This window comes from Coptis chinensis, chromosome 1 (assembly GCF_015680905.1).
Source record: "Coptis chinensis isolate HL-2020 chromosome 1, ASM1568090v1, whole genome shotgun sequence".
NCBI classification, from domain to species: domain Eukaryota; kingdom Viridiplantae; phylum Streptophyta; class Magnoliopsida; order Ranunculales; family Ranunculaceae; genus Coptis; species Coptis chinensis.
This window is the reverse complement of record NC_141456.1, coordinates 54,690,302-54,762,390: the sequence shown is the minus strand read 5'-3', so window position 1 is coordinate 54,762,390 and position 72,089 is coordinate 54,690,302. Positions and strand designations below refer to the sequence as shown.

The window sequence follows — 72,089 nt, the reverse complement described above, 5'->3', positions numbered from 1 at the left end:
TTTTTATATGGCCCCTCATTTTAGAAGTTATTTCGAGTTAAAGGGTGACAATATTGCCGATTTGGGCATATCTATGAATAAATATTGGTTAGGATGAAATCTCGATAAGTTATGTAGTTTTATCCTAAATTCAACCTAAAAAGATACTAGGGTTGTTTTAGAATCAAGAATATGAGTTGTTTCGTTTCCGAGTTTGAAAATTTTAGTATTTTCGGAAATTGCCGTAAGCTTTGGCAACTTTCCAATTCGCTTTAACAACTTAAAACCTATAAAAACTTCATTCATTCTACACCCACAACCCACACTACACCTAACTTCTATCTCTAACCTTTCACTCCCACGTTTCCGTTGTTCTTCACCATTTTCACAAATCCAAGACTCGGGCGTGCATGCACGCCTCCGATTGGAACGACTTCTAAGCCATTGTCAGAAATTTTACACTGGCACCTCGCTAAAGGGGCCGCGACTGCGTACCAAAACACCGTAAAATCCAAAACACCCGAGCGCTCCTTCCTCAAGTAGACCATAAATTTCCAGTTTTCTGCGGGTTGTTCCGGGATCGATTCGCGTTTGTTCGGAGGGTCGTTTTGAGATGACATCTCCTCTGAATAATACCTAACAGTCTTTGAAGATTTGTTCCAAAGCACTAATTATGGTGCTTGGTTTCATGAGGTGATCACATCGTGGGTCGGAACCACTTATAGTAAGGCACGATGAACTTTATTCTCCAAAGACTTTGCATCTTATTTTTATGATAATTGCATTTTCTTTGGGAGATCGAATGGAGAACAATGATGAACCAATGGAAATTACCGTGTTCTTGCTAGCATTTATTCTTGGACTTGCTATGCCCGGCTTGAAATACAAGACCCATGGTGTTATTGGGTAGATAATATGCATGTCTACACTTATGAGTTTTTGCATGAGTCATATGGGGTAGGCATTTTCCATATCGAGGACCAAAGGGAATATAAGTTAAGCCTTTGGTAGCGTCCATGAACATAAATTTGTTATGTTTTGGATCATGCTAAACATTTTTAAGGAATGGCGTTTTTCTTACGTGAATGATGACTTGCGGTTATCTTCCTTGCTTTAATAACCGGCGTATGTGCCATGACCTTCCTTAACCTTGATGTCTACAGTTTAGCTCGAGCCCATAGCATGAGGCATAAGTACCTTCTTATGCCTGTTCTAATTTTCCGTATTATCTTTATGTTTCTTTCCTATTTTTGTACCGCGTTTCATGATTGGATTCTGATGACCTTTGTACGACCACCAAATAGTATTATTCGATCTTTTTAGATGCAATGACTTGGCGAGGTGGAGGATACAACCTCATCGGGTTGCACCCACACCCGTCGGACCAATGGTGGCTTAATAGGTTAGAAATAATAGATGATAAATGGCGGAAGCCTCGGCAAATTATCATGGCATGGCAGGGCGTGAAGGAACCTCACTTTTATAGAAGAGGATGAGAGGATGAAGAATAAAAGCGGGAGATAAGGTCGGTTTTTTAATTCCGGTTAGTTCCTGCCTTATGTCCCCAAGCAATTTTATTACGTTAACCCCATAATGGGTGAAACTCTTATAGAGTTCGCGTCGCTTTTTATTTCTATATTAGTATGTTCTAACCTTGTTTTCTTTGTTTCGAGAATTTCCGCGTTTCCATGGTATTTTTCCTATCCTATTTATTTAAATGCTTTTGAGGACAAAGCATATTTGCTTATTTGGGGGTGGACATAGAAACCGTGTAATTAAAGAATACGTTAGGATATAGATATGTATAATATGCGCATTTTTTCTAGTAAAATTTCAAAAAAAACTCTAACTACTATTTCACACACCGCTTTGATATAATGGGGGAAAGAAAGAGACTCCTCTCTCGGACTTCTAAAACCTTGGCGATAGCCCCAAATCATCGTCGTTCTAGCGGACCGAGTTTGAATCCCTCAAATATTTTTAATTTGTTACCCGTTTTTCATGGTTTGGAAGGACCATGAAAAACGCTATCGGCTTATGTGTAGGATTGAACAAGTCCTAACAACATTCCACCATCTACGGTTGATACGGAACAAAATTAAATTAAGGGTATTCCTTTCACCTTAGCCCAGATAAAGCGGCGTCTGGATTAAGCGCTTGGCCTTTGAATGCGATGGAATTTCGTGGGCTAAACTTGTTCGATTTGTTTATGGAACATTTTTACCCACCTAAAAGACGGATGAGATGCTTTCCAAAGATTCATTTCTTTTCGACAAAATCCTCATGAATCATTTTCGGAGGCTTGGAATCGTTTCACCGATCTGGCTTATAGAGTAATACACCATAACCTGGCGAAAGAACGCGTTAGTTAGGTGCCTTTCAAAAGGACTTCAACATCCGCGTAAAAAGTCCTTGACATAATGAATGGGGGGGTAGTTTCTTAAGCAAAGAAGCCTCGAGGCTTATAAATTTTAGAGGACCAAAAGCTCGGCGAAATAATAATTGGGGGTAGTGGCGATTACTCCGACTCGGTGGTTCTTCTTGGGTTAAGGCGCCCGGTATGTTTGAAATTAAAACGATTCGGGCTTAAAACTGTCGAATCAAAACTAAAAGGTAGAGGCCATTTTACGTACAACAAAGCCTATCCGTCATGAATGTAAATTCAAACCCATGTAGTTTAAATTTGGAGTCCACGAGCATCCGGCTCATTTGTCTATAACCTATGAGCGGGCTTGTTCATTAATAGTGAACTGCGCCCGCGGAGACAAAATCGACTCGGTTGGAGAAATAACCAACAAGTCACACCTGAGAAGTCTGATAATCAATATGTTAGAATGACGAGCGGCTTTAACCAAGCTCATGACGGCGAGGGGCGGTCGGGGTAATTTTAATAATTATAACAACCAAATTACGCAAACCTCGACAAGGTCAAGCACAAGGTCAAAGGTAATTTATAATAATTATAATGCTAATAGAGGTATCGTTCGGTCAATAATAATTATCAAAATTCACCCATAAATAATTCCGTGAAATAATAGTTCGGTCCGCGGTAGTGACTACTTACGCCTGACGGACCGCCTTGACACCTTCATACAAGTGGGCAAAACTTTTCAAACCATGGCTCGATCAACCAGCCGGCTTACAATGGGTTAATAATTTAACCCAACGGTTGGCTCAAGATAAAGCCCAAACCAAAGTGTGTTGCCCAGATCCGTCATGCAATACCTAATCCTAAAACAACAAACACGCTTTGAGGTAACCGATAATACTAGTAATGAATATGAAAATGTGGGTGAGATAAATGCCATCACCACTCTCCGCGAAAGTGGTTGATAACAAGGTAACTATGCCTATAGTTACTCCCATTAACCCTACACCTACTATTTTACTAGATACCGCGATAGAAACTGAAGAGCCTGCGGTAGAGAGGTACCGGTTACAACACAACCTAAGAAACGCAATGCCACGGTTAAACATCGGGTGATACCATTGCTAAATATGAAGACAAAATCACCGTTTCCACAAAAATTAGCCATGTTAACTAGGGATACAAATTACGCAGGAGATTGGGACGTTTTCCAAGAATCTAACTATAAACCTTCCCTTCCTCAAGCTATTAAAAAGCTACCACATCATGCTAAGTTTCTTAAGGGGTGTACTACTAGGCGTAGAAGACAAATATACCAAAAGATGCTTTTTAGCAGAACAATTCCCAACCTTATCCGAAAAATAATGGAATTGTTAAGTACAAGGACCACGGGTCGCCCTATTCTTTGTCTAATGCACCTTAGAGATTCTATACGACGACAGCGTTATTAGACACGGGGCTAGTGTTAACTTACTCCCATTTTATTTGTATAGACAAATAGGTCTAGACAAGATGCAACCCACTAAAATGGCGTTTGCAATTAGCGATCGGTCTATTAAGTATCCTAAGGGTGTAGTCGAAAAAATGTCTTGCCGTAAAAGTTAAAGATTTCTACTATCCGGTTGATTTTGTAGTCCTCGATACGATAAGTCGCTAACGACTTGGGTCCCGATCATTTTGTATTAGCGCCCTTTCCGGCAACCGCCAATGCGCCATTAATTGCCGTGATGGTTCAATGTCCATCTTTTTGGCCATCTTGTTGTTGAAGTCAATGTTTTAAAACAAGGACACAGATTACCGATTCGCCTATGGATGGAGAGGTTAGCATGATCAAAAGCGTTGTTCGAGATTATTTCAACAACACGTTCCTCGATAGTCATATGCCCAAAATTCTTTCCTTTGGAAAGTCCGGACTCCAACATTTTCATTCCTACACTAGTCGATACACATATTATTGATGAGGAAGGGATAGATGATTTTCTCAAAGATGTGAGGACTACCATAGTAATGTGGATATGACCAATCTAGATGAGGAATTGATGAGTTTTTTCGGTAGGTGACAATTCAACATCATCAAGAACTAACTTGCAGACAACATCCACCTCGATTCCCCTCCTTCCACCCTTTCAAAGGAATCGAGGTTTTGCATTCGATCCTTTTGTTTCTCAATGCTTCATAATTTTTTAAATCCTCCTAGCAAACAGAATCTTGAAGGACAAACTATTTGACACCTTCATTTTCAGAATCGAGACGGACCCTACACACATAATGAATGAGTTTGGTGCTAAAACCACATCCTCATCAGGTATTATGTCGCCTTTCTACAACTTATCCATATCCACCATATTCTCCACAACCATTCACTTTTCTACACTTATTTACTAGAACACCCATTTCATTCAAAAATTAAAAAGAAGGTGCATGATAGGTTACACAATGGGGTAATCCGATTTCGTTTTCATTCCACTAGGTCTGCGTCGAGAAAATCTTGGTGCTTGATTGTGTTTGGATATGTTTTCGTGATATTTATTTATGGAATGATCCACAACTATTTTAGGTTGTTGATATATGATCAGCTGCATGTTCATACATATATTTTAGATAAAGTCTCGAAAGTATCGACTATAAGCGACTCAATTTCTGTGTTTGGTGCACTTCCTTTCACTTTAATATATTGGTGAGTGCACCATTAAGGTAACCGGGCCCTCCCTATGGAGTGTGTGGTCGTAAAATGGGATCCTAAGTCCACGAGTTCACATAGTTCACGTTTTCCACTCTTGCATGTTTTTCTCGGATTTTTGAGTCATGTTTCTCTATGGTGTGAATTATGTCTTTATTGCTTATTGTTTTTCCTTCTAAAAAAAATAAATAAATAATAAATAATAAATAATAAATAATAAATAAAAAATAAAAAATAATAAAAATAAAATAAAATAAAATAATAAATAAATAAATAAATAAATAAAATAAAATAAAATAAAATAAATAAATAAATAAAAAATAAAAATAAACATAGTAATCTAGGAAGTCTAGGAATCGACTTTAAAGACCCATCGCTAAAACAAATTTTCTAAGCTTCGTTGTAAAAATTTGTTTGGGGAATGGGTGTTCGTTTCCATACTAAAATGTTTTATGTCCCATTAGAGTTGCTTTAGCCGTTTTAATTGTATTACGATTCGGATTGACATAATCTATTAATTTAGAGTTCATTCGTCAAGATAACTTTACGCCATGCACGACTTCGAGGCGTTTTCCACTATCTCATTATGTCATCGAAGTCGGAATAGAGTGCTTTATGGATCATTGGATAGGAAATTCTCTCTTGATCATTTCCATATCTCATTCGCAAAAATCGGACCCCGTAGCGGCGGCAATTTTGAATTGAAATTAGAAAATCGAAAAATCAAAAATTTCGATTTTGGGCTTGGAACTGACCAGCGCTTACGACCGGTGCTTCGCATACCTTACCTTCTCACCATCAGTTCATCGTTTTCATCTTCCACCGCCATTAAAAAGCTCCAAAACCCTAACAAAAATAAAAATTAAAAAAAACCACAATAACTCACGCCAACCATCAAAGATCCAATTCAAATCTCCTATAAAACTAAAACCACACCACCTCCACCAATTTAACCCAACAAAACCACCGAAAAAAATCAAAAAAAATGCTGCCACGCCACCACATCACCACCACCATCATTTTTTATCAGTAAGGTCTTTCCTCATTACTCCTACACCTTCTACAAACCCCAAACCGTATTCAAACTTCAAATGGCTCAACAACGCCGAATTATACCGGAGCAAGTTTTCACTGCCGACCACTTCGCCATTTTACGGTGTGAAATGGCTAGTAGAGACTGGGGGTAGTTTGTGGTACTTCTCGACAAGCCTTCTACCATGAAAACTTGGTCCGGACGGTTCTACAACATCGAGGGGAGTTGGAGGGGAGTAGGATTTTTGTGATGGTAAGGAAGAAGAGGAGGAGTTGACCATCGGATCGTTGGCTGAGATTCTAGGCATTCCGCCTAGAATCCATCGGGTTGCCACTCTACAGAGCCGGTTTTGACGGGTAGAGCCTCGATGGGCGTGATTTGTCATCAATGGGAGCTACAATACAAACTCCCATTGTGTTCGCCAGCATCCCTTTCGGGACCAACCACCGGCTACATTTCGATGGATCGGGTCCGAATGTCCTAGGGAAGGACAAGGTCGGTGACATCGATCGACCTGCCTCCCGTCTTATGGGTACTCCGAGCGAAAGTACGATTTCTGTATCTTGGAGTTTTTGCTGAGCATGATTAGGGGGGTCGGAAAGTCTTTGGCACCTCTTCCTGTGTTAATCACCAAGATCATGTCGAAGATAAAAGCGCTCCTCCGTCGATGGGATTTTACATTACCCTGCACCGTAACATGCGTATCTATAGGGAGTGTGTCCAACAAGTTTGGAGGAGGGCTGAGGATAGAGAAGAAGAAGAAGAGGATGGTGGAGCTGAGAATGAAGAGGAGGCTGGGGGACATCAGGATGCCTCCGAGGATGAGGAAGACTTCACCGCTTTGATCACGCAGATGCCTTCGAAGGTGTTGGTCGGATGCAGAACGCATGGCTGTGCTTCATAGGGGCATCGTTCACTAAACACTATCTGTCTGAGACCTCCGGACTCGACGCCACTATTCATCACAACTTCGGAGATCCGCACCCAGAGAGAGGATGAGAGACGGGACAGCGCTAGGGGCTGAGATGGAAGCCCGCCTTGATTTAGAGTGGATATGCTTGCACGCTTCCCACCTCATCTGGACCAGCTCGAGGACACATTTCACGAGGCATGGCGTCGTCGGCGAAGCGACGACTGCTTTGGACCTTCGGGAGAGCCAGGGAGCCACCACTAGAGAGTGTGCCCCTCGCTGCCGCGATGGCGAGGTGTTTAGAGAGTCCGAGGTTGGATAGTGGTTGTTGTTTTATTTATTTTGTTGTTTTATTGTAATGTAACTTTTATTTTCGTATTTTGAATTTTGTAGTGAAAGGTACTCGAATGAAATTTTAATATAAGGGGGTTATTTTCGGTATGTGTGGTTGTTTCATATTGATCCCACCTTCCCAACTTGTTTGGGGGTGGTTTTATCAATTCAAGCTTTATTTTTATATAACCCTAGTGTTAGAATTTATTGCGGAGTAAGGTGAAAATATGGCGTTTAGGCATATCTATGAGTGAGAATCATTGTAGGATGAAATCTAGATTAAATAGGTACATTCAATCATATAATCAACCTAAAAGATCTTCGGGTTTGAATTAGAATCAAGAAAATGAGTTGTTTCCGTTTTGGTTTGGAAATTTTAGGATTTCGAAACTGCCGTAATTAGTTTTGGCAACTTTCCGACCCATTTTAGCAACTTTAAAACCTATATAAACTTGATACAATCTATCCTCACAACTCACACTACACCTAAACTCCATCACGACCTTTCACACAGCGATTCCACGTTTCGTCTCCATTTTGCAAATCACCTTTCGAGCTTCGGCGCCAGCGGGAGGGGGCCTCTACACTTCGACAGAAAAATTTTACTCGATGGCGCCAGCGCCAAGGTAAAGCGACTTCGCTAAAACACTGGAATTCAAAATACAAAAGCATTTCGCGCCCTAGTTTGGCCAGCGCCCCGACTTCCGTGGACCAGAAATTTTCCATTTTTCGCCAGTAGTACCGGTTGTTTTGCAGCTGTTCAGGGCGTAGTTTTGAGATGACATCTCCTACAATAATACCGAACGATCTTTCGAAGATTTGTTCCAAAGCACTACTTACGGTGCTTGGTTTTGAGGTGATCACATACGTTGGCTGGGAACCTCTTATGGGTAAGACCGGCTGAACTTTATTCTCCAAAGACTTGCATCTTATTTTATAATAACTGCATTTTCTTTGAGAGACCGGATGGAGAACAAGTATTCTCCATCAACATTGACGATAAACCAATGGAAATTACCGGTTCTTGCTAGCATTTGTTCTTGGACTTGCTATGCCATTTGAGATACAAGACCCATGGTGCTATTGGGTCGATAATATGCATGTCTACACTTATGAGTCTTTTTGCATGAGGCTTATGGGGCGGGCATTTTCCAGATTGAGGACCAAGGGGACTATAGCGTTGCCCTTGGTAGCCCTGTCCATGAACATAGGAACTGTTATGTTTTGGATTATGCTAAACATTTTAGGGAATGGCGTTTTTCTTACGTGAATGGCGCCACTTGCGCGGCGTTTTCCTTGCTTTAGCCCGCGGGGCGCCGGGTTCTATGACCTTCCGAGAACTTTGATGTCTAGTTTAGCACGAGCCAATACCATGAGGCATAAGTACATTCTTATGCCTGTTCTAATTTCGCGTATTATGCTATGTTTCTTTCCTATTTTTGTACACGTTTCACGGATTGGATTAGGGTAGACACGGTCGCGACCACCAATAGTATTATTCGATCTTTCCGCAATGACTTGGCAAAGGGTGGCGGATACAACCTCACCCGGGTTGCACCCTACACCCCATCAGACCAAGTGGCACTTAATAGGTTAGCAACCATAGATGATAAATGGCGTGAAGCCCGGCAAATTATCATAGCATGGCAGGGCCGAAGGAGCCCCTTCTTTATAGAAGTAGAGGATGGCGAATATGACGAATAACGCCGGAGTGGAGGTAAGTTTTAGTTTACATTAGTGTGCGCTTATGTCCCAAGCAATTTCATTCTTTTAACCCCATAATGGGTAGAACTTCGTATAGAGTTGAGTCGGTTTTATTTCCTATATTAGTACGTTCTAACTTTGTTTTGCAGATGTTCCTGAATTTCACGCGTTTCAATGGTATTTTTACTACCCTCTTTATTTAGAGCATTTGCAATGCAGGTGATAGAGAGGGGGTAGTGAAAACTATCACCTACTTGGGTCCAAAACTGTTTGCGGCAATGCGAGGGTGATAATGAAGGTGATAATTTTCCCCGGTTCAAAACGAGGTGAAACCTTCCACCGAAGTTTTTCATCGACTTGTTAACCGGACGGGATGTTGGATTCGCCTCGCGGATTAAAAAATCACCCAGGGCCGGAATCCAACATCCCGTCCGGAGTCCTAACGCTAGTTTACCAACGGTCAAAAAGTCGAAAAGGTCAAAAACGGTCAAAAATAAAAACTTTGGTATATATACAACATTTGTTTCATTTCAACTCACACTTCCAACAATCATAACTTCATATTTCTTTTTCTTTAAAATCAGTTCTTAAAAAACCAAATATCAAATGGCATCAACTCAAGCATCTCAAGCAAGTGGTAGCACTCAAGCAAAAGCGAGAGCTCACTTTAGCATGTCCGATGATCAAGCTCTATGTCTTGCTTGGATAAAAATTAGTGAAGACTCTATTGTTGGTGCTTTCCAAAATGCAAAAGGATTTTGGAATCGTGTAACAAACGAAGTTCAATCAAGCAACGGGTCGAATAGGTCTCCCCGATTCAATTAGCGGAAGGTGGAAATATATTTCAAAAATGATGAACAAATTTGTTGCAATTGTGAATGCGATTGGAGGCTCGACATGCAAGTGGTACAACAATACAAAGCGGGTAATTACAACGTTGTCAATTTGGAATTTATTAATTATCTTAGTCTTAGTCTAATTATTTCGCCTTCGCCTAATTATCTTAGTGTATTTATTATTTCCATTTTAGTCTTAGTCTAATTATTATCTTAGTCTAATTATTATTGCAGTTTAATTATCTTAGTCCTAGTGATTATTTTAGTCTAATTACCACCATTTTTTTTAGTTGCCCGAGGCAAGGATGACGTACCAACTACAAGAAAAATCGGCTTTTTCACTTGATCATTGTTACGTTATACTCAAGGATAATCCAAAGTGGAGTAACGTTTTTGAGGCAAGGTCAAGCCGCCCCACAAAGGGAAAAGGTCGCAAAAAATGATGGTGAAGATTCAACTTCTAATTCACCAAGTATTGGTGGAGTTGAATTGAGGGTTCTCAAGAAATAGAGCGTCCAAAAGAAATGGAGCGCCCTCTTGGATCGAAGAAAGCCAAGTCCAAAAGGAACCAAGAAAAATCAATTGGTATGTTGGAGGGTTACTTTACACGTTTAGAGGATACATTTTCACAGGATGCAAATGAAACACAAAAATGCTTAGAACTTAGGGAAAGGGAACTTGCATATGGTCAAAGAACTGCGGATGGCAAGAGAAGAAGAAAAAATCGGATTCAAGCAGAAAAAATCAGGTTCAATTGAAAAAAATCGGCTTCAAAAGATGCAATATGAAGCTAAGATTTTAGCGACCGATACAAGTGTCCTCCATCCCGATACCGCTTTTTATAATCGAGCAACAACAAGCTGAAATACGTCTTTGAATGGGGAAGGGCTAGAGGTGGTTCTAGCTCTAACTAAGCTTATGTATTTTAATTATCTAGTATTTTATTTTAATTAAAGCACTATGTATTTTAATTAATGCACTATGTATTTTAATTTCAATCGCTGTTTTTAATTAATGCACTATGTATTTTAATTTCATTGTATTTTTAATTAATGAACTATGTATTTTTATCTAACTGTTTTTTTAATTAATGCACTATGTATGTTCTCATTCAATATAATTATTTTCATAGAAATACAATTACCAATAAAATTAAAATACATTGTAATATAGTTCATTAAAATACAACTCGATTAAATACGTTGGAACTACATAGGAAATACATTAGGAAATACACACGTTGGAACTACATAGGAAATACATTAGGAAAACATTAGGAACTACATAAATCATTAGGAACTACATAGGAAATACATAGGAAATACATAGGAAAACATTAGGAAATACATAGGAAATTTTGGAACTTAATAGTTCCATTAGGAAATACATAGGAAATACATTTTCATTTCCATTTTAAATTTAAGCCTCCTTCTCCCTCATCCGATCCGACCAATTTGGATCATAAATTGGTACCGGATCTGCTGTTTTCTTCAATGCCAGTCCAATTAAAAACATGTTCAACTAAGTCCTTTTGAAGATTAGTATGTGTAACTTCATTTTCGATCTTATTTCTTGCTTCAATCATCCGATAGACAAAATGAAAACCATCATCTTCCGAAAAAGAGCGGTATTATTTCTTTCCTCCTCGACCTTTCCAATTCCAAACTCCACTTTCACGCTCATTCTCAACAATCATATTATGCATTATAATGCATGCCTTCATTATATCTCCAAGAACAACAACACTATGACAACGCCGCAGAAGCCTTAACAATATGCCATCGCGGCTCGCAAAACTCCAAACGCCCTTTCAACATCCTTTTCTTGCAGCCTTCTTGACGTTGAGTAAAGATCTTTTCATGCTTATTTCTTGGATAACTAATGGCTTGAACAAATGTGCCCCATTTTGGGTAAATACCATCGCTAGCAAGATAATATCCCATATCATAGTCATTACCATTCACATTAAATGCAACAAATAGAGCCTCACCTTGCTCTAATGATTCAAAAACATGAGAACGATGAAAGACGTTAACGTCATTATCGCTTAACCTGGTAGGCCGAAGAAGCAATGCCGATCCAACAATGTTTGTCTGCAGAACGGCTTCAAGTATCAAAGTTGGTTCCTTCTTGTACCCTACATGTGTTCCGCCCATCCACTTGGGCAATTCTTCCACACCCGGTGCATACAAATCGATTGATCCAAGCATTCCCTCGAAAACCCTTTGCCGCATTTTCAGCTAATATCCTAGCAAGTTAATCGCCTTCACTTGGTCGATCTCAAGTACTCTTCCTCAAACGCCCGTGATAATTGCCTTGCACCAACGCTTCATAGATACATTTGCTGTGGAATCTCCAATTTGTAAATACTCATCCGTTGAATCGAAGAACAACTACGGTTAATTGTAATTGTAGTCCCTTTGTGAACCTAAATCCCTTTTGTAACCCAATCCATCCACTTTGTCTTTAAAGTCCGAATGATGCAACAAGATGCAACATATACATAAAAAGCTCTCTTGTCATCCCGTACCTTCGCCTAAACTTATGAGGAGGCCACCTACAAGGTGTTGTGAAGTAATCCCTCATTATCTTTTGTTTATGAAATCACCACCATCTCTAAACGTGTACTCTCGCGCCTTCACAGATCCACCGCGCTTGTCTCAGATCCACATCTTCAATTTCAATGGCTGCTTGAGTCATTAATGCCCCAAAGAGATGGATAATAACTGCAACCTCCTCCTCCTCCTTCGCCTCATCATATCATTATGCTCATCTCTTACTTTTTCCATGTAGTCATCTTCAGCAGAAGTACCATAAGACGACCCGGTGAAACCAGAAGACGAACTATTACTACTAGATCCTCCCCATAACCTTTGGTTATATGCAATTCTTTCTTCTCTAGACATTTTTCCTATTTTTAGCTTGGTTGTGGGGAAGAAGATGGCTGTGTTGTTTGTTTGATCTAAAAGAAAGAAGAGTAAAACGAAATATGAAAGGTAAGGTCACATATGATAAGGTCACATGTGATACTTCGATTTTGGTCCACTTACCAATTGACAACACATTTTATTAGATTTTTGTTCACTCTCCAAGTGACAACACATTGTATCTAAATGTCTATCCAAATGTACCCTCAATAATTCCGATTTTGGTCCACTTACCAATTGACAACACATTTTATTAGATTTTTGTTCACTCTCCAAGTGACAACACATTGTATCCAAATGTCTATCCAAATGTACCCTCAATAATTCCTCCATAAAATTGCATTATTTGGAATAGTAAAATGTGCAGGGAGGAGGGCTTAAAAACCAGACGGGATGTTACATTCCGTCTCGGTCAAAACCCGTGACGGGATGTTACATTCGCCCGGCATCCCCATACACTATTCTGCCGAGGAACCCGAGGAACTTCACCTTGTGCAAAAATGAGTGATATTCCAAACTAAAAATTTTCTGTTTCAACAAAAACAGGAAATGAGTGAAACAAATATGAAACGAGTGAAACGAATGTGAAACGAGCGAAACGAATGTTCCATTTTTGGAAACATACGAACTTATAAATTTTAATTTTTTTTGCCATAACCTCATTTGTTTTATTGACATATTCATATCAAAAACCTGCTAATATACTTTGAAAATAATAAATAAGACAAACAACAATCATGAACAACACCCAAGTCTAACACAGAAACTCGGTAAAAAAACTAACTTATAATTTCTAAAAAAAATTGGACATAACCTCCTTTGTTTAATGACATATTCATATCCAAAATCATCAAAGAAAAACCTCGCTAATCAAAAAATTCATTACAAACAACAATCCCAAACGCCATAAGACAAGTAATGGGCTTACGGTTATTACAAACTACAAAAAAATCTCATCGAGACCTCCTCCCCTACAAGAGAAGTTCTTCGATCGAAGAGCTCTCCCCCCTACGCCGTTGTGCAGCTCTACGGTTGAGCTTGAGCTTGAGGTACTCCACTTCCAAAGATTCTCCAACTCTTGCACACGCGTCTCAAGCCGCAAAGTTCGACACGTTCTTCTTGTAAGCACTCAAAACTACGACGAGAGGACTCCATGAAGGACTCACACGATGGCATAACCGAGAGTCAGAGTTAAGGAGCTCGACCTTACTTCATCCTGTTTAACAAAACAAATGCAAGTTAGGGGTTATAGTGAATACTAATAATAACAAATCATAAATAAATTCAAATCATACTAACCTCGCTAATCGCTTTCGAATCAGATCTGACAAATCTGCTACCATCGCCAAGCATCTATTGGTAGAATAGGTATTCTCATATCTTGCCCCGAGAAGTAATCATGTCCAATGCCAAAGGTCATCATCATCAAATATCTGTGGAGATCTTTCGGCATCCGAATATCATGAAACACCTCGGCCGCGGATCGTGGGCAACTCCACTCCTCCGGGAAATGAATGTCGGGCCTCAATGCTCCGAAGTAACCCTTCAAAATTGGTGCCCCCCGTATAACGCACCTAGCAAGAGACCTCGACCAACCCTCTTCCAATATAAGTCATAATTCGCCCGTAAAACTGAAAGCTGATCGCGTCCGCCACTCATTTGGGTTTGCTCTATAGTGTGAAAGAACAAAAGGGGAAGAATATCGAGAGGTCGTCATATCCATAGGTGGTGGGTAAGGTATAACAATCTCTCCGGATACTTGCCGCCAACATCGCCCCCAAGGTACCATGCGTTGATCGACCCTATAAGTATCATTCGGCCGAGAGAAAGAAACCTTGCTCTATGACACATATATGATAGTCTCACGGTACTCATCGTTCTCTCGGAACATCGGAATATCCGCGATAAGTGGGTCTCGAAGATGAAGGACTCGCCCGGGGTTGCCACTCAATTCGACTAGCTCCTAAAAGCTCAATCTGGCGACGAAAGTGTTATGAATATTATGTGATAGGTCCCCATACCCCCTCTCGCCTACGATGAAGCCCCCATGCTTGAATACGTGGAATCAGGTCATGAGTCTCATCCTCTTCCAACCTCTTCAACACAGGATGCATCACACCGAAAATGCTCGTATTCACCAATACCGTCATCAATAGATAAAATACAATATCAATATATATATAAACATGTCAACATTAATAATTAGATAAATAAATGAAATGAAACAATAACTTAATAAATAAGACTTACCGGTATAATCCAAACAAAGCCGCACAAATTGCCTTTAGCGGCTTTCGCCTCAATCGCGAGGTCTAGCCCGGTAAAGGTATGCCATGGATGGATTGACCCAGTACCATAATCCCACATCCTCTCTACGCCCGAGACAGCCGCCATCCACCCGATACGTAAATAACTATCAAGATATCCAAATAATACCGCACCAACAAAGTAGAAGAGGAAGGCACGCATGACATACTCGTGGATCGACTCCTCACCAATATGATAGTCTTTTCGGCTTCTCCTTGAGTCTATTCAAATATCTCAAGTAAACCAACTCATATTTATAGCTCCTCCCTTTAAACCGCTTCACCGATAATCTCAAAAACTTCGCCTTGCTCATCATCTTCAACCAAATCAAAACCTTCAAAGAAACTCATCGCCCGTAGTAAAACCTCTAAAGTTTCATCAAAAGGAACGGCATCTCCATAACCAATTGGGATACCCGTGGAGCATTGTGAAATCAAGAGGGGTAATCCCAAGCTCACCCCATGGGAAATGAAATGTGTGGGTAGTTGGCCACCACCGCCAACTATCCCAAACAACAACGCCTCGATCATTTTGTCCCAAATTAGAATTCAAAAACTCCCAAATGGTGTGGCGGATATAATATCGGTAATCCGTGACAAAATTAGGATCCGTTTTTGATTTCATACAACGCCACCACGACATTAACATTTGAAAGTGCACAACGACTTTCCATAAGTGTACTTCCTACATTCAACAAACACGCAATAACGATATAATTACAAACTTTTTTTAAAAAAATAATACGACAAATTCAAACTAAAATAAACTAATATAAACTAATACAAATTCAAACTAAAAAATAATACGACAAATTCAAACTAAAATAAACTAATATAAACTAATACAAATTCAAACTAAAATAATAAACAAATTCAAACAACAACAAACTTGATATAAACTAACATAAATAATAATAATTAACATAAAAAAAAAAAATCAAAACTTATTTTGAGATTCCGCCACTCGATTTGCTACGGTCGGACCGATGTTGACGCTTAATGGTGGGTGGTCCTCGATTTCATTAACGCTGTGGAAAATTAAACCCAAGTTCATTTTCGTCCTCCCGCCCACATTACGCCGTTCTCGACGACGATCCTTTTGCCCCTTTTTTTTGGAAATTTTAACATTTCCAAACCATCGGGAATGCTCTACATGTGGTGAGGTTGGTGGGGATGGGTTGGGGGTGGAGAAGTCATTATGAATGGAAATTTGTGTTCAAAGGTTGTTAATGGAGGCTACAAAATCGAATTTTGGCTGGAAATGAAGTGAAAATGGAGCCTGCTTTCGCACCTGTTGATATTGAGCTATCGAGGCGGGATGTTACATCCCGCCTCGTTATAAAATATCGACGGGATGTTACATTCCGCCTCAGATTAAAACCTCCGCACGAATCCAACATCCCGTCCGAATATTTTTTTATCACCTCTGATTGCACAACTTCACTTTGTTTTTCACCGGTTGGTGAAAAGAGGGGTGAAAAGTGATGAGGTGGCGGTGATAGAGGGGAAAACTATGACTTGCATTGCAAATGCTCTTAAATGCTTTGAGGACAAAGCATGCTTCTTTGTTTGGGGGCATAGAAACACGGTAATTAAGACATCCGCTAGGATATAAATATATATAATATGCATTTGTTTTCTAGTTAAAATTTCAAAAATTCAAAAATATAAATAAATAAGTTATGCTATACACTTAGGAATATTGGTATTGTTTCTTTCTCCATGCTCTTAACAATCTAGAAGTCTCCGTGAGGCTGTTCAAGCGTTAGAATAATTGTTAGAAACTTAGGTTAATATATAGGTAATAATCTTTACATCTATCTATAAATATATTACATGAGTATCTATGATTGTTAGCAGTAAGTTTCTGAAATCTAGGCTAGAGTACTTATTCTACAAATCCTGTGAGAATATAGCCTAAAGCCTTATATGAGTGAAACATTTGAGAAATGACACAAGGGAGAAGTAAAATCCGGATAGAGAAATCACACGTCCACTTGCTTGATCACTAAACCATATCCTAAGCGAGAATTTAGGCCCTCTTTGGATCGATATAGCCAGAAATTCAAACCTATGAATTATTTTTCGCTAGTCGCCCCACTGAGCCTTTCATTAGCCCTTCCATAAACCATAATTCCTTTACCCTGTTACAAAAACAAAACAAAATAAAAAATAAATAAATCAACCTACCCAATTTAGAATAAGTCTGAGAATAGAATGATGAAGAAAGAAGAAGAGAAAAACCTGTGTAAACAAAAATTAGTTGTTGCTTCATAAAATAAAGAAAGAAGTTTCCATCCAGAGAAAAGAAAAATAAAAATAGAAATAAAATAAAAACTCCAAAAATAGAATAAAAGGGAGTCAAAAGCCAAAGAAAAGAAAAAGAAAAATATGGCTAAGGATGGAAATAAAGTGTAGAAGCAAAAGTAAATAACAAGGTTTTCTCTAGTTACATAATATGAAGACTCTATTATCTCAGACTTGTCCTTTTGTATATCCATTTCCTTCCTTCTTAAACCATCTCCTAATCCCCGTAACACCTAATAAAGACCTCTAGCTCAATTAGGAATAGGTTAGTGTGATAGTAAGTGGCAGTTGTGTTTGATCGACTCCGGCTTCCTTGTGTGTCATTGAGATTGTAAGGTAAAGTGTGCCCACCTGCATTAATTTGGAGTAGCTTAAACTTGAGAAAAAAAATCGAGTGTTGTTTCTTGACTATTATTGTGAGAACCTACTTAAGGACGCTTATTCCGAAGTTCTTTAAACAAACCCGCTAAACATTTTATAGTACTACTCATTGTGTATATGTTTATTGTAGATGATAGATTATTATGCATATATTAACTTAGGTTTTGACTTGGTTATTCTTATTCAATTGCTAGAGAGATGTATAGATAGTTGAGCATGAATAAGGAAATAATAGTTTTATTTTCTTAGTCGTTGTAGTATAGATGAAGTTTGTGAGTACCTTCATGGAAAACTCTCACGAGGCTATAACTCGTCCACTAGGGAATTCCTAGTGGTTTAAGGCCTTGTTGCATATGGTCAATGCAATCGCGACTCAGTAAACGAGAGTAGTTAGAACTCCATTTTTGGTCACTTATTCTAATTTCTCATCTTTGCTTGAGGACAAGCAAAAATGTTTTTGGGGGTGGTTTGATAAGAGCCCAAAAACTGTAGTTTTAACCCCTTAATAATCATCTTGTTAGACCAATTATGTGAATAATAAGTAAGAGTTAATACTGATTACGTGTTTTATGCATTTCAGGCTTCAAAGTCCATTATGTGCGAAATGTGCCACTTTAGCGAGATAAAGGAGCAAAAGTCGTGAGAACTTCGAATGCCATATCTTTGGACTCGGACCTCGGATTGAGGCCTACCTTATGTCAAAACGACCGGCTCGGAAAGAGCTTTGCAATGGTCCAAGCCTTGACCCAATCAGAGGAGCAGAAGTGGACGAAAAGTCTGTGGAAGCCAACTGTAGCTGAAGAGGCCTTTTTGGACTGAAAGAATTGGGTTTTGGGCCTGATTCTCTGGCCCAAAATATGGCTCCAAGCCCATGCACGATTTTTGGATCTGGATGTATAAAAACCAAAGCTTGCCTCATTGTTAATGGCAGTCAGGGGGCAGTTAGGTTAGGTAGATAGTTAGACCTAGATTAGTTAGCCTCCATTAATTAGTTTTAGAACTTAGTTTAATTAGTTTCAATTCATTGTAGTAGATTAAACCCTTGAATCTTGTTCTTCAATTTGATTAGATAAATAAAGTAGTATTCTTTATCAATTTCGATTTTGTCATTTCCAATTCTAGATCTAATTTCAATTCCTGTCTTTATTTCATTTTAGTCATTAAATTAGATTTCATTATTGTTTAAATTAAGTAAATTTCAATGCTTTATATTATGTTTAGATTTAATTTAAATGGAAATGATTAGGAATGATTCAAGGCTAAACCTCCATTAGAGGGGGTTGAGAAACCTTGATGAAAGCTTGATTCCAATTATCGGAGATTGTCGTAATTTCCTTTCCACTCTAGAAACGTTTAGTTCACCATGAGAATGGGTTTAATCGTTCACATGCTAATTATTAATTGGTAGAAATGCCATGTGTAATTAGGGATTAGGAAGAACCGATTGTTCTGCGTAGCAGTTCAATTCGGATTACGACGACTCGTCGCTAGTGGATTAAGTTGAGTTAAGGTGGAATCAATCCCCCTCTAACTCCTTAACATCGAATCAACGTAGCATTCCCTTAGTTGTCTGATAGTCGACTAGTTGCATTTCGTGGGTATTGCATCGTAGTATAATTCCCTTCGTAAAGCTCTCATTGACTTACGACTGATTTCTTAGACTTAGAAAACAATCCATGCTAGGGAACTAGGAGTGGAACGAACTTCCTACTCCACTTAGTGCAATTCGCATCGAGAGTAGAAGCTTTGATAATAGAGTGTAAAAGATTAGTTGTTAGTTTACTTACGTTGTGAATTCATCGTTCATTTCGTAGGTAGACTATTCATTTCACAGTTATCAATTATTTAGACTAGATCAGCCAATTAGGATTCCTCACTTGATGAATTAGGGTCTCCCCCCTAAATACACACACACACAAAAAGTCAAAGTGGGTTGACCAAAAAAAATTTGTGTGTATTTAGGGGGGAGACCCTAATTTCCCATCTAGTGGGGGGGAAATCCTAATTGGCTCATCTAGTAGGGGGGTAACACTAGTTCACCTAAAATATAAATAACTTAAACAGTCAAAAATCCCAATGTACATAAACAGTGTAAATAACTTAAACATCAAAACTCTGACAGAGTTCACCCAACTCTGATAGAATTCAAAACTCTGATAGAGTTCACCGGACTCTGACAGAGTTCACCAAATATGCTACTTCACCGAACTCTAGACAGAATTTAAAACTCTGACAGAGTTCACCGAATATGCTACTTCACCGAACTCTGACAGAATTTAAAACTCTGACAGAGTTCACCGAATATGCTACTTCACCGAACTCTAATGAATTTAAAACTCTGACAGAGTTCACCGAATATGCTACTTCACCGAACTCTGACAGAGTTCACCGAATATGCTACTTCACCGAACTCTGACAGAATTTAAAACTCTGACAGAGTTCACCGACTATGCTACTTCACCGAACTTCCCACTGCCCATCATGGTCTTAAACTCGTCAAAATTAACACACCCATCCCCATCTCTATCAACATTCTTAATCATCTTCTAACAATCACTAACACTACAATTTTGTCCCAAACTCTTATACACCATATGTAACTCATTAACAGAAATCAAGCCATTCTTATCTTTATCATACATATCAAGGTAAATCAAAACTATCAAGATATATCACTTCAAAATAGCACACAGGAATTATGTAAAGAACGAGCACCTCACAAATAGCACGCCATTACAAAAACAGAACCAAGCTAATTAAACAACAAATCCAAGAGAAGTTACAATATAAACAACGTATTCTAAGTTTATTTCAAACGAATCCAAGCTAAATAAACAACAAATCAAACGAATTAAAAGTGGAAAAATACCTTAATCCATAAGCCAAATACGGTTTGGAGAAGAAGAAGCCGAGAGAGAGAGACGGTTCTCCAATTTCGCGATGATTAAAAATTTCGTGTTTTTTGAATTTTTCAATAACACGAAATGTTGAAATATCTGAAATTTTGGGTGAATTAGATCATCAGATCTTGAGGCGAGATCAGACGGCTGAGAAGAAGAGTGAGATAAGAGTGGCAGATTTAGAGTGGCACTCTAGACAAACTGTATATATATATATATCAACCCGGCTCCTAAAAGGACCTTAAATAAATACCAAATCTAAAACACCCACAATTTTACCTACAAAACGAGTTGAATTTTTATAGAGATGTTCTTTATAGTTAGTAGATCATATGCACAAAAGATTAGGGTTTAAATCATTTTGTAGGTGAAGTTTTTGATATTTTAGATTTGGTACTTATTTAAGGTCCTTTTAGGAGCCGGACTATATATATGACATACGGAATTGACATGTACAATTCTATCTACCTATGCGATGAAATAAGACTTGATTTTCTGGAGATGTGATCTCCACAATATGGAGATTATCTCTGAAAAAAATCAACTCTTTTGAACATGTATAATTTTACTAAAAATTGAGTTCAAATTTGAAATTTATATGACGGTTTATAATTTTAACACTCTTTTGACAAGACTAGACACATCTGATTGAGCTGATTTTTTGTGAATATATTATCTATGGTAGGGAGATAATATCTATAAAAAATCAGCCCTTAGAGCAATGTGCAAGCCCACTTTTGAATTGCATATGTTAATTCCGTATGTCATTGTTGTATATATATATATATATACGGGCTGGCTACGTCGACATACAGAATTGACATACGGAATTGACATACGCAATCCTATCTACTAAAAAATCAACTCTTTTGAACATGTCTAACCCTACCAAAAATTGAGTTCAAATTAGAAATTTATCTGACGGTCCAGAATTTTAACACTTTTTTGACAAGACTAGACACATCCGATTGAACTGATTTTTTGTGGAGATATTATCCATGGTAGGGAGATAATATCTACAAAAAATCAGCCCTTAGAACAATGTGCAAGTCCGCTTTTAAATTGTATATGTCAATTCCGTATGTTATTTCTATATGTCGACGTAACCGGCCCGATATATATATCGTAAGTTATCAACTTGCAGCGAGCACCAACCCACACTCGTTTGTGTGACCAAGAGAGCGTTTGGAGTACTCGTTCTTTAGTTATTCTGGTGAAACTTTGTGGTATTCACATTGGTAGAAAATCCGCCAATGTAAATGTGACATTGACGTTTGTCTCCATCCATTCATGCATATCTCTTCAAAGTCCAAACTATATTAGCAGATTAATTTTCAGATAGGGTTTGTACCCTACCCAAAAACCATGCGTTGATGACTGATGATACAAACCTTATTAGCACGTGCCTACGAACCCGGTTTTGCTGTCCCAAAAGATTGGCTGTCCAACTGTCCAACCAAGCCCATGGCCCAGGCAAGGATTTTTGGACTGAAACATAAATTTTATGTCTTTGGTTGATACAAAAAAGTCGGCTTAACAACATTTACAACTATATAATGTGCTTGTCACAGTCACACAAACTTCATCGGAATCACCATAATTTAATTAGTCAATTCAGTGTCAGATCTTCGGCACATAATATACACTAGGATCTGCGGAAAGTTTAAGATCGAAAATATAAATTGAAACAAACTTCGAGTATTTTGTCTGCCTTTCTAAATTTACTGAGTATTATGCACGTGCAGACGCACGTGTGTGATATGGAGCTCACAATTTTTTTTTGCAATAAACATGTTGCAGCCAACTGTTTTTTTTCGATTTCTCTTTATAACTTGCAACACAACACTTCGGACAAAACAACTATTGAAATTTAATAATTTAAAGAGAAATAAAACCGTCCAAAAAATATGGACCAAGAGTTACATATAAAATATTATAAACTAGTGTTGCGGGAGTGTAGGTCAGACCGTCAGAGTCATGATTTTTAAAATAGCAAAAGATGAATGATGGAGCAAGAGGTTTATAACTTGGCAAAGAAGATTAGGATTTTTTTCGTACTTGAGATGTTAGTACTTTAGATTTTATATATATATATATATACGGTTAGGCTAGGATGACATATTTAGGGTGACATACATAGAGTGACATACCATTGTTCATGTCCTAAAAGCCCAGCCCACGAACTAACAAAACACAAAACAGATTTTGTGTTTACAAACCTTCGTCAAAAACACAGTTCAAACTTAGAACGCATAATTCAAACCAAACTCCACAATCTAAACTCCAAATTGATCACCCCACTCTGGCATCCCACTCCGACATCTCCCGTCATCGCAAGCTTGCTTTTTTCAGGTTAGTTACTTCCCTAGTTTTGGTATTTTTCGAGTTTTGTTATAGTAATGGTATCAATATTTTGGTATCAATGTTCACGACATTTGGAGTTTAGAGTGTGGACTGTAGTTGAACAATACCGTCTTTAAAACTAGTCTACAAACCAAACGATTCATGGAACCCATTCAGTCTTGTTGTCAAAACTGGTATGCGTCCTTTTGGTTCACCTATTTATGGTTCACGACATTTGGAGTACCAAAAATTGAAATGAGAAGGTTAGTAGCCATTAGAGATAACTTTCAGTTGATATATATTGCATGAAAGGTTGATATATAAACCATTATATCAAAACTCCGGATACTATATCAAAAAAAGTTTCATGAACAAATCTTGTAAGCGAAAATGAGAAGGCTATTGTATCACCTTTCCCTTGTTTTGGTAGTTTTCAGTTTCAGTTTTGATATACTGGTATTGTATCAATCTTCAAGCTTGCCAACTAACATGATATAAGGGATATATGGTTAGGCTAGTACTATATCAAAAAATGTGTCAGTAATACTAAAAAAAACCTTTTGATGAATATCAGTTTTTGGTCCATGATTGAAATGGATATAAGGTTTATTTGAAATGGATATAAGGTTTATTTGAAGGTCCATGATTGAAAGGGATATCCATTTCAAACTAACCTGATATAAGGGATATACGAAGGTTTATCAATTTGGATATCAGTTTAGGCTAGAATATCAGTTTATCAATTTACCTCTCAAAAAATGTGTCATACTTAGCGTGTCATACTTAGCGTGACATACTAAACCAATGACATACTTAGCAGACGAATGACAAGGTAAAGAAGCATGAATCAAGCATGAGCTCTCAAAACTCAATAAACTGATATTCTTCCTTTCTTTCATTCGTCTGTTTCATTGGTTTATATATTGTTTTAGTCTCCCTTGTCATGCTAGTCTGATGTTGAATTTACCATGCAGGTATTATATAGTCTTGATATAATGGCTGGTGTTCATTGCGACACCGATATGAATCTAATAGAAATCGAAGAAGATATAGTTGGTTCTTCGTCTACTAAATCTCCTGTTCAAAGCACGCCGATATTAGTTGCTCCGTATGTAGGTATGGCTTTTAGAAGTATTGACGAGGCAAAGACTTACTACAGAGAGTATGGTCAACAAGAGGGATTTGAGACTCGTGTTCGGACGACGGAGAAGAAGGGAACTGATGTGAATGTGGTTACTAATTGTTTATTTGTTTGCGCACGTGAAGGTGCCCCTAACAAGAGAGATTCAGTGAGATTAAGAAATACATCGACTATCCGGTGCGGTTGCGAAGCTAAAATGCGTGTTAAGAAAAGACTACATGAAGAGATATACGATGTCAGCATTGCTCATAATGAACATAGCCATAGTTGCGTGACTCCAGCGAAGAGAATTTGTATGAAAATTAACAAAACTATGCCTGAAGCAGCAAAGAGCTTGACTGAGATTTTCAGTGATAACAATTTACCTGTTGGGAAAGTGGCATCTGTTTTTCATGGGGAGGAAGTTGGGTTTACAAAGAAGGATTGTTGGAACCATCATTATGGTTTGTCGAGAAAGATGCCTAAAGAAGGTGATGTAACAGCCGTGCTAAACTATTTTATGCAGAGGAGTGCGGAGGATCCCCAATTCTACTACGCCATTGATCTAGATCAAAATGGGACTGCACTAAACTTTTTCTGGGTTGATGGGAGGTCTCGAGTCCAGTATGAATACTTTGGGGATGTTGTCTCTTTTGATACCACATATCGTACGAATGCATACTCTATGCCTTTTGCCCCTTTTACTGGAGTCAACCATCATTTGCAGTCGATTCAGTTTGGTTGCGCGTTGTTGCTTGATGAGACAGAACATACATTCATATGGCTGTTTAAGGCTTGGCTTGCAGCCATGGGTGGTCGTGCGCCAACTGCAATTATCATCGACGGGGGATAGAGCGATGACTGCAGCCATTGCTAAAGTGTTTCCTGATACTCGTCATCGTTACTGTCTTTGGCATGTTATGCAGAAATTCCAAGATAAGCTGTCCTTTACTAAAATTGAGACATTGGTAACTGACCTGAAGAATACTATTTCTTTCTCGTATATGATTGCTGATTTTGAAAGAAGATGGTGTACAATCATAGAGAAGAACGAGTTGTCCGAAAATCGTTGGTTTGAGAAATATATAATATTCGGGAGAAATGGGTTCCTTGTTATCTCAGTGACACCTTTTTTGCTGGTATGCATACGACTGGGAGAAGTGAATCGATGAACTCTCATTATGACCAATTTGTCAATTCGAGAACTACACTGATGGAGTTTGTACATGGTAATGAGAAGTCTCTGGCTTCGATTGCTAGGAATGAAAGAGATTCGATTACGCACCGAGCATAGTTCACTTAATTGTGGCTGAAGATGCTTTCCTCCTTATGCATGCTGCGAAGGTCTATACGATTAGAGTATTCAATAAATTTAAGGAGCAATACCAGAAGGCAAAGATGGAGTACAAAATTGATGGGGAACAGATTGACAGGTATGGAACTGGAAGCTACATGGTGAAATGGAGAGACCCGCTGAAGAAGTCTGTTTGGAGAGTGAGTTTCGATAGAGGAACTTTAGAGGGAGACTGCGAATGCAAGTACTTTCAGTTTATGGGGTTGCTTTGTGGTCATATGTTAAAGGTTTTTATGCGTTATGAGATTGAAGAGATTCCAAGGCATTTTCTTTTGAAGCGGTGGATGCAAAAGGCAAACACGTATAGAGCGGAGTTTGATACTGGATTAGTGGCCGGCCATGAAAACCATGAACCTTTGAGAGTGGCTCATTGTATCAAGGTTGCTTCTCAATTGGCTTACATTGCATCGCATACTGTTGAGGGTTATTCATATTTTATAGAAAAGATTGGAGAAATGGCTATTGGAGTTTCAAAGTTTAATGAAACTTCTTGCGAAGGAGATGCATATAATGAAGAGCCTCCAGTTGCAGAGCCTTCAATTCCTCGATTCGCGAGCCTTCAATTCCTTGATTCGCAGAGCCTTCAATTCCTTCGGTTAATACCTCACGGGTTATTTGATTTTAATGTTTAATGTTATTTGATTTTAATGTTTAATTTGATATAAATATTTTTTTATTTTGATTTTCAAATCTTTATTTCAGATATTGATTTTGAATCCCAACATTTCTCAAACAAAAGGGAGGGGAAGAAGAGCGAGGAGAGATTTCAATCTCCGGGGAGATAGCCCTAAACAATCCGGGGAAGAATGTGTAAATCTCTGTAGAAAGATTGCTAAGCATGACTCGAGAAATTGTCGAGAGAAAAATAACAAGTAATCTGTGAAATGTAAGTATTTTTTGTGTTGTCAATACTTTCCACTATTGTATGACTTTCTTGATGTATTCTTAGAAGTATGGAAGTATTAGAGGCATGTTTTTTTCATTTTGTTGTATAAATATCCATAACGGGATGGCCTTCGGACATATGAGATCCCCGAGGCTTATGCATTTTATATTTTCCTTGATGCATTTTATATTTTCCTTGGACGTGGTTCTTAGAACAAATAGAAATAAGCGTGAACTATGATGTTTTTAATATGCAATTTTGAATTTTGATACTTATTTGTATTGATTTGTCTTTAATCAGCGATCCGACAAAGGTTATGTACTTGCGATTGTAAGATCTATGGTGGCTTTAAATCTTCATAACTATGGAAGTTGAAGCCAGAGTATCTGGAAAAGGTACGTTCTTGGCTAGCAGGAGATCTAACTAGACATAATGATATTTAGACTATGCGGTTTCAAATCTATGTTTGAAGCTAAGTAGATTTAGTCGATCCTAGTGGAGTCTTTCTACTTACTAGTATAAGTTGTATTGTTAGTTGATATATACTCTCACATATGGAGGAGCATTTCTGTGTTCTAAACAAATAGATATATTAGATACTTGTTGTTGTAAATCTTGAATGTGGGAGGTTTTTGTACTTCAATTATATGTTAGGATTCATGTGTACCTAAAAGTTTGAAGTCTAATGGTTAGATATTAATCCGACATATAAAGACCCACTGAGAGTGGATCCGAGTATTAGGGGCAATAAAGTGTGTCTTAGCGTAAGTAACAAACAGAGGATGTTCTTTCACATTAAGTACAGGGTGGCGGTTTGTTTAGTGCTTGACATGGTTGGCACTCCATGAAGTGATCATAGTTTGCCTTCATGAGTTCTTTTCTGAAGAAGTAATATAAAGAGCATAGTGTTCTAAAGTGCAGCTAAGACTAACCTAACCGCAGAGTAGCTAGGTTGGTTTTGAATATAGGCTGGTTTAAGTCTCTGAAGGGGTAAGCTAGATTGAATGACTTGGTATGACTTCCAAGTCATTGAGTACAAGCGAGTGAGTAGAGAGGATTTGCGTCGAGTTAGTTTTGGTAGTGTTGGCCGAAGAGGACATTGCAATTGGAAGCTATAGTGGCATTTGGCCTTTTATATGTCGGTGTTTTACTGTGAACATATATATATATGCTTATGTTGATTGGCCTTTTATGTTATGTGAAGTATCATCGACAAATTAGAAATGGAGAATTCTATCATTGTATATGCTTCAAAGTATTAAGTAAAAGAAAATTTTCCTTCTGTTGATATTATGGATTTTTTTTTTGCTTTACTAAGATGATTCTTCTGACAGATCAATGGAAAAAACAAGCTCAGTGGTGGCCAACCCCCTGAGGTCTTTGTAAGAGCTTTTCAGGCAGCTGCCTAAATCAATGTAACTAGGGTGCATTTGTTGGTGATTTGTACCTTACCTTTGTTCAGCTTTGAAAAATAAATTGGTTTGGATTCGAGGACGTAGTTGTTTATGTACTCTATTGAAGCATTCTGTCTCCGGGCATATTATGTATTCTATTGAAGCATTCTGTCTCCGGGCATATTGAAACGGATTGCGCATTTTGGGATGTAATGGTGATTTTAACATGACATTTGTCTATTGTGATATAGTAGCTAACCATAATTCTTAACTGAAATTTAGTCAACTTAAAGCTCTTCGGTTTGCATTAAGCCAAGCAAATACAAATTGAACTGCACTGCCGACGAGCTGATATAATGTCATTGATGGCCACTTACATTCCTGAGAGGATTGTGATTCCAGTGTACGCTTTGCAACTACCAAATAGTGCGTGTAATAAAAATTTGAAGGATGTACATGAATGCTCATTGAGCGCCAAGTCCAGAATTGAATAATCTTAGAATGTGTTTGATTTGTAGGAATATAGTTTGGTATGTATATTTTGTATTGTCAGAATACAATTCTTCTGCATTGTCAGAAGTTTGGTATGTATATTTTGTAAGGACTCCAACATCTGATTCTGTAGCACCTTCTGTTCATCATGCCGAAATAATGGTGTAAGCGATGAATTAGTGATGATAATTCATAATGACTCATTAGTGATATATTCTCTAATTCTCCATTTGTATATACCTGGCCACCTATGTAAGAAAAGAGGATGATCATGCAAGGCATACAACAACACATACACGGCAAAGCAACAAGGTAAAAGATGGCATGCATTGCAAGAAATACTACAACCAACTTGCACAAATTTACTTAAACTATTAGAGAGTGATCAAACAAATGGCAATGAATTAGCTAGTGGTTCAAAGATAAATAAACAAAATGGATGTGTGCAATAAATTAATAGGCATAATAAGCAGTTGACTTAAATTATTGCATACCAATAGAGACGGGGAGCATAGTACTGCGGGAGGTAACCACCAGATACTATCCAGTAAATTCCAATAATCCACCACGCAAATAAGTTAAACAGCCATCTAAGCTAGAAGCAACAGAAACCATGTTTCCGACATCAAAGGTTTACTAAAAAGAGACAAATTTAAGGAATAATGCACTATATATATAGCAGCAAGCCTGCAAAGAGTACTCTCTCCAACTACTACAACAACAACAATACTAAATACTAACAACAGAGGTACATAGACGTCAGTGAAGAATTTTTTGTCAGACATTCATACTGTTTCATTCGGTTGTTGAAGATCACATCGACAGCAAATTGATTCGTTGCATACCATCCAGTATTTGAGAATACCCCTTCAACATTCTCAAGTACACATATTGGTCCAAAGACTAATACTCTTACATTCCTTGAGCATATCCTCATTGAATTTGGGAGGAAGGTCATGTACATAAATATACCTTCCTCCACACAAAACTCTTATTCTCTATCGCTTTCAACGCTTTCATAAACTGAAAACTCTCCTTCACTCGATCTTTCTTATTCAACTCTTTACCAACCCTAACTTCCGGAACTCCATCTACCCGACTCTTGGAAACTAGACCTTTCATAGTAGTTTTAGTATCAGCCCGAACCTCAGAAACACGAAACTTATCAATGAACTCATTATTTACCGGATTAGTAGAAGACGGAAGCTTAACCCCGGAATCATCAACGGAACCATTACCAAGTACAACAAAATGGAAATAAAACAACAAGAACCAAAACATGACAATCACCTGGCTCCTTTTGATGATAATTCCAGCTTCAGTGATTGTACTACTCTCTTCAGCAACAAGATCAACAACACTTTTCAAGCCAACCTCGGATGAAAACGTTGACGACGACGATGCGAGATTCTCGAGCCTACTAGAAACTTTCTCTCTAAGACACTTCAAATCCACGTCGAGTTTCATAACAGATAACCGAAAAAATTCAACAGATAACAGATTCAACAGATTCATAACATATTCTTAACAGATAACCGAAAAAATTCAACAGATAACAGATTCATAACATATTCTTAACAGATAACCGAAAAAATTCAACAGATAACAGATAACCGAAAAAAATTCAACAGGTAACAGATTCAACAGATTCATAACATATTCTTAACAGATAACCGAGCAGTTATACCATCCTCTTCAAAACCATCAAAAGCACCATATCACCTTAATTAGGTATTTGATAATACAGATAACCACTAAAAGCATACACACCAACAACAACCTCAAAATGAGCATGCCGATCCAGTGAATAAATGAATCAGTCTTTATCTTCCTTGCGCAAATGGAAACTTCACTTTCAGTTCGAGCTGCCGCAAAAGAATTTGTGGATGGAGTTAGAGCTGGGGCAGACGAACAGCTTCCATAATTTATCTCATCCTCCCATATAAAATATCTACATCTATGTTCTACCGGTAAATGATATGTATTTCTTGCGCAAATGAAGAAACGCCGTTTAGGATTCAACTCGGTTCTTGAAGTTCTATGAAATACGGTGCTTCTACAGAATGGACACTTGCTCTTATTCATGGATGTAGAAATACTACAGAAAGTAATAAAATTATTTCGATAAATTTGCCAATACAAATTTGCTTCTAGAATCAATATGCCTTAAAATTTCAAAAATATATAGCATTTGGAGTTAAATAATTTGAAACCAATTTACTGGCATCAACAATAGATTCCGTTTTGATATTAACACCCTTATCCGACTTCCCAATTTTCGTATTATTAATGAATACAGATTGAGACCCAGACGATTTTTTAACTGAAAAGTCACCAAATTGAGGATTGCACTTTAGAAAGAAACTAGGGTTACCACGAGAAATAAGATTAAATTCAGCACTCATAGATAAAGGGGCTGAAATAGGTGAACCAAAAGGACGCATACCAGTTTTGACAACAAGACTGAATGGGTTCCATGAATCGTTAGGTTTGTAGACTAGTTTTAAAGACGGTATTGTTCAACTACAGTCCACACTCTAAACTCCAAATGCCGTGAACATTGATACCATTACTATAACAAAACTCAAAAAATACCAAAACTAGGGAAGTAACTAACCTGAAAAAAGCAAGCTTGCGATGACGGGAGATGTCGGAGTGGGATGCCGGAGTGGGGTGATCAATTTGGAGTTTAGATTGTGGAGTTTGGTTTGAATTATGCGTTCTAAGTTTGAACTGTGTTTTTGACGAAGGTTTGTAAACACAAAATCTGTTTTGTGTTTTGTTGGTTCGTGAAATTTTGGGCTTTTAGGACATGAAGCAATTGGTATGTCACTCTATGTATGTCACCCTAAATATGTCATCCTAGCCTAACCGATATATATATATATATATATATATATTAGCAGTTGTAGAGTACACCCTCGATATGGTGCGCTGTTATTTCATCCCTTGATTATAGACTTTGTCATGCAATACACTCTCACTTTTTGCTTATTAGAGAGCCCAGATGTAATAGCGCAGGTACAGCCTACAGCCTGCATACTCTAGATTTTTATATATATATATCAAAAAATAAGCTAAAAAGTCCAATTTCCAATTTTAATCATAGTCTATGACAATTGGGTTTTGTAACCATTAATAAAGATATTTTTTGACTTATAACTAATAGAAAAACATATTTTATGTTTTAATTATTAATAAAGACATACTTAACTTTTTTTATTTTTTACTCTTTCCAATTTTACCTTTCTATGTTTGGTATGCAGAGACGTCGCACATCGCATACCAAATGGTAGTATGCACTGACATTTGTGCATACCATTTTCTTTGTGATGCTTGATCGATATACACAGAGGTCGGTGCATACTTCGCATACCAAGCGGTAGTAAGTACTGACACTAGTACATACCATTTTCTTTGTGATAATTGATATGCACATATGTCGGTGCATACTTTGCATACCAAAATGTGGTATGTATTGACACTTGTGCACACTATTTTCTTTATGATGTTTAGGTATGCACCGACGTCTGTACATACCAGGATACTATTGTCTTTTTCGGACAAAAATCAAGTATTGCTCTTGAGAGTGCTTTTGAAATTAGTGTGAGTTTTTTGGTTAGGAATTGTCATTTTCAATTTTGTCCCTTATACATAAATACTTTTTTCTATGATCTTTTCTAATTGAAAATTAATGCACAGCCAATTAAAACTATCTCGTTTGTCACATATTAATACAGTCGCATAGTACAAAATATCATGATACAAGGATATATCCACTTCTGAACTCACGATACATATCGTGAATGTATCCATTAGTGTGGATATTTGACATCTATTATAATAAAACACAATGGCAGGACAAAGAGTGGTCGGGATCGTCTGGGGATCTGAGTTAGATTGGAGCAGATGTACGATCTAGATCATTTTGAAACTCCTTTTCAATGCCATTTAAAAGTATTACTTGATGAACTAAATGTTTTGTAATACAAATTCAATGCATGCATTGATATGTAATCAATATTTCAATTAATAATAATTTAATGAGCTAAACCTAAGCATTGGAACCACATAATTTGTGTTCAATTCATACACTGGTTACACATCGGATGCCTACTTTAATTTAATTTAATTTTTAATTAATAAAAATTTAATGGGCTAACTTTAAGTTTGTTCCTTTTATAACAATTAACAAAATTTATAATGGCTTCTCTTCCCAATCAGTTGTGGGATTTTGGATTGGGCTTTGTTTATATTAGACTAAACAAAACGTAAAGGAAGAAACCAAAACGTCAACTTCTGAACTTCCAATAGACCCCGAATTAACTCCACCATCAAGTACCGCTTTAAAACAAAAGTCGGCTGCTCAACAACTAAACTCAACATCTCGACTCCAATCGTCTCTCATCCTCTCCCAACAATTTATGATCCTTGAGATGGATTGCGACTGCCATGATGCACCACTCCTATTTTTTCAGGTAGGTTCTCTTTCGATTGTTCGATTTTTTTTTTCCCCACAAACTTCTCCTTTCATTCATTTTTTTTTTTTTTTTTTTTTTAAACTTTGAACAAATTCAAATATGGACATTTTCATTGCCCTTGGATTGTCAGTTTCAAGCATAAGATGACATTATGTGGAATCCAAAAAGTTCTTTCTACATGGTTTAAATAATAAATACTAAAACACACAAACTGAATGATTGAATGCTTTTCTCATTTATTGAATTGAATACAGACTCTTCTTTTCAATACACAGTGAAATAACAACCATTTGTCTCCACGACTCCATTTTCTTCATTTTTAAGGTTAGGTTGTTAGCAATCTTTTTTTTTTCTCCCCCTTTTTTCTTTTGCAAAATGAATTCTATTGCTAATTTTATTGATTTACATTTTTTTGTTACTCAATTTTGAACTAATAGTGCCACTTGACTGTTCCACACAAGCTTAAATGTTGTTGATTGAATGGTTGGTTTGCGCACACAGAAACAAACGAGAAAAAAAGTGATGGGCTTCGGACGTTAATGGTTCATGGTTAAATGGATTCACAAGGTAAATCCCCTAATTAATTCTCGATGAATGTTAACAATTGTAATCAGAAAGGTACATTATGAGAGTCGTCATCTTCTAAACCTTCTATCTCCCTCATTCAAAAAGTGAAACAATTTCGCTTCAAGTTTATTCCTGTCCTAGGCGTTCACATTGTATGGAATGGTGTTGTTATCTCACTCTTCTTCAAAACCATCTCATTTGGTTTGCTAGATAATAAATGAAGGCATGGGCAAGACTCTGTGAAGCATGCCTTTTGTGCAACATTGAAGGTACACAAACATTTTCGAACTTCTCCTTTTCTGTGATAATGGTTCATGGCTCCATTGAATTAGGTGCATCCATTTGTATAATTCTATGTATAACTGTTCTTCTCTTATTTATTTTTAGCATCATCAATATTACAGTTCCAAATAAAAAATTCAACAAACATTTAAGAACACTTCTGCGTAATTTTTACTTTCTAACAGTAATCTTTAATTTTTTTTTGTATCATATTCTTGGCTAATCTCTCAGAATGATGATTGATTTGAGTCGAGATAATCATGATAAGAGAAAGTGAGATAAACGATGTAGCTTGAAATGCAGTCTTTCCCAAGGTATGACACATTAGAATCTTATTTAATGAATCTAGGAAGTTTAAAACTAGCATTTCCCAGCTAAAACGACATTAAAGGATTCTTTTTGAGTAACGTCAGAATCCAGCAAAAAAAAATCAGAAACCATTCCAAAAACCCCCGGAATACCGACTATTCTATCCCCGAAAATAAATTACTCTATTTTAGAACGATGATCACTCATATTCCTTCTTCTCTCAGTGGCTTCCTCCTCTTCATTTGTACCTGATATGATTATGTTTTATCAGCTAGGTTCTTTGTTTGCATTGTGCAGGAACACTTATCACATGAAGATGGCCTTTCAGGTACAATTGTTTCGTGCATGTCTAAGTACGCCCTGGCCGGTTTAACTCTCGACTTCACTAAATGTTCCTTCTGAGTGTTGATTATTCACTAGCTTGAATCACATATGTTACAATTTGTAAATTTTCTATGTTCTTGGCTAAGCAATTTTTTTTTATATATATTTTGGTTTAGTTTTTCTTTTCTAATTTGTTGTTTTGTTGACTGAATATGGAATTTGAATTATACTTCCCGAAGTGTTTGTTATATTCTAATCAGTAATACAGAAAGAACTATTGTTTGTTAGAGTGCCTCAACGAAGTAACTTTTTTTTTCTTAACTCAGGTCCAATGACGAACTTGCAGCCGATCAAAACTCGACTTGACCATAATTGGAAAAGGGTATAAACTCTAATCAAGAAGCACAACTCTAATCCTGTTATCTGTTTTCCTAGAGCTTTGACAGGTTAGATTCATTATTTTATTTATAATTCTTCCTTTCTTTTATTTTTTCAAGAAAAGCTCTTCATAGTAACCATACACCTAAGTTGTCATTTCACCCAAACTAGATAATTACTTAAGCTCTCTTCATATTCATCCAATGTGAATTACCTCTGCCATGAATGTGTGGTTACAAATAATCCATACAATGTATATTTTGCTTTACATAAATTTGGAAAACATTGACGTTACTAATTTTGAGTTTTTTTAGACAACTTAGTAGGTGTATTGATTCAAAGGTCCATTCTCGCCATGAATGTCTGGTTACAAATAAATCATTTTAGGCTAATAGTTTGGTTTTGGTTTTGGCAAGAGTTTGTTATTGGTTACGATCCTATTAATATTGAGAACCATATTACCAACACTTTGCATTGTTACCTTTCAGATTGAAGGTGTGATCCAACATCTAGGAATGGAAAATCCAGCTCTGCTGTGAGCCTTTTCAAGAAGAACTACATTACAAATGGAAGGGTTAAAATAGAAAATTTGAAAGAAATAGGAAGAGACGGGTCTTACAGGGTAAAACTTTATTTGGACATTTTAAATAATTTATCAATTGGTTGACTTTACTATCATAAAACAAGGGAAAATGTAAGAGGAAAGTTGTTTTTAAAAAATGTGTCCCGACTGCAGAGTTGAAGTGAAAGACGACAATAAGTGAACTTCGAAGGCACATGGGGGTGTTGGTTGAAATGTAGAAACCAAATAGTGATTGAAACAGAGGTGAAGAGACATTGGATTTCGTGTGTTTATAGTATGTTTTTTCTTTCAAGAGATTTGCATGGTAGTAATAGTGTTAGTAGTTATCTTCACTTATGTGATTTTACTAAGCAAAGCAACTGCATTATTGCTCTTATGGTGATTTCCATGGAATTGCTCTTATGGTGATTTCCATGGAAATGGCATGCTTCCCTATTTTCTTTTTCATTTTCAAAATTATGTTTTTGTAAACTGTGTTTGAGATTCAAAACTTGATTATATATGAACTTTTGAGTTGACTAGGGACAACAAAAGGAACCGAATATTGGAAAGAGAGTATTGCAGGAATAGGTGTTTCCATGCCTTGCTGAGATAAACAAGGCATGTTTACTTTTTCATGGGGTTTTGTCTTTGTAGACTGTGAGTGTTTTTTTTTTTTAAAAAAAAGAAAAAGAAAAAAATGATTATTTGGGGTTTTGTATGTGTGTTATGTAGGGTGGTAGGGTAGTATTCATTAAAAGGAGGTATTGTTAGCTAAATACCGAGGAGTACTTGGTTTTAGAAAGCCGATAGGCATATGCTTAGTGCAATCAAGGTCCCTGTATTCATTTCCCAAGAATTTAGAAATCAATTGAAGTGGAAATAATGGTATATACATGTCCACTAAGGATGTCATTGTTAAAAAAAAAGTTAGGGAAAAAAACCAATGTAAACTTCATATACATTTCCTATGCTAGCTTTCAAATGATATTGGGTTGTAAATTGGAATTTGTTGAGAATTTGGACTGATAAAGAAAACCCGGATTAGGTTGAGATTTTATTAGAGAGGAGACAAGTGTTTAGTGAGTATGAAACACCTTTAATTGACGAGTCGAGCGTATTAAAACCACAATAATGGTGGTGTTCCATTTTTGACTTTCTGACTCTTGGGCTAATAAACAACTTATTACTCCCAAGGCTTCATGTTATAATTTTACTTTGTGACTCTTATAAGTGCAACCCATGTTTAATAAATTTCTTTGTAATGTACGTTTATGGTGTATGTATTTCGTGAGAGTAGGTATTTTAAACTAGGAGCTGTATTTTCTGCTTTGTTTTGCCATTATTAATTAACTTGAGTATAAAGCTTTGTACTATAATGGTGCAACTATGTGTTTAACAAAGAAAGGGAGGTAGCTTACTGTTTTCGCCACATCCTCTATGAAAGTAAATTAGTAAACTGGTCATCTTTCCAAATGCTCATTGGCTCTTGCACGTGGTAATTGATGGCTTTATTTAATGATTTCCTCCTTGAACTTTGGGGATGTGAAGAGGACTCCCAATAAGCATATTGGTTACTTGCCCAATATTTCTGTGAGTGAGCGAGCTTTCCTGGTGGGCAAAGTATGTTACCTAATTCAGTTGGTTTCTAAACATTTCGGGTGGGGTGAAAGTAGGCAGGCAAAGCATCAACTTCATGGTTTTGTGTGAGAAGGCCATCCAAGAGTGTTTAAAGGGAATGAACTTGTTATAATGGAAATCAAAATACAGATCCCTACCATAAAGGTTTTTAATACCATAACTCTTCTTTATCATAAGAGAGAAGGAAACCCCAACTGCTCATCTAAATATTTTGCTAAACTGTTTATCTTTCCTATTTAGCTCTTTTGAGCTTTACATCGAATTTATATGAATTTAATCAGGAAATGTTTCCATTAATTATATGTTTCCATATACTCATACTTATACAGTAACCAAAGGCAGAGATGTGAGGCAACTTAACCTTGCATGGGCATGGGCTTCTAAACACTTTTTAATATAACTTTCAAATAAATGTCGCACTCTTGCTTGCCCCTCTAAAGTCTCAGCTCCTCATCTCCTCAACTCCAACTCTAATCTTTACTCTCTTCATATTTGTTATCATGTAATCTCTCTCTCTTCTATCATGCTCTCTAATTTTTCGTATGTTTCTTTTCGACAATTTTCTAGGGCTTTATTTTTGGAAGGGGATTCGGAGCAGAGGATGATTTCCAGTAAACTTGGGATACACATGTAATGACTGAGAAATTGTCAACTGGTGATGGATTCAGATGATTTCCCGGATTACACCCCTTTCCTCCCTCAGAACCCCTCACTAATTGACACGAGGAATTCACTTCATCCACCACCACAACAGCATTGAGTATCCTTATTCCCTCAAATTTTTATGCTACTTATTTTTCTGATTTAACTTGCTGGGAAATTTGTGGCACTTTATGCTCAACTTCTTATCTCCAATTTGCAGGTGAAGGTAGATGTCTCTTGTTTGGTTTCATGCACCATTACACTAATAATTTTGTGGACTACTCAATCTATACTTTAAAGTTCGTTTAAGGTGATATTTTTATTAGAACCTGTTGTCGTGGCAACGACAATAACCTGAAAGGTTGTCTGTCAGCAACTTATGCTTGCTCATGTTTCTCATTACGTGGAATGCCGGATTTGTTTTATAATATAGGATTTAATTTCAGTTTTGGTTATAAGATTGCTTTGCAGATCTTTCATAATTTTGTAGTTTGTACTTTGTACTAATCAATTTGTGGTTATTGGTGTCTTATCACTCAAAAGGTTGCTTCTAAATGGATTTGGTAGTTTAGGTACAAATGACTTTTTGGAATCTTTATGTTTTTGTTCTCGGGGAAAGGGTTAGCTCATTTTAACACAAGCAAGGGTATGATTTTTTTCTGTAATAATGATTCTAAATCAGTTACTTTGTCTTTCATTATGCAGAAGCACTTATCAAATGGAAAATCTCCTTTCAAATAGACACTAACATAGTTTACCATCAACCCGGTTTCTTTTAAATTTGCTTACCCATTTTAATTACATACTCAATTCAAAAATTTGTTTGAACAACTTATTTTACTTGGTTCAGCAAATCTTAATTTTATATTTCCTTTCATAATTTGAAAAGCCAGATTATACTTTAATTGAATTTTTTTATTGCGATAGTCAGATGTAATTTCTCATAGGGTCAATCCCTTATTTAAATGGTCAATTGGTATTGTTTGTTTAATCTATAATTGATAACGTTTGTAAGGTATCCTCAGTCCTTTAAACTAATGGCGAACAACCAATTGAGTCTATTTTTTTTTTCAAGCATCTAAGATATTGTTGTTATCTTACAGTCCATATGAGAAAATAACCCAAACATTTTTATGTCTCTGAGTAAGAAAATGAAGCAAAGTCCTTGCTGATTGATATTAACTTAATTATTTATTTTTTGGGTTTACTTTTTGCAGGTTCAAAAAGGGAGTTAAATCGCGTGGTCAAGCTACTAAAACACAGAGGGACATAGAGGGTTTCGAATGGTGGATCATGGGAATGTACAAATGGTAGTACTTTGTTTTCCTTATTAGTGGTACTAAGCATAGACAAGTATTCGAAAAATTTACACAACTTTAGATGTAAATTCTTTGATAGGTCGTTTAAAGGTATAATTTAACAAATGAACATGTGAACAATACACGGCGGTTTTCTAGCCACGCGTTTTCACAGAGAAGCTAACAAGGTGGTTGATACCTTAGCAATTAGCATCTACTTGCTGGAGTTGGGACAAACTGATGGTGTTTGCATATCCTTTTCTCAGATAAAATTGCAACTCAATTTAGAAATGATACTCAAGACATGATATTTGATAAAACAAACTTATTCATTGTGTTTTCTTAGGGCATCTCCAATGGGGGGTGTAAAATTACACCTCCACCTAGGCTCTACACCTCTAATTGTATACTATTGTATAGCTTATAAATATCCACACTCTATACTTTCCAATGGAGAAGTGTAAAACAAAAATAGATTTTAAACTCGGACGCCACTTTAAGTGACGTCCCAGTTTAATGACGTCCGAGTTAAAAAATTACTTTAGAATTAAAAAGGGACGTTACTCCAAGTGACGTTCGAAAATCATTTCACTCAGACGTCAGTTGCTCAGTTCGAGTGTCTCCCAGGCTTTTTATTAACTAATAGCGAGAGGGGGAATTCCCCACCCTCTTTATTAGCTAATACACTATTACCTACGGTATAGCACCCCCATTGGAGAGAGTTTTTTTATATTTGGGGTGTAAAATTTCCACTTTATACGGTTTACACCCCCATTGGAGATGCCCTTATAGCAGGGATTTTCATTTCACCACAGCTTGAGTTTTGCCAAAAAGTAAAAGAAAAAATAAAAAAGAAAAAGTATTGATTGTATGGCAAACATCAAGTGTTAAAGGTCTTTCTTCATTCCTTTTCCAGTGGTGTAAATTGATTGAATGGAATGAAATATCTTTTCTTTAGCAGAAGAATATGTAAACCAAAGTTCTCAATTTGAAACTCTACCAGTGTTGAAGAATAGGTGGTATGAAAAAGTGTGTTCAAACTTAATCACTGCCTATATATAGCTTCATGGGTGCTACAATTGAGGGGGAGGGAGATAGAAAGACATTGCAAGTAGGAATATTACACTTTTATATAGATACCATGAAACATCTTTTGTTGCCTGCTTTTCGGAATGACAATTTATTGTTACAACCTTAGGCTAAATTTGTATAAAAGTTATATACTCATAATGACTATGTACTCGTCTAATTGTTTTAAGGGAGTGGAATCTTGGATGTAGCCTTATTCTTACATCTTTGGAATAGATTTGTTACATTGATCAAGAATAACATATGTTCTTTCTACTAATTTTAGTTTAATATAATTGATAATATCACGTTCTAATTGTGTGTAAATGTGTACAAATGATTGGAATTGGTGGTATTAATATTATATTTCACAGTTCTTATTATAGAAACAAATTTGTCTACACCGGTTCTTCTTTTTTCAGACTTTAGCCCCCAAACAAATTATAAAACAATATCTAAAAATTATAGAAAGTATTTCAGCTGGGAGGTGATTCTAATATACGGATGAGGTATATATAGTGTAGAGAAAGTTGGTAATATCATTCGTGTCTTCGACACGGGCAATACCTAGTATACATACATACATACATCGAATGTATATATCGACAAGTGTCAACAAATATCACCCTATTGTAGGGATGTCCAAACGGGTATCTGACCCGACTTGAACCCGAGTTTTTGGGTTTTGAACGGGTATCGGGTTATCCAAACCCAAACCGGTTTTCAACAGGTCGGGTTCGGAGTCGGATATTTTGTTGAGAAGTGTGACCAAACCCTATTCTAACCCTATATTTTGGGTATCCATCTAGTTCGGGTTTGGATTTCGGGTAGAATAAAACCTGGTATAAATGAAGAAAAAAGACAATAAGAAATTTTATTTGAAATATATATCTACATTTTATTCATTCTTTGGCTATCCACCAATCCTTCAAACAAAATAAAACTTCTAATTAACTTGGAATTAGTTATCACCTATACTCGGACATAATTATTTCATATGATTTAAAAATAGATGGACTCAGAATGAACTATAGACACATGATGACATGCAATTATTGAAAAAAAATTGAAAATCCCGACATAAATTTTTCCATAATCCAATATATTAAATAACTCATCATTGTAAACACGAATGAGATCATAATCCAAATATTTATCTAACTTATTCTTTTATATGAAATTAGTAGTATGTAATTGAAACCAGATTTGGGGTTCGATTTCGATCTGGATTCGGTTTCAGGTTTTTTAACCCTTTTAACGGGTTTAGAGCCAAATTATCAGGTCAGACTCGGGTTTAGAGAGTATGACCAAACCCTACCCTATATATTTCGGTCTGAGTTCCGATTTAGGTTTTGTCAGGTTCGGAGCAGGTTTTTTATTCGGATTTTGGACGGGTTTTGGGTTTCGAGCAAGATGGACATCCCTACCCTATTATATCAATTTCAAAATTTCTAATAGTTTCAACTGTGCACAAGATTCACACACACAATGAAATCATAAAAAACCTAAGAAGAAAAATAAAATAACTTGCTAGTGTGGTATATAGTGTTCGTGATTTCGAACAGAATAATGGAATTCCAATGGATACTTAACGGAATCAAAACAAAATCTCCCGGTATGTACCGCCAGGGGTATTTTGAGTAAATATATGAAATACCGATGGAATTAACAAGAAATCGATGAAACGGCATCGGAATTGGAATGGAAAAACAGTAAATAGTCCGAATTAAAGGTTATTGAAATTTGTAGCAGCCATTATTGGCTTTTTCCTAGCTTCTTCTTCATCAATTTGTATTTTAAGTGACTTTAAAAAAGAACTTAGAAATGGAGTATGTATAAGGAGATTAAAAATGTAAATGAGAAGATGATAATTGGTGGAAGAGTTGTAGAGAATGGGGGAGTTGAATGAAGATGTATTTGGAGAAGATGAATGATATGACGGCTGGAGTAGTATTGTTTTACTAACCGTTAGTTCTGTATCCAGTCAGGATTGAATTTTAAAGGTTTAGGTTAAAATGTTTTGGACTTTGCATATTCTGAAATCTCGAACTATGGTTGCATATGAATTATCAATCTCCCCACAATAAAATGCTTTGAAACAGTAGGAAAAACACGCAACACATGCGACAGCCGACAGTACGTAGTACGTACTGGTGAGTAATAACTATAGGATGGTGGTACTTGTACAGTTAACTAATTTCGGCAGAGACCTGTTCCCACATCACTAAAACGAATATGAAAGGACAAGCAAATTCCACTTTTGTTTGCTAACTTACTTCCAAATTGTAACACCTAAATCGTAAGTGCTTACTCAACTTGACTATCAAAGTACGTGAACTAGACAAGTCCAAGTATTTTGAGTTAGAAAACTCAAGATTATGTTCGACCACAAAAAATCAATGGGAGAATATATGCATTTCTTCGATCGTTAAATTTGATCTAAACTTCGAGATATACTCACCCGAATTCAAAACTAATAATCAAAGTCATTCGCTTTTACGTTTTTCAGAAGGGTACCCTCTAAATCTCTAATCCCAGCCCTATATATTGGCCAACGAATTTTGCTTGTCAATCCCAATTGTCTAGTGTCTACACAACAGTGCCATTTGCAACAAACATATGACGTCAGGAGCCTAAAATAGCAAGCATGTCCCAGTTACAATATTCTCCATACAGGGGACATTGAAGATACTTTCTAAGAAAAGAACACGGGAACACAGTCAAAATTTTCAATTCCTATTTACATTTTCATGCAAAATTACAACGCTGTCACGAAAATGAACAAGGCAGCCTTCAAATTTCAGTCCAGTATTCAAATCAAGCAAGAAAAAAAGAAAGAAATTTTTTAAAAAATAAATAACAAGGGCACTTTGGTCCTTTCATTGATTTGTAAAGTCGATGTGCAAATTGGCGAATTGCCCCACCAAAAAAACGTTATTAACAACAAAAAAAAAAACGAAATGTTTCATCTTGAACTTTACCTTGGCCTTTGATCTTCACCACGAGCCACCGATTCAGTCAACGAAGCAAGCTTCTGCAGATTCAATCTCACAACTGTATCAGCAAACATACGCGTATCATCATCGGTATTACCCTCAGGAACATCAACAACATAAGATTCCAACACAATACTCCAGATCTTGCCATCCTCATTACTAATAAATTGATTCACAGTAGTCACAGATCGATAGTTTCTCAAACGATGTTCTCCACCAATAATACTAAACCCCGTAACATGCCTATCATCATCAAGTATATCCAAACGTTCAGTACTTGTCTCAGCTGGTAAACCAGAAATGACGTTGACTTCTCTTAAACATCCAACAGTCGTAGGTGAATTAGTCCGACCTTCTTTTAATGAACAGCTTTTGATAAAATGTTTATAAGTTTGAGGTTTATCAAAACCACGTACCACTGGCCATACAATATCAACTGGTGCCTCTACACGCTGAGCTAGTAATGAAGAACACTTACCTGGACCAAAAGTGTATGTATGAAATTCATTCACAACTGGTTGTAGTTCTTGAAACTCTTCTTTTGTTAAACCTTGTGGGATTTGAGTGTGGTGTTGCGTTGTAGTTGATGAAGAATTTTCTTTTTCTGCCATTGTTTCTAATTTGAAAAAGGAGTCGGCGAGAAAGGGAAAAAAAAAATGTTATGTAAGCTGAGATATTATTGTTAATGTAGGATGATTGAAAATATGTTTGTTTAAATGATGGTGGGATTATTGTATTAATTTTGAGGGTGTTGAGGAGGTGTCAAGTTGCTGGTGATCACGACGTGAAGGAGAAATGGGATATAGCTGACTAGGAGTCCAGCGGGGTATGGGGTAAAATGGCCGCCTTTCTTTTTGTACTTTAATTATTTTAATTACTACGCGTCAATGTCGGATTGAGCATGTGGTGTTGATTTTTAACTACGTGGTGGAAAGAGAAGGTGAGAAAACCATGCAAGAGAGCAAGTGGAGAGTGTTTGGGCAAGTTATATACGTATATGGTTGTTGTTTGGACAGTTGCGGGCGTGTGACTGTGAACTTTGGGACCTCCGTCGGGCTTCTCGTGGGTCACTGTGGGAAAGTTTGAAAAAGATGATGTGATCTTCTGTGGTGCATGTGTGTGAAACTGTGAATAGGTTTCTCGTTGGGACGGTTATCTTTGCTGCTTTGAAATAAGCCTTTCTTGTGCAGTTTATTGACCGCCCAAAGGCTTAATTAATCCATGCATGCTGTGATTCCCACAAAAAGACTACTTAGAAAGTGATAGTAAGTTTCCGTATAACTGAATGGCCATGCTCAAGTGCTCAACCTTCTTCGAATGTGATTCAATTCCCAGCCCATGTTATGTTCCAACGGTTGGATTGCGCCTTAATAAGCCCAACCATATGGAATCTCAACAACACCTTACACCACCCCCACAAGGTCTCTCAGATTTGCCGTGTGAGGGAATGCAAAGTCCTTGGGAGCCCATAGAGGCCACAGGATTCAACAATTAAAGACAGCAGCACAACTGCTAGCTAGCATCAGAACTTGCAGTGGAATTGACAAAACAAGAACTGATCCTTACTGTTATTTTTGAAGGAAGTGCTAAATGGATAATCTAGTGTGCTCAATGAGCAAGGAAGGACTCATGACTCGTCATGGAGACCCATATTGAAGGGCATAAATATCATAATATCTCTGAACACTTTCAATACTTCCAATTCGTACTCTTTTAGACGAACTGGCAAAATTGTAATGCTTGCTCTATTGATTTGGCTAAATGGACGACAAGCGGACTATAGAGTATAGACCCCTTATTTTCTAGGCGTCCACCAAATTATGTTAGGCACATTTCAAATTAATGGAAATACAGTTTTCACTTTTCAGCACCAATGAGAAACTGATCTCAAACAGGCTTGCCAATCGAGAAAACATAAAATAACACAGTTTTTTTTTTCAAAAAAGGAAAAAGGCAGGGCCGGCTCACCCTATGGGTACGGTTTTTTTTTCGTCAGCTAAGCCCAGCATTATCTTCCCAATCCGTTTTTTATGACTACCCTAATCCATAAAACTCGTTAAAAAAAAACTCTTCTATCTCCACTAAACTCGTTAAATTGATATACGATAAATTAATTATCGCGCTTAAATAATTGATTTTACCTGTCCCGACTTGGCCTAATATACTTAATTAATAATTTCATTAAATTTGTAAGATAATAGATTTAATAAGTTTTTGCATATGGTCCTATATATCCTACTTATTCTATAAATTAATAAGAAGTATGTATACAGCCCTTGTAGTATACACAGGGGTGGATCCAGGATTGCCACTCAAAGGGAACTGCTACAACTAACATACACCATAAATATCTAGGCTTGCCACTCAAGGGGAACTGCTACAAACTAACATACACTACAAATATTTTTTGGGGGGAATTATATACACTACTAGTACACTGGTCACCACGTGTGCGGTCAGCTTTTGGTTCGGGCAGCACAAAAATTTAAAATTCGGTCAGTGGCAATATCGAAAATGACTGAAAAAATGAGGGTAATGTCTTACGCCACGTGTGCGGTCAGCTGGGTTGGGCTGGGCAGCACAAAAATACAAAATTTGGTCAGCGGCAATTTCATAATTTTTAACAAAACTGATGGCAGTGTGCTAAAATGAGGGAGAAAATTTCATTGTGGAAACGGACGATTTTACCCATCCATCAATTGCATTATTACAAAAATCATTACTATACATATCCGTAATTATCGAAGCCGGATAGGGATAAAATTGGAAAATATTACTATTCACGAGACAATTCTCTTTATAGTAGTAAGATTATAACTAGTAATTTTTTTTTTCGAAGGAAAAGTTAGGTGTGTTGTAGCACACCCAGCCCCTGTTTGTAGAATAGGTTGTGTTTGATTAGTAGAAATCATTTAAAAACTTAAGAACCATATGCTAAGGATCAAATAATATCACTATGAACTATAAGTATTTTCTAGCTTGTAGCCTTGTACATATAGAAATTGTGAGGGCCTTAATGCACATTAATGCGGGCCTTAGAGGATCGAGTGGCTGCCCTTATGTTTCAAAACCTAAGTCTTACCCTCCTCAAAAAAATAAGGGTCAGCCAAGCCCTCAAATTTGTGAGAGGGCTTTTTCAGCCCATGGGCTGGCCGGGCAGGACTGGCTGGGCCGAGGGCTATTTTTACCCCTCTAATTGCTCCTAAACCTGACAATTAATCCTTATTCTAAAAACTAATGTTTCCTCTCCCCACAACAAGCCAAGTTATCTTCTAGTGTGTGGATAACGCGCGAACATAAATTTTTTTGTGCATACGCGTTATGTAGTAACGTTGCTCTTGAGGCACTCCTAACCTGACGATGGCATCCCTTTCCTCTGTGCAGGCTAAGCGAGCTCTTAAAATGAGGACCCTACCCAAAAAAAAGGCAGAATAAGTATATTCTTGTAGCAAGGAAAATGTATAAATGATTTTTGTCCGGTTATAGCCTAAATACACTTTTTTGGAGAGATTCAAACCCTACTTTTATATCTCTGAGCCTCCAGCAAAGTTTTTAATTTGTTATTTCTTTTTCTTATGCCAGTCTAGAGAGTATAATATTAGAGTGCATCCTGAACGCTCTGAGGGAAGACGATAATGTACCCTTTTGCACCATGAAAGAGTCAAAATGTTCTCTTAAGTACCGTGATTATACGCCTTGACAATTAAGTTTAACAGAAATTTTAAATCGTGTTCCTTTGTTCATTTTTCTGTTTCCTTCTTTAATGTTTCCAACAATTTCAACTGTGTCAAGTTTCTTTTCCTGCTAGATGGACCAAAAAACGAAAACAAATTTTTATGGACAAAATGGAAACGGTTGGGTCTATCTTCAAACTAGATTCCCTTCGGAATTGATGAGTTTTCAGACTATCTAAGCTTTCGAACTAAGTTCTTTAAATGTAATTATGTAACCAGTGTGGGTATGTTCTTCCCTGCCGTAATTTCCCATACAATTTTTTTATTATTATAATACGCACGTATTTTTATGATCACTATTTTAGTACGTAACTAGATATTGGACCCGGACATACGCCCGGGATCTATTAAATATTTTGTGGGCTGAAAATGCTTTACAAAATGTCTCACACACATTTTCGAATCAGAATATATTTTTATTGAAAATAAACCGAAATACATTAATGACCAACGATTATGGTACATAAGTACTTGGAAACTAATTAAGAGATCAAATTGAGATAGCCTCATCACTTTGTGGTTTAGGATATTAATCCGTAATTTTCAAATAGAATTATCTTAAACTCGATCTATCTTGTATAATAGTTTTATTATATTTATGGTGATTTAGCGGCAAATTTTTGAATCATAATATATTTTTATTAAAAATAAACCGAAATACGTTAATGAGCAGCGATTATGATGCATAAGTACTTGGAAACTAAGGGATCAAATTGAGATAGCCTATTCACTTTGTGGTTTAGGATATTAATCCATAATTTTCAAATAGAATTATATTAAACTCGATCTAGCTTGTATAACAGTTTTCTTAGATTTATGGTGATTTAGCGGCAAATTTTTGAATCAGAATATATTTTTATTGAAAATAAACCGAATTACGTTAATGAACAGCGATTATGGTGCATAAGTACTTGAAAACTAAGGGATCAAATTGAGATAGTCTATTCACTTTGTGGTTTATAATATTAATCTATAATTTTCAAATAAAATTATTTTAAACTCGATCTAGCTTGTATAATAGGTTTATTAGATTTATGGTGATTTAGCGGTAAATCATCACCGTTCGGCTTACGTACTAATATGTACAAATCACTAAAACAGATTGATTATTTCCATATCCTCAAATAATACACTACTCTCACTTGAAAAAATTTATCATATGAACGTGTCCTACGAACGGGTGCCGTTATATTAAATTATTCTAAAAAATATTAGCAACTATGCATAGTTATGAGATATGAAAATTATATTAATTACTCATTTAAATTTCTTGCACCACTCTCTATAAAAAGGAAGCACCAAATCTTGATAAAACTAATCGATTTTTTTTTTTTTTTTTTTTTTTTTTTTTTTTTTTTTTATTGTTAGGTTTAATAATTAAAGTTTTGTGAGAATACCCAATGCGGCGAAGATAATATTGAAGATACTTGAATAGCAAGGTATTCCCAATCATAATAAAAATAATTATAATAAACACTGCTTAAAATGCAAAACTATATTTGTCGAGACATTTATTCCCCCTACATAAAATACAAATATGTTTTAGGGTTATTAATTCAATGCATTTGCAACAAGTTTATGATTTTCTATTAATTATTATTTGAGGTTAGTTTAATATAGTATGTTGCATCCCGTTTCTAATTTCTCATTAATTATTCTTTGAAGTTAGTACAATGCAATTGTATCAAGTTTTCGATTTCCCATTAATTATTATTTGAGGTTAGTACAGTGCAATTACATCCACTTTATGATTTCCCATTAGTTATTCATTAAAGTTAATTTAGTATGTACAGTTGCATCCAGTTTTTGATGTTTCGTTAATTAGTCTTTGAGATTAGTTCATTGCATTTGCATCCAGGTTCCAATCTCCCATTAATTACTCTTTGAGGTTAGTTCAATATATTTGCATCCAGTTTCTGATTTCCCGTTAATTGTTTTTCTAGGTTAGTTCGATAGTTTACAATTTCTATACAGTTTGCATACATGTAAGAGTCTATTTTTATAAACTCACTTTTATTTTGGGTTCATAATTACTTGTAATTATTCATATGAGAAGGCTAAAAAAGTGGATATTTATGCCTTGAGGTCAGTGCGATGCAGTTATATCCGACTTCCGATTTCTAGTTAACCATTTTTTTATGTTATTTCAATGCATTTGCATCCAATTTTTGATTTCCCAGTAGTTAATCTCTGATTTTAGTTTAATGCAGTTGCATCCAGTTTTAGTTTTCCGTTAATTATTCTTTTAGATTAGTTCAATGCAGTTGCATATAATTTTAGATTTTATGTTAATTGTTCTTTGAGGTTAGTTCAATGCATTTGCATCAAGTTTCGATTTCGGTTAATTATTTTTGAGGTTAGTTCAATGCAGTTACATCAAATTTATAATTTCCCGTTAATTATTCATTTAGGTTAGTTCAGTGCAGTTTCATCCATTTTTTAATGTTTCATTAATTAGTCTTTGAGATTAGTTCATTGCATTTGGATCCAGTTTCCGATTTTCCGTTAATAACTCTTTAAGGTTAGTTTAATACATCTGCATCTAGTTTCTGATTATTTATGCTTTGAGGTTAGTTCGATATAATTATATCCAGTTTTTTATTTTCCGTTAACTATTCTTTGAGGTTATTTCAATGCATTTGCATTTAGTTTTCGATTTCCCACCAATTATTTTATGAGGTTAGTTCAATGCAGTTGCATTCGGTTTTTGATTTTATGTTAATTATTTTTGAGTAAAGTTCAATGCATTCGCGTGATTCGGTTCGGTTTCTCATTAATTATTATTTGAGGTTTGTTTGATGTATTTGCATACCGTTTTCGATTTTCCGATAAATATTTTTCAAGGATTTGCATTCAATTTCTAATTATCCGTTAGTTACTCTCGTCATTAGTTTAATGCAATTTGCATAAACTTTATGATTTCCCATTAATTACTCCTTGAGCTCGGTTATGTATTTGAATCAAATTTCCAATTTCCTTATAATTATCCAATGTGGTGTGTAATACCAACTTCTATCGATCTATCTCAGAAGTGTCCTTGAAAACATGACATAAAAAGTAAATTATGCTTAATTTACTATGTGGGATTATCGAAGATTATCTAGTTTTCGATTTCTCGTTAATTATTATTTAAATTATGCATGACTCACTATGTGGAATCTTCAAAGATTATCTACGAATGGGTGTTGTTATATTAATTATTCTAAAAAATATTTGCAAATATGCATAACTATTATATATTAATATTATATTGATCACTCAACCAAATTTCTTATAACGTGAAAACCTCACTCTCCATTAAAAAAAAAAACTCACCTTTGATAAAATTCTTCAACTTCATTTGTTTTGTTTAATAATAGAAGTTTAATTGAATTTTTGTGAGATTGCCTAATAAGGCGAAGTTCATATATATTGAAGCTACTTGAATAGCAAGGAGTTCCTAATCATACGGAAAGAGATAAGATAAACATCATTTTAAATGCAAAACTATACTTATCGAGACATTCCTACAACATATAACCCAACTATGTTTTGAGGTTAGTTTAATGCATTTGCATCTAGTTTCTGATTTTTCGTTATTTATATTTTGAGGTTAGTTCAATGCAGTTGCATCCAATTTTCAATTCCCATTATTTATTTTTTGAGATCAGTTCATTGCAGGTTGCATCCGGTTTTCTGATTGATCGTTAATTATTCTTTTCGGTTAGTTCAATACATTTGTATCAAATTCCCAATTTTATATTAATTGTTCTTTGAGGTCAGTTCAATGCATTTGCATCCAGTTTATGATTTCCCGTTAATTATTCTGTGAGATTAGTTTAATGTATTTGCATCAAGTTTTCGATTTTCGTGTTTATTATTTGATAAAGTTGCATTTGCATCTAGTTTCGATTTCCGTTAATTATTGTTTGAGGTTAGTTCAATGAGTTTGCATCCGCCAGTTTTCGATTTCCGTTAATTATTTTTTGAGGTTTTGCATCCAATATATTTTTGAGATTAGTTCAATGCGGTTGCATCGGTTTTGATTTTCCGTTAATTTTTTTTTAAGATTAGTTCCACGATTTGCATTATGTTCCCAATTTATAATTAATTTTTCTTTGAGGTTAGTTCAATCTGATTTGCATCCAGTTTTCGATTTTCCGTTAATTTAATCTTTGAGGGTTAGCTCAATGCATTTGCATCCAGTTTCGATTTTCAGACAATTATTTTTGATGTTAGTTTGATGTATTTGTATCCAAGTTTTGATTTTCTGTTAATTATTCTTTGAGATTAGTTTAATGCAGTTGTATCCATATTTTGATTTTCTATTAATTACTTTTTAAGATTAGTTTAATGCTTGCATTTGCATCCAGTTTTCGATTTCCCGTTAAATATTATTTGAGGTTAGTTCGATGCATTTGCATCCAGTTTTTCATTCCCCATTAATTGTTTTTTGTCATTAGTTTCATTCAATATTATATATATTCTAAAATATTTATCATTATTTTTTGCCGTTATTTTTTTTTCATTTTCTATTATATATTTTGTATAATTGTTTTTAACTATGTTTTGAAGCCATGTTAAGGATATATTCGAAATAAGTCGATGTTTTATCATAGATACTAAAATTGTATGATTTGTAATAGGAAATTAGTTTATACAAATCACCTATTTTTATTTTTTTTTTTTTTATTTGATCAAATATATAAGAATTGGAACACTAAAAGTGTTTGATTCGTATTTCTACAAATCACCTATTTTTTTTAGTAATTTTTTTTTTATTTGATCAAATATATAAGAATTGAAAATACACTTAAACTCTCAAAATATAAGAATTAGAAATACACTCAAACTCTCCAAAGAGTTCCATGTACGTGGGAGACTATTAGAAAATATTATCTTTCATATTAGAGTGCCACATAAGATAGAAAAAAAAGTTAACTCTCATATTAGAGTGCCACATAGGAGAGAGAAAATTCTTCTTTAAAGGTCTCTGCTTTAGTATATAGATAGTAGATGCCTTAATAGAAGAGCCATAAGAGAAGACATTCCATGTGATCTGGTACCTGGGAATCCCACACAAACAACGTGCTTTACTAGTGTCCCGCCTCACATCTGTTTTGTTTATAGCACATTATTAGCACCAAGTATTATAGAAAAACTGTGAAGCTGTTCAATCTTCAATCGGGTATGATACTATTTTAGACTTTTGTTCTTAAAATCAGTAGAATAAAGAAGCACATTTCAAAAGTTTTCCGAAGGCATGTGTAAATTGTAATTAATGCTACCAAACGAATTTCATGCAAAAAGCAACTTCAACTTTTTACGAAGAACCATAGACAACAATGTCATATGCATTTCAAACAATGAAACCATTTGCAAGAAGCAACTTCAACGTTTTAGAAAGAACCTTACTGACTGTGATATACGCATTTCAGCACTTTAACTGAGTTTAACTGCAGAAGACACGATTGATAGTCCAGACTCCAGCCTGTCTAACCAACGATACAAACAACAAAACTAATAGCATCATCAACGCATTTTCATTTTTCATTGTGACACCTCAGCATTTTTAGGGGATGAAAATGGTTAAAAACGAATCAAGTACCAACGCGAAATTACAAAATTTATTGTTTCCATTTCGCACGGCACAAGTTGTCCCGTCCATTATTTCCTTCCATTTCTATGGCGCCAACCCATTTTTGTGCCCATCGTTTCCCTCCATTTTCTACGCTATATATCAGATGAATCACAGGTGAAGCATCTATTATTTCTTCATCTCCTCTCATCAGTCAAACTTTTTATATTTTGTCATGGGTTCTAGTAGTCATAATAGCAATTGGTATGAAAGAGTAAGTGAACTAATTTTTGACGACGATGATGAAAATACCGCAATCGTTCAACAAATTCAAAGTGATGCAGTTGTAGTTGCGTCAATGATTATGGCTTTCAACGCTTTATTTGTACGGAAATGGAGTGGATCTGTTGATGGTAGAGAATACATTAACCGCGATTGTGTTGGTGCGCATGAACGGTTGGTGGCCGATTATTTTGCTGATAGACCAACTTATAAAGCAGGTAAGTTTCGTCGTAGGTTTTGTATGAAAAGACCACTTTTTAACAATATATTGGAAGTTGTCACTAATTTTGATCCATATTTTAAGCTTTCTTGTGATGCTCTTGGTTTGCCTGGGGTTTCAGGTTTGGTAAAATGACCGCAATACGAGATGCTTGCTTATGGGTCATCCGGTGATTCAATGGATCATTTGGATAAAACTTGCTGAGAGTACGGCCCGAGAATCACTTCATCATTTCTGCAATGCAGTTGTCAATTGTTTTGAAAAACAATACCTGAGAAGCCCAACGGAAGAAGATGTAACACGCTTGCTTGCAGTAGGTGAAAAATGTGGTTGCAGGCCAGGTATGTTGGGTACTTTAGACTGTATGCATTGGGTATGGAAAAATTGTCCAACTGCGTGACATGGAACTCATTTGGGCCATGCTAGAAAAGCGACTGTGATTTTGGAAGCAGTTGTAGACCAGGAGCTATGGTTTTGGCACGCATACTTTGGAATGGCTGGATTGTGTAATGATTTTAATGTGTTAAATAATTCTCATTTATTTGATAATTTAGTCAGAGGAATAGCTCTAGCTTGTGTTTATCAAGTTAATAACAATCCTTACAACATGGACCTTGCTGATGGAATATATCGACCATGAGCTACACTGATTCAAACAATCCCATCTCCTGCTACTCCCATGGATACTAACTTTGCAAAAGCGCAATAAGTAGCTCGTAAAGATGTGGAACGTGGTTTTGGTGTTTTACATGCTAGATTTGCAATTGTTAGCAGGCCTGCTCGTCAGTGGGACAGAGGAGCTCTATCCCGTATAATGAAGACATGTATTATACTTCACAACATGATTGTTGAGAATGAACGTAATGTACAACTTCTAAAGTGGAAACCACCTTAAGATGAACGGTTGCGACATGAAGTTGAGATGCAGAGTAATGACTATCTGTTTGTGCAAAACATGGTAGCCAGGACATTAAGTATTCATTGTGGAGCTACTAATCAACAATTGAAGAATGATCTGGTTGAACATCATTGAGCACGTTATGGTGCACGCCACATGTTGGAAATAAGGCCGGGTCAGACCTGATATGGATAAACGCCTACCAAGATAAGGATAAACCACCGGGATAAGGATAACCACTAGGTATTGGGATGAGTATATATAGAACTCTATCCTTAGCCAATTTTGGATAAGTATGGGACTATATCCTAGCCGAATTTGAGGAGGTGGGAGAGCTCTATAAATAGAACCCCCCCCCCTCCTCACATATGGATCATCCCAAAAACGAGCAAATCTATCTCTCCCTTTATTGGTGGCCTCCAATGTTTTCTAAAGAAGAAGTTAGTTTTTCGTGGAGATTCCATAGGTGGTAACCTCTATTGCTAGCCATTGTCAGTTCTTGGTTCTTGGTTCGTGAACAAAGGTTGCTTCCCGTTCGTGGTTGGAAATTGACTCTAGCTAAGTTGAGAAGAAAAAGATCTTGAGTGTGCCAAGAACATTAGCTTCTCCGATAGATCAAAGCTTGGAACTTCGAATGGAAAGCTGTGACCAATGTACGATCTTCTGTTTTTGCTGCGCTACTTTATGCATGTGATATAGCGTAATTGTACATATCGTAGGAATCATGCATGAGATATCAGTAAAAACCTTACATTGGCATCGAGCCAGGTTTTCCATGGTTTGCATGCTTTTGTTTGTAGTTTTGATCTTGTGGTCTACTAATTTTTTTTGAAAAACCGCATTTTTTTTTCAAAATCTTTTAATTAATTTTTAAATAATCAGGTTGTTTAAAATTAATTAAAAATTGCTTAATTTTTTTTTTGCAAAATAAATTATTTATGGGAAATAATTTGGTTATTTTTAATTAAAATTTTAGTAGAAATTTTTTTTCTAGGAATTTTTTTTCCTTAGAAATTTTTACATGGAAATTTATTTTCTGAGATTATTTCTCTATAAATTTTAGGATTTTTCACATGTATTTTTTCATGATTAAAAATTGACATTAGGATGTTTATTTTTACTATGCAGTAATTATTTAAATCTGGATTTTTCTATTGCATGTAAATAAAATTGTCTGTTTTCTATCAACGGTCATCTGAAAACTAGGGCACAATGCCTAAGTCGCATAGACCCGAGACTTGTAGGAAAACTGAACCAGATTTTGGGAGACGGACTTCCAAGAAACGCATGACTGTAAAGCAATATAGGAGAGCTTTGAAGCGTACTGTCTTGAAATTTGATAGGATAAAGACAGAGCCACTGATATTGCTCTTTTTACTATGTTAGAGATTTACTCTCTAATTTGGCGAAAAAAGCGAATTCAAAGATTTCCTTACTCACGATCTTCGTGTTCGTAAAGTTGAAGTAAGGATTCGAACTAACCTAAAGTCTAGGACAACTACAACTTGGTTTTTACTCTTAGGGAACTAGTGAGTAAGTTTAATACTAATACTAGGTTTCTTTTCTACACAAACATTAAGAAAAACATTAAGATTCAAAATCATACAACTAAGACACAATACAATTTACTAAAGAAAAGGTGGAGAGCTAATCCTCCTCATGTGAAGATAACTTTTGTTGTTGATTTTAATAAATTCATTTTATTCTTCCTAGACTCATAGACAAGTCCTAATAGAAGAAAACTTGATCCCTAACATGTATGGCTCATCTCTAAGCTCATACATGTTAGCAAGTGGAACCAAGCAATGACTTATCTCTAAGCTCATCACTTTGATTCCTAACTAGACACTACACCAACTATCATTTTGGGATAGGATGTAGGTCTAGTTGTTCTTCCTAACCAACTTACCAAACCAACAACAAATATTTTCCCTCACATGAGTTGGATTAACTCCCCAAAAGGGAAGTTAGCTCATGATCCTTGGGATAAAGGATTACAAGTTATAAGTACAAAAAGAGAGAGAAAAAAAAAGAATAAGACTAACTATCTAAACTCACTTGCTTTCTATTTATTTTCTAGAAGAAAACCAAAGTTTCCTCTATTAAAACTACTACAAGCTTTTCTTACAAAACTAAAAACTAAATAATAAAAATGACTAAGGAACTAAAATAATACAAGGTAAGGAAAAGAAGTCAAGGGAGTAAATGGAGTGTCCCCCCTTGTTTTGTTTTCTTCTCCATTTGAGAGAAATCTCATTATCTCCCACGTGAAACATCAAACCATATTTACTTCATTTTTATCCACCACATTAAAACAAAGTGACACTTTGCTTTTTTTTTTTCACTATTAACACCTAATCTAATTAATTACATGCAAGGTGTCAACTTTGCACTAATAATTTGTCATTTTTGTCTTGACATGCTCCATGATTGATGACTCATCCAATCTTACGGGCCCGCATAGTGGGTCCTATGCCGCAGTCCAAATGGCGGTCCGGTCTTTGGGCAATTTTACAACTTCCTGCCTATGCGTAGAGTTCATCGCCCTGATTGTCTGAGCAGCTCACTTGTCGCATTTGGAGTCCTGGTTCAAGAGGTAGGAGCTTCGGAATTTTGATGCTTCTGTGCGGATTTGGAAGAATTCATATATATGTCGTTTCTCGTACTTTATCGCAGGTTTAAATAATATTTCTATGTTTACTACGAATACCTGCAAAAGTATGAAAACATATTTATTTCATGATTATTAAACACATAATTAACCAAATTTATATGTCTCAATGGGGTCATAATACACTTTTGGGTGCTTATCAGCCACCATCACCAGAATATACACCAAAGAGCCCCAGTCCTATTCAGGATAGGAATGAGGCTCGACCACTTAAATCTCTCCTACATCGGTTATGGGACGATGCTAAGGAACCAAATCCATATGATGTGTCATCAAGGTTTATTTTCCCACCTCACAGAGAAAAAGAGGAAGTGGCTAGTATTTTTCAAATAGTTGATAGTGACTGTGAGGATGAGGATGACCCCCCTAGGCACCCAGGACGTTTTTATGTTCATGGTTGACTGGCTCTTTTTAGTTCCACATTGTTTTTGAAAGATAGAAAACTCCTTTTTGTCAAAACAATTTTATTAAATGAAAATTTAAGTAGTAGATTTTTTGCATATTCTATGTTATTGATAGTCAAATGCATTGATTTTATTTAATGGCTAGAATCATGCTAGTAGATTATCATGATCATCTCATATGTAAAAATGTGGATTACTTAGATTTATTTTAAGAGATAATTCTTCTTCGTAGTATCTTATTTTTTTTGGAATTCAAACTTGATAGAATGGCACTCGATGGAAAATCCCCGTTTACCATGCTACCTTAAAAGGACTTGTTAAATGATAAGAATTACAAACTTTAGTCTAGGAAAGTTAGGCTAATTCTGGCAGATAGGAAGGTCATTGATGTAATAACTGAGACAGAAGTAGAACCTACTGCCGAAGGATTAACACAAGCTGCTTATACTGTTGCACTTAGGAAGTACAATGAGTATACAAGTAGAGACAATGTTGCCCGAATTGCCATACTTGGCACCATGAGGAATGACTTCATAATGCGGTATGATAGCCTTGGATCGGCTAAAGAGCTATGAGAAGCAATAAAGGCGGACCTTGGGGGTACGACTACTGCACAGCTGAGGAGGCTACAAATGAGCTTTGACAAATTTATCAAGCTGCCTCATACCTCTATGACACAACATTGCACGGTGATGAGGAACATGGTTGCTGAGTTAGCCCAAGCAGGACAGGTCCTGTCAAATGAACAGCAAATTCAAGTTGTCATTAGGTCTTTACCTAAAACTTTGAAACAATTTCGTCTTATCTTAATGCATGACGACAGTATCACAAACTTTGCACAAGTGCAAAGGAAATGTGAGCTTGAGGAACAAAGGCTTCTCAATGAAAAGCCTGTTGTTCAAACTGAAGCAAATGTTGTCAACTCCAAAAAGAGGAAGGCTCCTTGGAACAAGAAAAGTGGAAAAGGGAAAGGCAAGGAAAAGGTCAAGCCTGACCCACAGCAAAAGAAACCTAGGAAGTCGATAGACATGACTAGTGTTGAATGCTTCCGTTGTCATCAGATGGGACACTATGCTAGGGCATGTCCTTCTCCTGAGGTAAGTTTTACTTTAAGTACTGTCAATGTGTTAAGTATTGTCATGCTGTCTGATTCATCACAATATTAGATTGTAGATTCAGCAGTGATAGACCACATAAGTCGGGATAGGTCCCTGTTTGAAGATTTCCGGAAACTTCCACAAGGAACTCGGAGAGTCCACATGGGAAACCAAAGTGCAACTGATGTTTTGGGCACATGCACTTGTAGGTTGGATTTTGTGAGTGGGAGATCCATCCTTATTGCAGAAGTACTCTTTGTACCCTCAATTAGGAGAAATCTTTTATCAGTTTTGAAATTACTTCAAGAATCCTATGTGTTTAATTTTTTTTAGAACTCGCTTGAGATTTTTTTGAATAACAGTTTAATAGGTCATGCTTATTTAATGGATTCTTTTATGACATTACACTTAGCACAAATTGAAGTTTTTATGTCTAAAATGGTTGGTTGCCAATTGTGGCATGCTAGACTAGGACATATTGGACACAGTAGGATAGACCGCTTAGCAAGGGGAGGGTTGTTAGGTAACTTAACCTCTGTTAAAATGGAAACCTGTGAAAGTTGCCTTGCTGGAAAGGCCACCAAGAAACCTTTTGGGAAAGCCCAAAGAGTAACTTATCCTTTACAACTTATTAACTCAGACATCTGTGGACCAATGAATGTAACAGCAAGGCATGGGGCTTTGTATTTCATTACCTTCACAGATGAATACACACGTTATGGGACCATGTACTTTATGTCTCACAAATCAGACGCCTTGGATTGTTTTAAAAAGTACAAGAACCTTGTTGAGAATCAACTTGATAGGACAATAAAGGCCTTAAGAACTGACCGCGGACGTGAGTATCTTTCCAGATCGATTGCATTCTCATTATACTGTTTATCATCTCATATGTATGTCAGTAGGGTTGACTGGTTCACTCACATGAACAGTCACTTCCATTTTAAATAGTGGGAGTTTAGCTTGACAAGTCACTAAACCTTATGGGAAGGGTGGACCTAGTGCCGAGTCATGCCCTTTCTTATAATTGGATAAGAAGAAACAGGCTTCATAAGGAAGATTTTGTCTAAACCTACAAACGGTTGTTGCCAAGTGGGAGTAAAGTATCCTTGAAATTGTCATTAGGGATGACAACACTTGCATGGTATGAGTGGACATACAGATATTTATTGTTGAGTAAACAAATTAGATACTCTTGTCATGACATGTTTTCACACAACATGTGCATAGTTGACCACCTGAGAGCAAGAAAATAAATATTCCTAAAAATTCTTGCTATGTGAGCTAAATTGATAGGTTTTTTGTTTAAGACATATCAAATGGTACCCTCCTTGAACTTTTGACCTTGTCAAGAAAATAAGAGGACTACTCGTAACTTTGGTTTGCTCCCCACAAACTCTTACTAAAAGGCTGACTAGATGCATACTGGGAAGTTGGTAGAACTCTGACGACAATGACTTGCGTGCAAAGGGTAAAAGAACTGAAGGTTTATCACACAATCACTGGGATTCTACCTGGCCAGGACAATTGATGATAATTGTGAATCATGTGATACGTTTTTGACTTTATGGTGTGGACTCATAGGGATGAGTGCTATTTGTCAAAGTGATGAAACAAACAGATCTTGGGGTATACACACACTCTCCGGATATTAGGTTTTTGGATTCGTGTTCTTTAAGATCACTTTCATGGTAGATCACTGTGTCGTGCTTTTCATTGTGACTTGCTACTTCACAGATATCATGATATGTGTGCTAGGGTCACACGAACTATTTGTCGTGTGAGACACACGAATGGCTGAGCATTCTACTTAAATGCTTCTCTTAGAAACCTTCTTCGCCGTTGTGGGCGAGTGGGAGATGTTGGAAATAAGGCCGGGTCAGACCTGATATGGATAAACGCCCCCCAAGATAAGGATAAACCACTGGGATAAGGATAACCACTAGGAATTGGGATGAGTATAGGACTCTATCCTTAGCCGATTTTGGATAAGTATGGGACTCTATCCTAGCCAAATTTGAGGAGGTGGGAGAGCTCTATAAATAGAACCCCCTATGGATCATCCCAAAAATGAGCAAATCTCTCTCTCTCTTTAATGGTGGCCTCCAACGTTTTCTAAAAAAGAAGCTAGTTTTTCGTGGAGATTCCATAGGTGGTAACCTCTATTGCTAGCCATTGTCAGTTCTTGGTTCTTGGTTCATGAACAAAGGTTGCTTCCCGTTCGTGGTTGGAACTTGACTCTAGCTAAGTTGAGAAGAAGAAGATCTTGAGTGTGCCAAGAACATTAGCTTCTTCGATAGATCAAAGCTTGGAACTTCGAATTGAAAGCTGTGACCAAGGTACGATATTTTATTTCCGCTACGCTACTTTATGCATGTGATATAGTGTAATTGTACATATCGTAGGAATCATGCATGAGATATCGGTAAAAACCCTACACCACAACCAAAAGAACAACTAATAAGTTTGTTTAAGTTTGATTTGTCTTAATTGAATTTTCTGTTAACTGTGTTTTTTAAGTGTGCTTTCTGTATTTTCTGTTAAGTGTACTTTCATCAAGTTTGTTTTGTTTAAATAAAATTGTGATTTGTTGAATAAGATTGGCATATACTTGAAATTAAAATGTTACAACATACTTGGAATTAAAAACGTTACAACATACTTGAAATTAAAAACGTTATAACTAAAAATCATCATCTTCATATTCTTCATTTTCATCCCTCAGAAATGGATTGGGAGAGCGTGGTCGCCTACCACGAGACTGACTAGCACTGTTTGTTGATCCAAAAGAAGAAAAAGACCCAAACTGTTGAGAATGATGGGTTGGAATGTATGGACTAGGAGAGGTTGGAATGTATAGAGTAGAAGAGGTTGGATAATTAGGAATAGAAGGAGCAGCAGGAATACCTTGTACTTGTTCAGCCCACTTACAATAGATAGCTGCTTGCTTAGCTTCCCAAAATGTCAGTTGAATACCGCTAAACTTGTTTAGATCAAGCATCATGATATTTTGTTCTTTTTGTGCTTCAAGCCTCAATATTTCGTCTTTTTTTTTTCCTTTTTCATTGAGAGGAACGTTTGTCGTTTTAGCTCTGTTTGTTCTTGCAAATATTTTGCAGTTGTAAGTTGATTATCTCTGACCTCCTCCAGAGTTTGTGTCATTTGGTGCGCAACTTTATCAGTATCTCTTTTCTTAAACTTTCTTCCCTTTGGCCGTTTTTCTGATCCGGGCACTTCCCTCGATGGTTGACTTTCTTCATCTAACGAAATATTGGTTATTCCAATATTGTTAGCGGTTGATCCACCATTGATGCCACCACTAACATCACTACTTGAAGTGGTTCTCTGTTTTTTTGAACTACTATCACTTCTAGCTTGATAGAAATGATTCCATTTTGGACTTAAAATTAAAATCCAATAACAATGCTCAAATTTAAATTGTTCCTTTTGAACAGTTAAAAAAATAGTATGAGCTCGTGACATTGTATCATCTGCATTAATACCACTAGCATTCATTCTCAATTGTTGATCATAATAACCTTGAAATAAACTTACCACATGTTGGATGATGTGAAAACACGCTTGAACCGATCCACCAATTCGTGGTTGCCCTACATGACCAAGCTGGCTCATACACTTGTTCATTTCATCAGCAATTTTCTCAAAAAAAAACATGCCTATTTTGGCCCGTTCCAACAACTGCATCTTCTGAAATAAAAATCCAACTATGACATAAAATTTCATCTTCTACAATTGTGAAATTTTTTGAACGACCTTGAACATAGGTATGTTGGCTGTTTTCTTGGCTTTGATTTTCACTATTTCTACCACCTCTATTTCCTCTACCTCTAGACCTTTATAAAGACATTTTGTGATTTTGGTGAAGAATAAAAGAAGAAAGAAGAAGATGAAGTGAATTGGTGAAAAATGAGCTAAACAAATATGCAATATATATAAACCCAGTCCAACGGAACTAAATATAGCCGTTAATTCCAATGGTACAAAATTGAACCGTTTGAATTTTTTATTAAAAAAAAACAAAAAAATGCTGGACGGCAAAAGTAGTCCCGTCCCACTCTTAGATGGGTCAAGTTATCCCGTGCGAGACATTTCTATATTCTTCACAATTTTGGTTCCAGATTTGACAATTGTTAAAAAAAACGATGTTTTGACAACGCGTTGGTGATGCAAATTGCTAAATAAATTGTCAACTGTCACATTGGAAATGAAAAATGAAAATGCGTTGTCACATTGGAAATGAAAAATGAAAATGCGTTGATGATGCTGTAAATGCGTCCAAATAAAAGTCAATATCCGTGGGATTTTTCTCTGTGTGGTAGTGTTAGTAGTGTACTGTACAAAAGAATTAAGAAAAGATTCCATCAAACAATTGTTCTTCCTACTTTTTTACTTTAAAGTACTTTCAGTATGTCTGTATGGACTATGGAGACAAAGCCCTCGAATGCCAGTCCAGTCTCAGCAATCGCATATCCGTCCAAGTGGACCCATACTTCTCATGCTAAAGCATAGAGGGAGCATGCATTGCTTTTGCATGATTGATTGAAAACGATCAGATCTGAGTTTTATGGATCTGATTGAGAACAGCCATTCAATGTATAAAAAATATAAAAAATCCAACATAAACATGCCCCACTCGATAATGGAAATTTATCTTCCCACTTCTAGTTTTTGCAAAATCAAGCATTTAAAGCTCAGCTTAGCACTATCCGATAATGGACATTTACCTTCCTACTTCCAGTGCTTTGAAAATCAAACTTTTAAGCTTTTAAGGCTAAACTAGGCAGGTGCCGACTGGCAAAGTCGGTAAAATTTTTGGGTTACTGATCTCATTTAAAACAAACTTGCCAATCAAAAATAAAAAACTAGACAGTTATCATTCTACACACTCCCCATGCCTCTATGCAAATATCTCCACAGTGGTTAATTGGCGTTTTACTGACCAACCCGAAGAAAAAACCCTACTACTAACACTTCCTTTTCTTCTGTTCAATCAAAAACTCATTGTGAACTGATAGCCTCTTGTTATAGTAGTGTTATGCTCACTAATCATTATTGGGAAGGTTAAGGTTGCATTGCATGACTTGCATCACTGCTTGTGGGTGTATATAATTTTTTTCCTTCTAAGTTGTTCCTTTTAATCAAACAAGGCACTGCAAACAATCGTAATAATGACAAACACTAGTAAAGGAATTTTTCAATAGTGCACAGCCATACAGGTAACAGAAATCTAAAGAGTGAAGAGTACGGTAATTCTGTTTCATAACAATACTTGAGAAATCCCATTTCAATGACATTATCTGCTTCAACTTTTACATGCAAAAATACACCTATAGAAAAGAAATCACTCCATGAAACATGAAACAAGAAAGAAAAACTTTGAGATACACAACACTTCCCAGAGAGGGGTAATTATACCAGAATATCATATCACAATCTATGTAATATAGAACCTCCATCATACTTCCACTGTCGTTGAATTCTTGAGCAATAATCAGAAAACAAACCTTTTAGCTCAATATAGTTCGAGGAAAACCTGCCTGCATTGGGCCTAAGCCAGATCATGCTGCTCCACAAAGCACAATGAGAAGAGTTAGTCCTACTTGTTTTTCGTGCTTCCCTTCTTCAATAAGCTTCCGAACTTGTGAAGCAATGGTTTTTTTTTCTTCTGGGAATGTTGCTTTGTAGGAGAAGACCCACCGTTTTCAATGTTTTCGGATGAAGACAACCCATTTAGTTTATCAAAGCTGTCATCATCTGCCTTCGAGTCGACTTCCCCTTCAAATAATTCTGGCTCGGGCTCCTTTTCAGGCAACAAGTCTCTTTCTCCAATCTTACATGACTCCCACATCTTAGCTTCCACCACCTGCACTGTTGAGTCTCCACCTTCTTTGCAATTTCCATTCTCCACCTTTGAATCAGAAGCCTTCACCACATCCTCCGAGAGATGTTTGTCAGCTGGTTCGGGTTCATCAACTTGCTGAGATGAAATTCCCACAGTGGGTTTCGAATCATCCCTTCCGACTCCATTCTCCTCTGAAAACTCAACCACATTAGGGAGCATATCATAATCTTTTTCACTGCCTGATAGCTCCCCATTTTCCTCACTCTCCTTCTTGGCCAAAGCTTCCTGAAGGAGCTTCTCCAACTCTGTGACTTTCTCAAGAGCAGTGGCTTCCCTTGAACGGATTTCCTCGTTCTCTTGGGTGATACTCTGCAATTCGTTCTCTTTGTCTAATATCCTCTCCTTCAGTACCATACTCTCACTTTTAACCTCCTCAACAATTCCTTTCAGTAATAGAACCTCACATTCAGCTCCTTTTATAGTATCCTGCAGACCCAAACCTTCCTTCTTTGCAAGAAGGGCTTCTTTCTGTGCTTCTTCGAGTAAAGTACTTAATCTATCTGATTCTCTTTTGAGGAAAGAGAATTCTTCTTCGGATTTCTTTATAGAACTCATGAAGTTGAGCTCCTTTCTATCCCACATGGTCTTGGAACTCTCACTTTCAAGCTTGGATTGTTGAATATCATCTCGAAGGAGATTGATCTCGTGTTTTGCCTCATCAAGCAAGGCTTCATACTTTACATTTGTTGCTTCAAAAACAAGCTTAAGATCTTCAAGTTGAGACTTAGAATTTTCAAGCTCAATTTGAGTGGACAGAACTTCTTCCTTAGCTTCTCTCACTTCTGAGGACACTTCATGTAAAGCTGATGCTAAACTCTCCATTGCCTTCTTACTTTTCTCTTCTTCATTTCTAGATGATTCCAGCTCATTTATGATCTTGCTCTTCTCCTCTAACAGGCTTTGAACACTTGAAGCTGCAAGTTTTTCATTGTTCAAAGCTTGCACCATTTCCACTTTGACAATCTCAAGCTCAGAAGTCAGTGATCCAACCATTCTTGATTTCTCCAATGCCTCTTGTTTGGCAGTATCAAAATTCTCCTTTGAGTTTTCAAGATCCCTTCTCTGTCTCTCTACTGATATCTCTAAGGATTCCACCTTTGCTCTAAGAGATGCAACCTCTGCCTCTGTTTCCTGCAATAAGCCACTCTTTCCCTCTAACTGCTCCATCAAAGTAGTCAAAGACTCTGATGCAGATCTCTCTAACTGATTAGCTTCATGGGCGTGATTCTCAAACTGCTTTGCCTTCATCTTCCATTCCTCAACCAGCTTAAATGCATCTGATTCTGCTTTCTTAGCATTAATAACCTCAACTTTAAGCTGTTCATTCATAGTTTCTGCTTCAGTCAGTTTTATTTCGGTAATTTTAGCATTCTCAAGTTCTTGTTTTAGTTGTTCGATTGAAGTTTCTGCCTCAGCTATCTTTCTTTCGGTCGCTTTAGCTTTCTTGAGTTCTTCTTTTAGTTTTTCAATCAAAGTTTCTGCTTCAGCAATCTTCGTTTCGGTAGATTTTGCTTCGTCCAGTTCTTGCTTTAGTTGGTTTATCATAGCTTCTGCTTCAGTCGACTTTGTTTCGGCAGCATTGGCTTTCTCAACTTCTTGTTTTAGATGTTGAATCAAAGCTTCTGCTTCTGTGGTCCTTGTTTCGGCAGCTTTAGCTTTCTCAAGTTCTTCTTTTAGAAATTTCACCTCGGTGTTCAGCTCTTTCATCAATTCAGCGCTCTCATTGGACTTTAACTCAACATTGGAATCAAGTAAGGTCTTCACACGACACAACTCCGCAGATAGCAATTCCACTTTCTCAGCATGAATTTCTGCAATCTTGGTCGCATCATCAGCATGGCTTAATGCTTGATTCTTTGCATCACTCGTCATGGCCATCTCATGTTTCACTCGCTCGAGCTCCTCAGTAGTAGACAGAAGGGCTGCCACATCGGCAGCATGTTGGAATCGGACAGCATTGATTTCTTTCTGCCATTCCTCTTCCCTCTTTTGAGCTGCCTCTACTCCTGCCAGTTCCAATTCATCAGCCCGGAACTTCTCAATCTCGGTAGTCTCCTCCGCTCGCTTTTGAGAAACTAAAGCTTCCCCAATCTTTGCAGTAGCCTCCTCAGCTAATTTCTTCGCGGCCTTCAACTCCTCAAGAGCCTGAGCCTTCTCTTTCTCCACAGAAGCTAACTGATCTTTCAAGTTCTTAAGTTCCTCCTGAACCTGACTCAACTGCGCCTGCAGATCTGATCCTTTCACACTGCGAGGTTGCGTTTTCTACACAAAACATAAATGTACAAAAGCATACACAAAAATTAGACAATGTAAGACTAATAAAGTATCAGGATTCTAACTATTATTTTCAACAACTTACATCAGATGTAACAACTGATCTTGGGGATCTACGATCAACAGTGGGCTTTGAATCACCCGAGCGTGGGGATCGATCAATCGAAAGGCGTGAATTCTGCTGAGGCGTAGGCGTATCAGGATTGGATTTAGTTGCTCCCTTCCCTAATTTAGTACCCCTAGGAGTTGCTGGGGTAATTTTGTTAGGTATGGCTTCAGATAAACCAGTTCTGCGCAATATCATCATTACAATATCAGATCATTCCCCATTATCCACAAAACAAAGTGCAGGTAAAACCAAATCACATCATTGCATGAAACTTGAGAAAAATTTAGATCAAATCAACAAAATATGACCATGCAAACAGCAACATACCAAGTCCAATAGTCCATAATACATATTAAGCCCAAGATCAAGGATCATACAGTTGATACATACTAAACTAAAGCTATAAAAGAAATAAAGAACACCAACCAAAGCATTCAACGCAGATCTTAAGTAACCAATCAAGAAGAACATAACAACAAATGACACATACCCATGATGAGAAAATAACCAAGAAAACCAAAATCAGATCTATAGACTGTAAAGCATTAAACTTACTTGGTCTTTGAAGAAAGCATGGTTACTAGGCTGCTTACAAAAACAAGGATGCCAAGAGACAGACAGAGTGTGTGTATGTGTTTTAAGGAGATAGATACTAAAATGGCAACATTGTAGCTAGTGAGATAGATCTTTCTTGGATTTTATTTTTTCTTAAACGACAGAAACAGAGAAAAAGAAAATAAAACACTTCACTTTATTAATATGTTTCAGTTTCAGTTTCAGTTTCAGTTGGTCTCTCTCTCTCTCTCTCTGGAACTAACCAGCGAGATTTTAGGTACTTCCACTCTCCTACTTACCTTTTTCAGAACTATAACTTCTCAAGTTACGTTTCTACCCCTGCTTTTACCCCACTTCTCATTATGACTTTTTCTTCGAAATTTTTTCCCTCACATTCTTAGTTAAAATGTCGAAATCCTATGTTATGGTAATTATAGTTATATATATATTAGCGCTTACCAAACTATGTAGAAATGGGAGAATTAGTTTTCATTGTTGTTGGTAAGTCGATCAACAGAAATAGAACAATAATGAAGGCTTTAAGCTAGTGCGCAAAGATTGCTTAGTTATAAATTTAGTTAATGGTGTGGCACCACACATGGGCAGGTTGGCATGTGAGTTTTGTTGATAATTTATCAAAAAGTTGATCTGTCAATTACATCATCAAATATGAATTTTTCTAGTGCTATACAATATCTTGTAACAACCAAAAACAGAGCGACAAAAACGTCCACTGGGTGCCTCTGATGATCAAATTTTCCTCCTCTTGATTTATGACAAGTTTCTCAGCCCATTGCCTGATGATCGAACTCATCTGCTCCATGCTCGTCAACTGTTACTTGTAGTAAATCCATTGGTATTTCAAGACAATGAATATTAAGCTTAGTAGCAAAATAAAAACATCCAGCAACGCTAATTGATGGTAGCTTCCACTGTATTTTATGTAGTTTTCAGCACATACACACAGCTAATTGTAGTCCCGAGGAGTCCCCGAGAAAAGGTCTAAGAAGATCAGGTTCCAATGGTTGTCCCATTGATATCTTGTCCGATAAAATCAAGGCATCCAATCCAACACTGAGTTATAGAGCAAATGTACAATCATTCATAATTCAGTTTCCACATCAGACATTTAAAATAAGCCGATAGGCTGTATCAATCATCATTTGAGATTTGGATACAACTGTTTGTGCCCACACCATTTATCAGTCCAAGACTTAGGCCCATGATGGGTAATGTATCCAAAGAAAAGTAACGTTGGAGATTTGAACGACCTTAGGCCTAAAGAGATACAAATATACAATCCTTGACAAGATACAAGATGCAAACGTAAAAATGAAATGTAGGAGAGGAAAAGGGAAGGCAGCCGTGGTGGTTGATAGTGCGAGAGAGAAAGAAGGTTCCGGCTTAATGTGAGTACAGCGTATATTTGTGAATCAGTGACATGAACGAAATTGAGATGAAAAATATAGAGATCATTGCTGCTTATGAAAAAGGCACACAACAAGTCAACAAGCGTTCCTGGTGAACTGCATTTTAGCACCTTGAAGTTTCATCAACCAGTTAGCCTGCATCTTGTAATAGGATTATTAGATTATAACCTTATGGGCGTGTGCGTTATATGCATGACTTAATTGTCATCATTCCATTAAGCCCACTACAACAAACAAAGTGATATTGAGTTACCGAGAGCAGGAGAGTTTTCAGAAGAAAAGTCAGTGCAAGAACTTCTGTTCGGACTTTTTCTCCTCAAACATTCTTTGGAATCCATCGATGTTTGTCACTTAAACATGAATGAAAAGGAGAAAAACCATCAAAGAAAAATCATCAGTAGTTTGCATGTATAAGCTCCACTTTTTGACCATACCGTATATGCAGCCAACTTTTTTTACCATACCGTTTATACAGTAAACTAGAAAAAGAGGGGAGCTCGTTGGGTAGACGACTTTTGTTGGTAAGCGATTAACATGCTGAAACAAGTATTAGTGCACTACATCTTACTATATTAGACGACTTTTGTCACGGTTCCGTCCTCTTCTCAATCGTTTCCGACACCGTTCAATATCTTCGACATCATCACACTCAAAACCCATTTAATAATTACCCAACTTCATTCAAAACCCACATTATCAAAGAGATTTTATATGAAGGCCATAACTACACGAATCTTATGAAAGAGAGCCAACGACTATATAATAGCAAAGGTTTTCTGGTCGATTGATGTTCGAGATGACGGTGATCAATAAAAGAATTATGGTAAGCAGTACCCTTCGGTTCCCTTCTCTCTTTGGCTTTGGTAAACTATCTATTGTTTATTTAATCGTCAAAAGATAGATTAGAACATTATATAGAAAAAATAAATGAAGTGAAAAAATTAAATGAAAGAAAGGTGAACCCTATGTTTGTATAGTATAACCGCCTCTTCAAAATAAATTGAATTAATGCAAGCCCTCGGTTCATGTTATGCCTTAGATGGAATAGCCTTTTTTTTTAGCTATTAGTTTCATTCCGATTCTTTGCATTAATAAACTTTGAAGAAAGAATGGGTGTTTTGAATTATGTTTAGCTTTGGGTTTGTTGCAGCAGAATCGATTGGACTCCATCCTGCAAGCTTGCAGAGGTATGGTTTTCTCCTTTGTTTATGTTAGAAACTGAATTCAGTTCATTGTTTTTTGAGTTTCGACCTCAGTATAAATAATCATGCTTTTTTCCATCATGTTCATTTGCTTTTATTTTTTCAATCGGGTGCCAATACAATTTCTAATATCAGAGGTACTTTTGTGCATGTCTGGTTATTTGTATATTCGAAGAATCACTACATGTATACTTGCCAATCCCGTTTTTCTTAAACTGTTTTTGGAAGGCTATAATGTCAACATAACAAGTTGCATGTTATTTCGAGCAAGACCTAATTTAATATTTTTATCATTGTTTGATCGTTTATTCTGTGATTTTGTCTTTTAATTTTGCAGTGGGTTTTTTCTGTCCAATCCTATTTGTGTTTTGTATATCGTACTTTAGTCGATTTGTTTTGGCAATTTATTTAGTCAAGTAATTGGCCTTCTATATTCTTAACGCGATCTCTACAACCTATAAGGAATTGAAATAGCACTTATCTCTTTCATCTTAGAGCAACAGTTCACAATTAAATTCTTACAAATTTTTTGAGAATATAAATGACGAGGACATTAATTGCAAATAAGTGGTTGTCTTTGTAAATTTGGAGAAGCTTTATATTTATGACAATTTTCATATTTTCGGTTCATTTTCCTTTAGTGACGCGAGAAATAATTTTTCTTCTTTGTTTACACTTTATATTGTGTTTGATCCATAAGAAAAAAATATATATGTTCATTTATTATTAACCTTTTCCTCATTCTCTATGCATAGTTGGTGGGACTTAAGTGAGGAGTGTCTAAGCATGCGAAGTTACCACGTATGCATTATTGTAGATAATATCGATCGAACAACCAAAACTTTATTATATTCTATTTTCTTTCTTTCTTTTATTTTTTTTCTAATCTATTTTATGGTACCTCCAACATCCCTGTATAAAATGTAAATACTATATTATTTAAGAGTTACCTACGTATTGAATCCTATGTGCAGAGCTACCTATTATCGAATATGATAGATTGGAATTCACAACTTCGTGGCAACCACTTTTGATATGTAGGACAAGTCGATATACGTTGTGGATGCAATTGCAAGTTTTTCTTATTTTTACAAGCATGATAGTCGTTGTGGGCAATGCACACCTTGCTAAGAGGGGACATGATGGCTATGGATGATCAACTTGTCTTTTTTTGGACATGTGCTCCTACACTGTAAGTGTACCTCCAACACCTCCTTGTACAATGCAAATACTATATATTATTTAAGAGTTACCTACCTATTGAATCCTATATACACCTGTTAAATTATCCGATAAATAGTTCCAGCCTGATAACTCTTGATAAGTAGTACATACGCCCTGTGGTACAACATTCACCCATAAGATAAGTTTCAGCTCCCATACCCAACTAACAATTAGTGTTACTAACTGAACTGCATATATACTGGGCACATATATTATAATACTTTACTTGATTTAATTAGGATGATTATTGTGTCATCTTCTACTGTTAGTTTGATTGCCATTATACTTAGTAATGAAGATGGTTTTGGACTGTTGTACAATATATTTTGATGGTGCTTATGATATAGGTACAAATAGTGGAGCAGCTACAACCTTATGTAAGAGACATGATGGACGACTTCTAGCTGCTATGCAACCAGAGTGTAAGGGGGGAGAATTAGCAGTAGTGTTAGCAAATAGTTTACATACACCCAACACAATGGTAATAGGTAACAACCAATAGCTCACGAAGGCTTTTGCAGTAAGGGATAATAGTCTGACATGGAGATTAGAAGAGCATTGTAATATGATTTAAAAAAGCTTTTAAAGAGTGTTTTCCAAGTGACTTTACAACCGGTTTAGAGTTTTTTTTGGATTCCACATAAATGTAATCATAACGCTCATAATGTAGCTAAATGGGATAATAAGTATGCTGGAATTTGCCCGCCCCCTAGCTGCGCATATAACTCTGTACAACCTATGTTTAATCTAAGTTTTAAAGTATCAATGTAAAGTTCATGATTTCACATCTAAACTATTGAACGATGTTGTTGTTGTGTTGTTTTGTATTATGTATTCAGAGCATTCTTTTTTGTTGTTTTTCTACTTTCGTTTAGTGTTTTTTTGAGGAATTGAAGTTTAAAGATTGTTTAGTGTTTTTTTGAGGAATTGAAGTTTAAAGATTGAAGGTCGAGAATGCAAAACTGGAGGAGATTGACATGCTTGAAGAAGTTACTAAGCAAATTGAAGAGCACACCATTTGAGCATGAGACGTGTTGCTACTTGGCCGGTGCAATGTCTTATCAAACATTTTAGACCTGAGGTTGAGAAGAGAATCAAGGAGCGTGCAGACAAAGGAATATACCTATCTGATGGCTATTGTGGAATAAAGTTTTTGAACAGCTCTATGTTAGGGGAAAGATTTGTTTTCTTGTTGTCCTTCCATGTACTCTATATTTCTTTCAGAATCTGAATGATAAAAAAAATAAATGTACTAATTTTGCATGAACTGAGCAGCTCAGCATTGGATTTTTTTTAGGTGTGTGTGGATAGTTTTAGTTGATGTATGTTATTTGCCAATTATAAATTTGTGATTTCACGTCTGCATTGTGAATACGTGTGTAGAACGTGCATGATGTTAGTATTATTTACTATTTCGAATTCAGTTAGGCACTCGCAGATTGGATTCAAATACGTTTGTAACTACAGCCGAAAGCCGAAAGTGTACTTGAAGGTGAACAGTGAATCCAAACACTTAAAGTAAGTTGCAAAAACAATCCTCGTCACCCATTGCACACGATCACAAATCCACTGACTAGATACTTACCTAAAAAGTGGTGCATTCAACTAAAATGCTAAAAAGATGAGGTTTGGTGCTTGCTGGTTGTTGCACATGATCTCATGAATTTGCATTATATCATGGTCAAAGGACAAGCCACTGGGTTCATTT

General features: G+C 36.4%; 2 protein-coding genes and 2 long non-coding RNA genes across 6 annotated transcripts; 2 read left to right on the top strand and 2 right to left on the bottom strand.

Annotated features, from left to right (window-relative positions):
* Positions 1-32,656: 32,656 nt before the first annotated feature.
* LOC147524580 (uncharacterized) lies at positions 32,657-33,755 on the top strand. Of its 2 annotated transcripts, XR_015197025.1 has the most exons (4): positions 32,657-32,731; positions 33,010-33,058; positions 33,236-33,301; positions 33,512-33,755. It is a non-coding gene; the product is annotated as an uncharacterized LOC147524580 (long non-coding RNA). The 2 variants fall into 2 exon arrangements; XR_015197024.1 differs by lacking the exon at positions 33,512-33,755 and having other exon boundaries at positions 33,236-33,445.
* An 80-nt stretch (positions 33,756-33,835) lies between these two features.
* Positions 33,836-34,668, top strand: LOC147524579 (uncharacterized). Of its 2 annotated transcripts, none has more exons than XR_015197022.1 (3): positions 33,836-33,897; positions 34,190-34,220; positions 34,543-34,668. It is a non-coding gene; the product is annotated as an uncharacterized LOC147524579 (long non-coding RNA). The 2 variants fall into 2 exon arrangements; XR_015197021.1 differs by having other exon boundaries at positions 34,190-34,245.
* A 7,854-nt stretch (positions 34,669-42,522) lies between these two features.
* Positions 42,523-44,042, bottom strand: LOC147524578 (abscisic acid receptor PYR1-like). The gene has a single exon (XM_086603840.1). It carries the CDS (start codon positions 43,410-43,412, stop codon positions 42,783-42,785), a length of 630 nt encoding a protein of 209 aa, XP_086459966.1. The 5' UTR covers positions 43,413-44,042; the 3' UTR covers positions 42,523-42,782.
* An 18,885-nt stretch (positions 44,043-62,927) lies between these two features.
* LOC147524577 (WEB family protein At3g02930, chloroplastic-like) lies at positions 62,928-66,785 on the bottom strand. Its single transcript, XM_086603837.1, has 3 exons — positions 66,526-66,785; positions 65,947-66,151; positions 62,928-65,849 (listed from the first exon to the last, which is right to left on the bottom strand). Exons 1-3 carry the CDS (start codon positions 66,543-66,545, stop codon positions 63,282-63,284), a joined length of 2,793 nt encoding a protein of 930 aa, XP_086459963.1. The 5' UTR covers positions 66,546-66,785; the 3' UTR covers positions 62,928-63,281.
* Between the last annotated feature and the right edge of the window lie 5,304 nt (positions 66,786-72,089).

What these genes read in the sequence shown, in the direction of transcription:
- LOC147524578 (XM_086603840.1), bottom strand. Translation starts at nt 43,412, where the DNA reads ATGGCAGAAAAAGAAAATTCTTCATCAACTACAACGCAACACCACACT.
- LOC147524577 (XM_086603837.1), bottom strand. Translation starts at nt 66,545, where the DNA reads ATGCTTTCTTCAAAGACCAA. An exon ending in ATGCTTTCTTCAAAGACCAA is followed by an intron (nt 66,152 to 66,525) that starts GTAAGTTTAATG and finishes GATATTGCGCAG; the next exon opens with AACTGGTTTATCTGAAGCCA. An exon ending in GATCAGTTGTTACATCTGAT is followed by an intron (nt 65,850 to 65,946) that starts GTAAGTTGTTGA and finishes TGTTTTGTGTAG; the next exon opens with AAAACGCAACCTCGCAGTGT.